General features: G+C 39.2%; 2 protein-coding genes and 1 non-coding gene across 4 annotated transcripts; 1 reads left to right on the top strand and 2 right to left on the bottom strand.

Moving 5' to 3' along the window:
• Positions 1 to 1,252: 1,252 nt before the first annotated feature.
• LOC109623400 (1-acyl-sn-glycerol-3-phosphate acyltransferase alpha) lies at positions 1,253 to 37,883 on the top strand. The gene is made up of 5 exons (XM_062849297.1): positions 1,253 to 2,123; positions 36,288 to 36,466; positions 36,557 to 36,690; positions 36,767 to 36,948; positions 37,178 to 37,883. The coding sequence occupies exons 1-5, from the start codon at positions 2,097 to 2,099 to the stop codon at positions 37,490 to 37,492; spliced, it is 837 nt and encodes a 278-aa protein (XP_062705281.1). The 5' UTR covers positions 1,253 to 2,096; the 3' UTR covers positions 37,493 to 37,883.
• LOC109429616 (odorant receptor 85f-like) lies at positions 14,671 to 23,615 on the bottom strand. Of its 2 annotated transcripts, XM_062854756.1 has the most exons (5): positions 23,081 to 23,615; positions 22,908 to 23,007; positions 15,130 to 15,231; positions 14,919 to 15,074; positions 14,671 to 14,848 (listed from the first exon to the last, which is right to left on the bottom strand). In XM_062854756.1, exons 1-5 carry the CDS (start codon positions 23,326 to 23,328, stop codon positions 14,795 to 14,797), a joined length of 660 nt encoding a protein of 219 aa, XP_062710740.1. In that variant the 5' UTR covers positions 23,329 to 23,615; the 3' UTR covers positions 14,671 to 14,794. The 2 variants fall into 2 exon arrangements, with proteins under 2 accessions (XP_062710740.1, XP_062710739.1); XM_062854755.1 differs by having other exon boundaries at positions 14,671 to 15,074.
• On the bottom strand, positions 32,312 to 32,383 carry Trnad-auc (transfer RNA aspartic acid (anticodon AUC)). The gene has a single exon. It is a non-coding gene; the product is annotated as a tRNA-Asp (tRNA).
• Positions 37,884 to 61,289: the final 23,406 nt, after the last annotated feature.

Genomic DNA, 61,289 nt, shown 5'->3' with positions numbered 1-61,289 from the left:
ATGCGGCTAAAGGCTTGGTGACCTTAGCCGCACGACCACGAAGCCACAAACCGACCAAGAACCCTGCAAAGCTGGTGTTTGCTTCTGATCCGGTTGGCACAAGAAGGCGTAGAGCGCAGAGAGCACGATGGACGGACCAGGTGGATCGTGAGGATGGAGAGCGGCAGCCACAAACCGAGTATTGTGGCGCACTGTTATTGATTATGTCTTGTCTTAAATCGAAGACTACTTTATCAAGAAGACATGCTACTCTGTTATTTTCCCATACTAACGGCAAGCGCCACCGACGGCACCGTCGCCTGGTGAGCTAAGGTGGTACCTTTGTGTAAAAGTGTAAGAGTGTATTGGTGCGAGTATGGAAATTTACACACAACATCATGAATAGTGCCACCTTCATCCGGGGTGGCGCTGCTGGCAGTGACTCCCGATTTTCAGCAGTGCTGCAAGTCTTCTTGATATTGTGGTCTTCGCTTAAATGTGATGTTGAACAAATAAATGTATGTATGTATGTTGGTTGATTGATATTCAATGTCATTTTGGTTTCCGGGATTATAAAGTCGAGGTTTGGGTGTATGATTGAAAAACCTGCGCAACATGGTTATGCAACGAAAGAGTGGATGCCGGTTCCAAAATGGCTATTTTTGTTCGAAACCCCCTTATTCTTTTAGTTCAAAGATTCATCCGCGGCTAAAACGATCTTAAGGTGTCATGATGCATCACCAAGCTCTCATACGAATCATTGACTTTTTGCTTTTCAATGATAGTTTGTCTCGCGTTTTTGAAGTGATAAAAAACTGCCAATTCAGCAGCCACGCAGCAGAAAAAGTATCATCATAATCACTGCGAGTGAGCAAATAGCATGATACATTTTCATGCGACTATACGCTTTATTGGCCGAGAATTATCACTTTGAAATTTCGAGCCACATATCCAACATGGCTGCCGATGCTGATGATGCCGTAAAAAGCCTTAAAAGTCACCTGGAGAAGCTACTCCCGCCAATACAAACTATTTTTCTCACCATATCAACTCAACCCTATGTAACGGTAGACAATTGGCGCGCGTCGTACACAGTCGGAGGCAACCCATACTCGACTATAAGGGTTGAAGCAAAGGGGAATGCTAACGATATGTATAGACCGTATAGACGAGAGCCACTTTAATTATATACGCGCCGCCGCCAACAACAACACAACGCTGAGCAGAGACTCGCTACAGACTGATGAATGGATTCGCTCTCGCGTAGCAGCCGTCAAACTCAGTTGCGATTCGGTCGTTGTATGGAGCACATTGAGCGTTTGCCGATGATGGTTGGGGTTCTTGGTTTTGCCAAGATTTACTACGTTCAGTTTGTGTCCATATAAAAACGTGCGTTTTTTGCTAACAAAAACATTCATCTACGGGAACGTGCTATGGATACGGACGATACGGTCTGACGTACAGGAAAAGGCTGCAGACAGACAGAATTGTTCTGCGAGAGTGATCCGCAGTGCGCGCGCGTGTCTTCCGTGTACGGCAGCCAGCGAGAGTTCCATGCACGAAGGAAGAAGGAAGCATGGCGCTGGAAGTGTGAGAGTTCGTGATTTCAAAATTTGATTGAAGAGAGCAAATTTCAAAGCGCAGAGAACGGATGTGACAATACTGAAGTTCTGACAAAACACGATGGTACTTTGGAGAAGAAACACGTCGACGTGAAGTGCGTGTTTTTGTTTTAAATGATTTCCATAAAGTGCTAAGTGCTGTGTAAATGCTATGAGTTGATTGTAAAAAGTTTGATGTTCAATTATCAGCAATGCAGTGAAACTTAACTTACAACTTTAGAATACTAATTAGATTATCGGAAGAAGAAAATCGATAAAAATCTAGGTCAATGTGAAGTGAACTTATATCAACAAATCAAAAGCAATACTTTTAGGCAGTTTACAGTCATTGAATCATTGATTTACAATCTTCAGTCAGTATTATAAAAAAAAAAAAGAAACTAGCCAAACTAGCGGCCAAACGAAGTCAATCGGGAGCACCTATCTTTGATACCAGAATACAACACGCAAGTGGCGATTAACCTCCTCCTCAATCTACAGCAGTGCGGCACAGCGATGGAGGCAATAATTAGTACAATAAAGGTAAGTGCTGAATAAATGCTACCGACCGACCGACCGACGATGTGGTCGCAGTCAGACGAATCCAAACGGGTTACAGTATTGTGGCAATTTGTGGTGTTAACGAAAAGTAGAGACAGATACCTGTATCTCTCCTGTACCAATTCGACCTACCTTTCTGGCCAAGGGGGTTGTTTTGTGTTCATTGTTGTGTGTATAAAAATGGGAACGTGCTACTTGCGCTCATATAATACTACTGAAGAATCAAGTCATTCAAGGCAAATAACGTTATTTTTTATGAAAGAGAAGTGGTTTTACCACCTAACCACCTTCCCAACGTTTCGGCCTGAAAGTTTGGCCTTCGTTAAGGTCTATCGCCTTCGAAGTGTCTATCGCCTCTTATTTTTTAGTATTGTGAGAGATGATGTACATTACGACCTTTAAAAAACGGGTTTGCCCTGCACCACGCAGAATTAGTTAAGGTCAACCTTTCAACAGTCGCATCAACCCTTTACCTGCTCTCAGTTACTACACCTATGAGGCAAGGGGGTTCTGTTCTGGCCCCGATGAATGGTGGTGGCATCATCCCAAACAAACTGGACTGTGACGATTGTGTGTAGCTTGCGGTGCGGTATGTGTGAGTGTATGTGCCACCGTACGATAAATTATTGGCCACAAGGGGCCGAACCGCCACGGACGGACGGACGGGCAGTTGCAGTAATAATGATGCCCAGAGTCAGAGTACCATCAGGCGTCGTCGTCGTCGTTGTCGTCTATCGGGAATGGCAATTGTGATGGCAGTTCCCTTAACGGGTTGCACTGTGCGCGGTTACATGTGCTGCTTGAAGATTGTGAATCAAATGCATGCGTTATTGATGATGTGTGCCGGTAGATTGAACCGATTCAGGTCGAACCATGTGGCGCTTATGAATTGATTCTATAGATTTTTGTCTTTGCCTGAGTTCTGTACTGGATGTTTACTGCCTATGATCGCATATCAGTCCCATATTTGCTGGGTTTCCTATTCATATGGGACAATTATGCGATCATGGGCAGTTTAGGTTATTTTAAATCAATTTATTGGTAGTATGTATTAAAGAACAATAAACCAGCTAAACGCACAGCCCAAGCGGTAAACGTACGAGAACTCAGGAAGCAAAGGATGTATGGAGACGGTCCTGGAACTTATCGTATAAGAAATTTCCTGGTTTTTTTTGCGTGGATTATCAACGATACACACATGAACAATTATGAATTATCTAAGAATGAGCTTTCTCAGTAGAATACTAAACTGAAATGGACGCTCTATCGCAGTGGGATACGATACGAAAGGAAGATTTGAACAAAAACAGAAGAAACATTACTGCCAATGAACTTGCTTACGACAGAAAACTCCGCTATAAAAATTCAAATTAGTATGTAAATGCTTCGGATTCTCCTCCAAAAACTGCTACTTGGCATTCTTCCAAAAATCCCAGTAGTTCTGGGGATTCCTGCTAAAGAAATTCCTCAACAATTTCTGCTGGGGATTTCTCCTGGTAGTTCTTCCAGAAACTCCTTCGAAGATTCTTTTAGAAACTTCTCCTCCAGAAATTCTAACAAAAAAAAAAAAACTCCTGGAGGATTCCTTCTCTTCGAAAATTCCTAAAAAAAACTCCAGGAAGATTTCCAAAAGGAACTTCTATCTAGTTCTCATATGAAATTGTTGAATAATTTTCAGAAACATTCTCTGAAGGATTCACAGAAATTATTCCTAGAAGAGTTTCAGAAGGTGCTGCTGGATAGTTTTCAAAGCCAACTCCTGAAGCATATGAAAAAGGAACTCTTGGATGACTTCCAGAAGGAAATCCCCATCTGATTTTTTGCCGTAATCCCAGAAGAGTTTCTTGTAGAAAAAAAAAATAAAATTATGAAAGAATTACAGACTTGCTGGAGAAAGTTTTGGAAAATTCTTAGAAGAATTTCCTGGAAAAATACTGGCAGGAGGGATGCCAGAAAAAAATTCTGCAAGAATGCAGAAAAAAAAAACAACTTTTGGGATCTCCATGAGAAGCTCCACCATGAGTCCCCAAAGAGGTTTCTTCTGAGATTCCTTTAGGAATTTTGTCTGGGATGCCTTTATGAAATCTTATGGGATTTTTCTATGTAATTTCTTCGGATTTTCTCTGGAACCACGGGAGGAATCCCTGACGAAATTCCTAAAGGAATCTCAGATGAAACTTCTTTGGAGACTCATGGTATAGCTTCAAATGAAGATCCTAAAAGAACTTCTTAAGATTTCCCGGAGTAAAATCCTGGTAGATTTTTTTAGACAAACTTCTGCAGAGATTTGAGGAAGTTCTTCCGAAAATACCCCCTATACCAACGTTTCTCAACTGCAGTTCAGCAGTTGAAATATCAAAAAAATTAGAAATACCAAAAATCAGCAAAAAATATGAAACATCGGCAAGAAAACTTACCTTTACCGAACTTCAGTAAAGCAAAACTTCTGTGAAATTCAGATAAATGTCGATAATCTAAATTAACGGAACAACTGAGAAAAGTGAGTTCAATAAAAAAAGAAAATAAAATAAGTGTGTATGTAGGATATAATTAAAAATTTCAAGAAGACTCATCTGACCATCCAGCAGTACTATAATTCTAAAAACTATTTGACTACTTGCCTAAATACAAATTTTACTTAAATTGATTCATTACCTGAACCTGATTCATTTACTGAATTCATTTAGTTTATTACTTAAATGAATTTCAAGGTTGAAAAGCAGTTTTAGAAGAGTGAGCGGCTAGGAGATAAAGGGGGTTATGTGGGTGTAGGGTTTTAGAGGACTTCCAAGGGAGCTTCAGGAGGGTGAGGGTTTGGAGGCATTACAATGGGGCTTCAGGGGCGTTTTCGGGTGGTTTCGTAGGGTTTAAGGTGCGTTACAGGGGATCCGAGGGGGTTTCAAGGGGTTTTCGGAGGCATTTCTGGAAGGTTTAGATGATTTTCAACGGGTTTCGCAGGCATTATAGTACCGTTCTCAGAGGTTTCGGAGGGTCTCAGGTACGTTACATTACGTTACGATTAAACAGTGTTCCACGGGGTTTTAGAAGGCAGTTCAGAAAGTTTCAGAGGACTTTGAGCGAGTTTCAGAGAAATTAATGGGGCCGCTCTCGGACGGTCTCTGGAGCGTTGAATTGAGTCCAAGGGGGCTTCATGGGGTTTTCAGAGCTATTTCAGCGAGTTTCAGTAGCGTTACAGGGCCATTTTCGGAGGTTTAGGACGATATCAGTGGTGTTACGTAGAGTCTAAAGGAGTTTTCAATGGTATTTCAGGAAGTTTCAGAAGATCTTCATGGAGTTCCGGAGGCGTTACATGAGCTTTTCATCGCGATTTTTTGCAGGATTTTAGAATTTTTTTCAAAAATTTCCGTGATAATCTGTTTTAAAGTTTTGGAATCATACAGAAAAATATATTTCCTTTAAGTTTACAAGACAACCATTTGTTTGTTTCTTCTTCATTGAGCAGTGAGCATTATTATTTATTTTGAGAACTTCACTTAAGTCAGCTAAGAATTATAAAACATTTTTTTACGAAACTGATATACATTTCAAAACATTTTTTAAAGTGTTATAGGTATGTTATTTTTCAGCACAACTTAATCTTGATTTTATCTTCTTATTGGTTCTTATAGGAGTTTCATAATTTTCCAAAAGTTAGCTAAAAGCCTTCAACCAACCTATTTTTCTATTTCTGCGTCATAAGTTCAATAATTTTTTTCATATTTTACTAACAAACGTTCACCAGAGGTAAATCGTGAAGTTTTCTAGATGTTTAAACGATTTTTTTTGCTCAGCTTGAGTGATAAGATAGAAGAAAGGAATTCAAAAAAAAATTTACAGAGCAGTAAATGCAACCTATTCGAAAATAATTAGCTGAACATTTTATAGATAAAGTAGTTTCATTACAGGTCGGACTCGATTATCCGGGGCTCGATTATATGTGATTCGATTATCCTGGGAAAATGGCTCGATTATCCGGGTGTGGATTATTTATCTTTTTTTTGTTTTTTTTTTTATTGATTAGCAAGTCACTAAATAGTAACAATAAAAACTATAAGTAACATTAAGCATGTAAAAAATGGTTTTAAATAATTTATGGAAGGATTATACATGGCAGCGTAAATAGTCAGATGTTGGTGATTTCAACCTGATCTCATACTGGCCAACAAGTTGCGCGGTAGGTCAAAATAACTCCTAATTTTTCTTTCTTTCTGGATCTTCGCTTTCCTGAAATTTGGCCTGCCTCTCTTAAATTTCCATCTGTTCTTCTAGTATTTCCACCGTTATTAATTGAACGACTTTCTTTGTCTGACATTGCGGAGAATCCGGATTGTTCTTACTGGGATTTCTCTAAGAACTTCTTCTGAAAACCCTGCAGGAGTGCCTTCAGCTAATCTTCCAAGATTTTCTTCTAGGTTTTCACCAGGATTTCTTTCTGAGAATCCTTCAAGATTTCCTTCTAAAAATTCTACAGAAATTAGAAAAACCTCTAGACTAGAAGTTCCTTTTGGAATCCTTCCTGGAGTTTCTTCTGGAAATCTTCCAGGAATTATTTCTGAAAATCCTGCAGGAGTTACTTGGCGTCCAGGAGTTCTTTTTGAACTTACTTTTGGGACTCTTTCAGATTTTTTTTATAGAAGTCAACTGGTATTCTTCTCTGGTATTCTTCCCTCTGAAATTTGTCGAGGAATTTCTCCTTAAGTTTATCCTGGGGAATTCCTACATGAATGTAGGAATAGTCTTACGTATTTCTAACAGATTTTTATTGAGATTCCTCGAAAAACTCCTTCTGGTAATATGCCAAGAGTTTCTTATAGGAGAAAAACCTCCATTACCGTATGCGTGATAATGTTTGCACCATCGTACAAATAAGGTACCCATATCACCTGTACACACAATGTCTTGGTTTTTATTGCATGTACGTAAGCTCTAACTCATATCACAGTAGGTTGCGGGTAAAAAAATCCGATTTCTTAAGTTTAAAATTTGCACCATGAAGGGGTAGCAGCGGTAGTCGGGACTTGTCCACGCGCAAATGTTAAAAAAGACATTTCAGGAGTGTTCAGGAGAACCGTAAAACAGTCTTAGACCGAAAAAAAGCAAGGGCAACTATTCCCGAAGGTGTCCACTGGTCGTCCAAGGTTAACATGGATTAAGAAAGCTATCGCTGCCACCAAAAATAAGATTTGGGTGAATTATATGCGCTCAATGAGAAAAATGGCAAAGAAACGCGAAATCAGCGACTTAACGGCATGGCATATCGAAAAGGAAAATTACGGTGGCCTTTATGATCCTTCGACCATAGAAAAAAAACTTACATTATTACCAATGGCATCCAGGAGCTACGAGTAGCGCCATATAAGAAAGTCTTGAATTTGCCCGAACGCAACCTCCGTTTTCTTCGATTTCCGAAAAACTATCGATCCGTACCAAATTCCAGAATCAATAGTTATTATAACTTTTGTTTGTGTGCCAATGTCTACACCATTATGCAATGTCAAAATAAAAAAATTAATTCAAAAATTGTTAATCTTGACTTTGACACTACCACGGATACTTTTCGACATTTGCGCGTTGACAAATCACGAGCTAGGTTGCCACTTAGTCATTATGCAAGTGTAAAACTAAGAAAATCAACACTTTCTATTCACAGCCTACTAGGATATGAGTAATAGCTTAAATGCCTGCAAATAAAACCAATACATTGTCTTCACAAGTCAAACTGGAATTTTATTTGACGATGGTGCAGACATTATCACGCATACGGTAATTCCTTCTAAAAGTTTTTGAGGGAGTCTCCCGGTTTATCTTCTTGAAGAATCCACTGCAGAAATTCGTGAATGTATCTCCAGTTGGAATTTCAGGAGCAATCCTTACAAGAAGTTTCTCGAAGAATCTCCAATAGGAAATTCTTGATGAATTCTTATACGGAGCTATCCGTAGATGGAGCTAAATATTTTAATTTAAAATAGTTGCTGAGAATAAACAGGATACATTTCCTAGAGGGAATCCTGAGGGCCGATTTAAATATGACGTCAATCATTTTTTTTACAATTTTTAGCTCCCTTCTCCCCTCTGTCACGCTTTTTCGTATACCTTATACACGAAGTGTCACACTTTCTCAGACCGTCCCCCTTCTTCTCCCTAGACGATGAACGCCATATTTGAATGAACCCGAGAAAATTTTTAGAAAAAAATTGCTGATATGTAGAATCTTCTAAAATAACAAATGTGGGCTTCGATTTGAATAGGTCGTAAGTTTGCTGAAAATCAGGGGCTCATACGACCTATTCAAATTCAGAAATAACTTCTTGCTATTTATCGGCTCATTTCTATTCTGTTCTAGTGATTGCCCAGCATCAGAATTTCTTATGATATTTTCTTGTCAATAATAATATTTGCAGCATATGATGATGTGATGATGTGATACAAATATTAAAACGGCCAGACCCACTGTGTAGACTGATGGGTTTGAAGATAGTTCGAAAACTTGTGGCAATTAGATTATCCACTTATGAATAACATAATTGACACAATTTTCTGAATATTACAAAAGAAGAAACGGGGACAACCGTACCAACCGTTTCATTTTTAGGAAATTCAGGTATCCCAATTAACAATTTTAATTTTATCAAAGTTTTTTAGCGATTCAAAAACCCTAAACATAAAACCATTGATGCCGACTTGAAAGTGCTCTCGAGTTCTAATATGCCTCCATAAGCCCACGTTCTGGGTAGTTAGCCCAGCCTTATTATGATCTACAGGACTTCGTATGCATACCGGCTTAGGATTTCGGGTTGTATCATAGTTTTGTCGTATCCCTGATACAACCTTCTAAATAAAACCATCTTCTGACTTGTCAAATATTTGTTTTGTTTGTTTCTCACTATGTTCGATCGTTAGAATAAATTATGGTTGGTTTTTTGTACAGCCATCAATTGGAAAGATGTCGATCTGGAATTCAGATTTGTTTTCATGTTTAATACGTGTTAGGAGACATGCCACGGGAAATTTGTGGTGAATGTGACTGTGATAATGACAAAAAATAAGTGCGCCAAACAAACTGTGCATTAATTGGAAGTTAAATGCATTTAATTTACTCGGTGGAATTGGGTGCATAAAAGGGATTTTCAGCATAGCGGAGTTTCAAAGACATTATGTAATTTTCCTGAAAATAATCATGACAGAAACGTGCTGAATCGTAAAGTTTGATCTCAAGCTGTACGTGAAATCATAATATTGAATACATAAATTATCCCGGGTAGACGACATATTTTTATTTTTTTGATAAAACTCTGTGTTCCTGATGACTCTCCTAAGGTGGTCATAACTGAGATTATTATAGAACTAGCGGTTTCATCACAGCATTTTTTGGTCTATGTTACGGCCACGAAATCTTTTGTTGATTGTATACATTGCCTCACAGTTTTGCGTATTTTTTTACAAAAAAAAATCTCTGACATCAACCGCAAATGCAAGTTTTATTGAAATGTAATATTATAAGTGATAAAACCAATTCATGACTACTTGCAAGTTTTTAACTGAAGATGTTTATAGGAGAACTTATATAATAGTTTTATGGAACACCAAAGATGCAAAGTAAAAAACTGCCACATAAAACTAATTTAGAACAACTAGCTTTTTCACATGCTCGTATAAAACCAGGATAAAACATGAATAAACCTTCAAGGCATGCTGATGGTTACTTGGGATGTACGCAGAATTGTTGGAAGTATGGTTTCCAGGGATGGGACAATGACATTAACATCTTATGCCCTGGCCTTAATGCCTAGGGTTAACCCTTTAACGCCCAAGGTGTCTCAAAATTTAAATCTTTAAATAAATTTGTTACCAAAGGTCAAGTTCCAATAAAATAAGCATGATTTGACGAAAAAAAATGGAAGTCTATGGTGTAGTTCCAAATAAATTCTTCATTATAGGTCCTCAATATCTGATAATTTCCTCAAGCTCTATTTCAGCACAACTTCTACGCTATCGTTATATTCTGATCCGTATAGATACAATATAGCTCTACGCAAGTGAGAGAGATGAAAACCAATCAAAAAGAATAGAAAAAGCACATATAAATTGGGACATAAATCTAACCCTAAAACGCCTAAAAGTATGCATGGTCCTTGTAATTTCATGAAGTTTCAACTGCAGTGTTCAACATTTCTCAAATTTTCCAAAACAAATCAAATAAAGAGTACTCGCTATGTGTAGCATAGCTAAGCGTTAAAATACTATAGAAGTTAGATTTTACACAGATAATGATTTCTGATGATGTAATTGAATTGTTCATTCAGTACCCCACGAACTCTCTTAACGTACTCACCATACGTAACATTTTTAAAAATATTGCATGTTTTAAAAAGAAAATCGTGCTAAGTACTGTTCCTTTCAATTTCACTAAGAATTTGCATCCTTTGACAGAAACGTATTTGACCTCAACTATAAGGTCTTCAGTGTCTCGTACTTACCGGTATTCCACTAACACGCCCAGGTTCATCATCATTCGATGTTTTGTTCATAATGTGCCTTTCGGCTACAGGACTCCCTGGAAGAATAATTGAAGAAATCCCGGGAGGAATGTCAAAAAAAAAGGGAATAATATTTGGAGGAACCCCGACAGGAATCCTGACACGAATACCTTAAAAATTCTCGCAAGATTCTCAAGATTCACAGAAATCTGTGAATCAATACAAGTTGGAATTCCTGGAACAATCCTAGCAGGAACCTCTAAAGGGATGTTTGCTGGAACTCCAACAGTAATCCATAAAGGAATGCTGACAAGAAAACTTGAAAGAAACCTTTCAAGATTTTCCAAAACAATCCCGGTAGAAATTGCTGAAGGAATCCCGGGAGGATTTACTGAAGGAACTATGGGAGGCATATCTGGTAGAATCAAGAATGGAAACTTAGCTGAAGGCTTGGTAGGAAACCCTAAAATAATCACATAAGAAATCCCGGGAGGAATTGCTGTATAAATCTCGAGAGGAATGCCTGAAAAACTCCCGATCAGCCAACGGGACGTATACCTGAAAGAATTCCACTAGAATATATTCCACTGAAAGTATACAAGGATGAATCTGTGAAGTAATTCCAGCAGAAATCCATGAAAGAATGCTGGCTAGAATTTCTGTAAGGATCCTTTCAGGATTTTCGAAAGCGATTCTGGCAAAAATCCCTGAAGTTATTCCTGAAGGAATCCCGTAAAGAATACCTGATGGAATCCTTAGAGAGATCAGGAGCTGAGCAGGAATTCCTTCAAGAACCATAGAAGATGTTTCTATGATCTAGAATTGCCCGAAAAAATCTCGGCAGAAATGGTGTAGAATTGAAACTACCATCTTGGATATGGTCCGCCATCTTGGTCTTCAAAATGGCGTCAAATATCGATTATTGACTTCTACTCATCAAGCCTGACCGATAGATACCCATATTGCATGATATCATAGCTCAAACTAACATTCCGTGGCCGCCATCTTGGATTTCAAAATATCGATTATGACTTTTACTGATCAAACCCGATCGATAGATACTTATATTACATGGTATTATAGCACAAACTACCATTCTGTGGCCGCCATCTTGGATATTGTCCGCCATCTTGGATTTCCAAATGGCGTCAAATACACATTTTTGAGTTCTACTCATGAAGCTTGATCGATAGATACTCATATTGCATTGTATCATAGCTCAAACTACCATTCCGTGGCTGCCATCTTGGATTTCAAAATGGCGTTAAATATCGATTTTTGACTTCTACCTATCAAGCCGGATCGATAAATACCCATATTGCATGGTATTATAGTTCAAACTACCATTCCATGACCGTCATCTTGGATATGGTCCGCCATCTTGGATTTTAAAATGGCGTCGTATATTCATTTTTTAGATCTACTCATGAAGCCCAATCGACAGATATCCATATTGCATAATATCTGAAGCAGCATTGCCGTTAAATAGCAAACATTCTGGAGTTTTGGCCGCCATCTTAAAACCTAAGCCGTCATCTTGAATTCCAATACCCCTACTAACACCTCCACATCCTAAGGAATGTGTATGCCAAATTTGAATGAAATTTCTTGACGCATATATGCATACGTACATACATATAAACCTACAAATAGACAAACATACATATCACGTATAACCATACAAGCATATAACATACAATCATACAAACATCGACTTTTGTATGTATTAATTTGAAACTCTGATAAAAAATGAACTATAAATTACTAACCATTGTCAAGATTCCAAGAAAATTTTTTTTTTCGCATTGAAAATGACAGACTGTGTGATAGATCGTGACAACATGTAATGTTTGTAGCACTGTTTACGCCACCTGGTGAACCAGTCACAAACTATATTGTCCACTATGAGCAAGATATGGATGTGGAGAACACCTTCTTTGAAGAAAGTATTCTAAAATTTTGCGTAATTCTGGAGATATTCACATCAAAAGGACTGTCCTATTTAAAGGACGCTGGGCGTTCGATGCACCTGTCCTATAAATAGGACGCTGAACGGATATGGGTTAAGCGTCTATACTCGCTCTCTGAAACGAAAAAAAAAACTAATGCAACCAGGCTCTCCCATTCGCATGGTCAAGTTCCGTATCGAGCTTTTAACGGTTCTGTCTCGGTAGCTTAGTTGGCAAAACCCTTCTTGTCTAGCGCGAAAGGGTCGTGAGTTCAAATCCCACCTGGGTTGTGGATTTCTTCCTTCATAATTTTACACATAATTTATCCATGTGTGCGAGTGATTTTGCATTGTTATTTCTAAAACTTCCTGCTTTTGAAAAAATCGCAAGGATTTCGAGTTTTTTTTGAACATCTAACGCATTCTAATGATTTTTCTGATTCAACTTGCGGTTTTATCTTTTGAGGAATTCTATGGAAAATGCCTTATCAGTTCAATCAAAATATTTGTGCAATAAAGTGTAAATAAAGAATGTTAAAGAAATGAGAAATTTTCAATGGAGTTCTGATCTGATGGGTTTTGAGAAGTGGAATAATTTTTAGAAAAAAAAGTTACGTTAACAATTACTTCTTGGTCCTACAAATAAACTAAAAAAAATATACAGGAAAAGTTTTAGAAGGAATATCTAAAGGATTTACAAAACAAATCTTCAATAAAATATTATAGCGTGTACTCTGAAAAAGTTCTACACAACGATTTCTAAGAGAATTATTAGAGCAAATCTGTGGACAAATCCTTGGAGGGATAATATAAACTGTTCTGGTTTGCTGCAACGAGTGACAGTAACCCAAATCAATAATGCAAAACATGAAATATCGATTTTTTTTTTTTTTTTTTTTCCTTCTAAACCATAGGGGGATAATCTGCTCAACAGACACCCTAACAGAAGGTTAGGGTAGTGTAGGTCTGACAGGCTGTCTTCTACAACAAAAGTAAAATCCAGGACTACTCTCTCCTCGTACCCACTAAACCATTCCTATGGTCGCCAAACCCTACGTCTCTCCGGAACCACCAAGAAGGTATTGCTTCAGAGAGGGGCTAGTGCACGATCGATTAGCACCAGTTATAATGGCAGGTCTATGTCAACCCCTTTTCTACATAGAATTTATTTTCTCACCGAGATTCAATTAATGAAATTCCTGCAAATGCTTAATTATGTAACAGGTTCAATGATTAGTCTAATTTGTAAGCTGGTACCTATATCACATTGCTAGACAGTAGTGATGTTGAGTGTCGAGAAAAAGGTAAACGTCCGCTCGCTATGACCGACCGGCGGCCGGCACTATACATATATATGTATAGTGGCGGCTGTGTGACAACGACATTTAGCGCTCCGATGACGATTTGAGTTTATTTTTGTAACCACATCGGTTTATTGCTCCTACGGACGCCGCCGTCTCGCGCTGGCAGAAAAATAGCGTCGTCAATTCAAATGTATTTACATTGTGAAGATTACGTATGGTGATGATGGGACACTGTGGCAAAAAAGTGTGCAAGATGTTTGCTTGCGAGTGAAATAGGTATGTTGGGAACCGTGGGACAAAGCGTAATTACGGTGTAACATATTTCTTCGGGACGTCAAATCGGTAGCGAAAATGCTGCAAATTGAAGTCTCGATTGGTATTGTTTCTCAAACACTCTAAAGATTTTTCGCACGAGGCTCTGATTTGATAAATGTTATTATTTGACTGCTACTTACTTAGTTGTTTGTTACTATCGAAATGCGCTCTCCGTATCCTGAAGAAAAACTCATGGAGACGCATGGCTACTTAATCGTCGTATCCTATATGCTGCGCAAAGTATGTTTTGAATCATTTTCCCCCCAATGAGCAAGTAGCCAAAGAAACACAAAAGAAGTAAGCAAAAAGATTGCCGGGGAAAACAACGACGTCTTTCGTTCATAGTGGGAAGGGAACTGTACTGGTAGTTTGTTTACTATAACGGTTTCTCTTAGAAGAAGTGCCGGTGCAGTTAACTTGCAACACAAATAAACCAAGTGTGCTGCTGCATTGATCTTTGATTGTCACTCAGGGCCACTCGCACGCTCACTTGCCGTCGCTGTTGAGATCGTTTATTTGAATTTGTTCGCAGTTTGCGTGCCAAACACTTGGAGGCATTTCGCTACAAATTATATCTACGACGGTGATGAAAACACGCTGTTCTCTTCATTACTCGAACAGCTTCTTCATAACGAGATAGAATGAGTAAGTGGTTTGGACGGCCTGAAAACGAAACATGAAGAGCAATTATTTGGCAATGAGTTATTTTATTGTTGGTTTCACTGATCATTACCTGGCCAAATTGTTCGATGCTCACGTAGTAGAACCGCAGGGCGGTGATTCCGACAATTTGCTGAGCCCGGACGGACATCAGCAGCACTTTCTTCCGCACCGTCATGGGAGCATCGTACCAACGGAAGCTGTAGATCTCGTGAGCCAATGATTCGCTCTGATGAAGAGAGGTGATGGGGTCAAACGATATTTGAATAATGAATATCACTTACAATTTCGGTCAGCTCGGATCCAAAATACGAAAATGCCAACATTTCGAATGCGACGATTTCACACAGGATCAACGTTGTCATCGCTCCTACACCGCTTACGTTCTGTTTGAAGAAAATAAACAGTTAGAAGTTTTACCATTCATGTATTGTATAGTTTAGGACAGGACCCATATTCTTTATTACACCATCGAACCTAACCTCAAAATGACTGATAACTCTCAGGTCATTTAGATAGATGTAACATGAGCATGAAAAGGACGACAACAAGATCGATAAAGTACAGAATATATGATCCGCCTTTCCCTTGTTCTTAGTACATCCCTGCCTTTCCTTGTTTCTAGTACATACTTGCCAGAATTTCCCTAAAGTCAGTATTGTATACTGCATTTAAGGTGGGCCACATTCATATGAAAACCAAAAATTTCGAAAAATATCAAATCTTACCTCTTAAATCAGTTGCTTTGGACTCCCAGAAGCTACGTTCAAAATTTAAGCAAAATCGGTCAAGCCCAAGGGGGCGCTCAACCTTACCTTACCTTACCTTACCTAGGGTATAACTTTTTTCACAGACGTTGTTGGATCACTTTGCGGTCTTCGACAAAGCTGTTTGGCATATAGTCACCTACAATAATACCAAAGGGTTTAATCATTTAACGTTTACAGCGCCACCTAGCAGCAAAAATCGAAAATATGACATTTCTGCATACATTTGGCCAAGTTTTCACATACTAACTTCAAGCCAGTTGAGCGTCCTCTTAGGCTTGACCGATTTGGCTCATACTTTGAACATAGCTTCTGGGAGTCCAAAGCAACTGATATAGGAGGTAAGACTTGATATTTTTCGAAATTTTTGTTGTTCATATAAGAGTGGGCCACTTTACTGCATATAATTATCTCAGAGCACAATCCGAAAGAAATGTAAGAATTCTTGAAGGTATGCTCTTAAAAGCCTTGAAACTATCACTGGAGAAAACTCTCGAGGTATTCCTGTAATAATTCCTGTAATAATTCCTGAAGCGAATCCCTGGAGGAATTCTTGAAGAATTTTCTGGAAGTATTTCCGTAAAACTCTGATCTAATTTTGGAAAATTCTGGAATCCACCTGAATGAATTCCTGGAAGAATCGCTAAAATGCATTCAAAAAGAAATGTCTGGAGGAATTTAAGAAGGATTTCCTAGTGCATTTTCTAGAGAAATTCCACGAGGAAGCACTTATTTTAAGAATTCCTGATGGAATTGCTGAGTAAACTCCAAAGAAACTACTGGAGTAGTTCTAGAAGGAATCCCTGGAAAGTATTTGGACAACTTCTTTAAGAAATTCCAGGAGACATTTCTGGAGAAATCCCTACCTAAAATTCGGAAGGAAATCCCTGATGAAAATTCTGAAGAAATTCTAGGATAAGTCCTAACATATTCGTTACACTAAACATTTGAGGCATTCCCAGGCAATCCTAGAGGAATCTCTGCTGCAGTTCCTGGAAAAAATCAATGGATAACTTCTTGAAGGGTTTCTTGGAGTAAAAAAAGAATCACAGAATATATTCCTGAAAGAATCGTAGGACGAATTTCTGAAGGAATTCCCTTGTAGGAATGCAGGGAATATTCTTGAAGAAATACAGGGATTTTCTTGGAGATAATTATGAAATAGTTCGTGGATGACTTCTTGGAGAATTTCCTGACTCCTGTATGGATCCCTCTAAAATTATCTTGAAAAATTCTAATAGGGAAGTGGAACCATCTCGACAGGGCTTCTATTTTGGGCACTTCTCAGCTATAACTCAGTCAATTTTGAACCAATTGACACTTTTTTTTGAACGCGGAGAGATACGTATATTATCTAGCCATGTACGGAATTTCAAGTCAATTGGTTTGGAATTGACTGAGTTATGGTGAAGAGTGCCCAAAATACCGGCCACTGCCAAGGTGGCTCGCGACCCTATAAATCTCCGAAGGCATTCTTCTAGAAATTTAGGAAGAAATTCAAAAAAATCTTCAGGAGATCCTGGAGAAATTGTTTGGTACATCTAAGGAAAAGATGATGGAAGGATTTCTGAAATTTCCAAAGGAACCCTTGAATAAATTTTTAAAAAGATCCAAAGAGGAATATCTGAAGGAATCATTAGGGATAGTCCTGGAGCAATCCCTGGAGCAAATTTCTGGAGGGATTCCGGCAGGTTTGCCTGGACGAAGTCCTGGATGAACATCTGAAAGTATCATACTAGGAATTCTGGGCGGAATACTTGGAGAAATTTTTGAGGAAATCTCTTGAGGAATTCCTGGAGGAATCCCTGAAAGAATTCTTGGAGAAATCCCTGTATGAATTCCTTAAACTATTCCTTAAGGAATCCCAGGAGGAAACACCGAAGAAATGCTTGGAGGAACTTATGGGCATATTCCTGGAATTCCTGGAGGAGACCCTGGAGAAATCCCTGGAGAAATTCCTGAAGAAATTCCTGAAGAAATCCTTAGAGAAATTCCCGAAGAAATCTTTTGGGGAATCCCTGGAGGAATTTCTGAAGGAATACCTGGATCATTTCCTGGAGAAATCCCTGGAGAAACTTATGGATGAATTCTTGGGGAAATCCTTGGAAGAATTCCTGGAGGAATTCTTAGCTGAATCCCTGGAGAAATTTCTGAAGAAAATCCTTGAATAATTCCTGCAAGAACCCTTGGAGGAATTCCTGCAGGAATCCAAGTAAAATTTCCGAGAAATTCCTGGAACAATTTTTGAAGGCATTCCTGGAGGATTTCATTAAGAAATTTCGTGAGTGATTGTAGTAGGAATTTTAGAAGGAATTTCTAAAGGAATTACTGGAGGAAGCTATGAAGCAATGTCTGAAGGAATCTTTGGAGAAAATCCTGGAGGAGTACCTGGAAAACTTTCTGAATAAATACCTGGCGGAATCCCTGGAGGGATTCCGGCAGGTTTGCCTGGACGAAGCCCTGGATGAATACCCGAAAGAATCATATTCTGGGAATTCTGGGAGCAATACTTAGAAAAGTTTCTGAGGAAATCTCTTAAGGAATTCCTGTAGGGATCCCTGAAAGAATTCTTGGAGAAATCCCTGTATGAGTTCCTTCAACTATTCCTGGAGGAATCTCAAGAGGAAATCCTGAAGAAATGCTTGGAGGAACTTCTGGACAAACTCCTGGAATCCCTAAAGGAGAACCTGGAGAAATCCCTGAAGAAATTCCCGAAGAAATCCCTAGGAGAAATTCCTGAAGAAATCCTTCGAGGAATCCCTGGAGGAATTTATGAAGGAATTCCTGGATCATTTCCAGGAGGAATCCCAGGAGAAGTTTCTGGATGAATTCCTGGGGCAATCACTGGAAGAATTCCTGAAGGAATTCTTGGCGGAACCCCTGGAGAAATTTCTGAAGAAAATCCTTGAAAAATCCTGCAAGAACCCTTGGCATTCCTGGAGGATTCCATTGAGAAATTTCGTGAGTGATTGCTGTAGGAATTTCTGAAGGAATTTCTAGAGGAATTCATGGAACAATTCCTTGAGGAATTCTTGAAGAAAATGCTGGGGTAATTCCTGGAGGAAGCTATGAAGCAATTTCTGAAGGAATCTTTGGAGAAAATACCCGGAAAACTTTCTGGACAAATACCTGGCGGAATCCCTGGAGGGATTCCGGCAGGTTTGCCTGGACGAAGCCCTGGATGAATACCTGAAAGAATCATATTAGGAATTCTGGGATGAATATTTGGAGACATTTCTGAGGAAATCTCTTGAGGAACTCCTGGAGGAATCCCTGAAAGAATTCTTGGAGATATTCCTGTATGAATTCCTTTAACTATTCCTGGAGAAACTCCAAGAGGAAATCCTGAAGAAATGCTTGGAGGAACTTCTGGACATATTCCTGGAATCCCTGGAGGAGACCCTGGAGAAATCCCTGAAGAAATTCCTGAAGAAATCGATAGAGAAATCCTTAGAAGAATTCTCGGAAGAATCCCTGGAGGAATTTCTGAAGGAATACCTGGATCATTTCCTGGTGGAATCTCTGGAGAAGTTTCTGGATGAATTCCTGGGGTAATCCCTGGAAGAATTCCTGAAGAAGTTCTTGGCGGAACCCCTGGAGAAATTTCTGAAGAAAATCCTTGAAAAAATCCTGCAAGAACCCTTGGAGGAATTCCTGCAGGAATCCAAGTAAAAATTTCGGAGAAATTCCTGGAACGATTTGTGAAGGCATTCTTGGAGGATTCCATTAAGAAATTTCGTGAGTGATTGCTGTAGGAGTTTCAGAAGGAATTTCTAGAGGAATTGATGGACCAATTCCTTGAGGAATTCTTGAAAAAAAAATGCTGGGGTAATACCTGGAGGAAACTATGAAACAATTTCTAAAGGAATCTTTGGAGAAAATCCTGGAGGAATACGTGGAAAACTTTCTGGACAGGCAGGTTTGTCTGGATGAATCTCTGGATGAATACCTGAAAGAATCATACTAGGAATTCTGGGAGGAATACTTGGAGAAATTTCTGAGGAAATCTCTTAAGGAATTCCTGGAGGAATCCCTTAAAGAATTCTTGGAGAAATCCCTGTATGAATTCGTTAAACTATTCCTTAAAGAATCCCAGGAGGAAATACCGAAGAAATGTTTGGAGGAACTTCTGGACATATTCCTGGAATCCCTGGAGGAGACCCTGGAGAAATCTCTGGAGAAATTCCTGAAGAAATCCTTAGAGAAATTCCTGAAGAAATCTTTAGAGGAATCCCTGGAGAAATTATTGAAGAAATACCTGGATCATTTCCTGGACGAATCCCTGAAGAAATTTCTAGATGGATTCCTGGAGCAATCCCTAAAGGAGTTTCTGGAGGAATTCTTGGCGGAATCCCTGGAGAAATTTCTGACGAAAATCCTTGAGAAATTCCTGCAAGAATCCTTGGAGGAATTCCTGCAGGATTCCAAGGAAATTTTTTTGGAGGAATGCCTGGAGAAATTTCTGAAGGAATTCCTGGAGGATTTCATTGAGAAATTCCGTGAGTGATTGCTGTAGGAACTTCTGAAGGAATTTCTAGAGGAATTCATGGACCAATTCCTTGAGCAATTCTTGAAGAAAATACTGGGGTAATTTCTGGAGTAACCCATGAAGCAATTTCTGAAGAAATCTCTGGATAAAATCCTGGAGGAATGCCTGGAAAAACTTCTGAACAAACTCCTGGGCAGAATCCCTGGAGACATTCCAGATGGAATTTCTGAAAGAATACATGGAGGAATTTCTGGATGAATTCCTGGAGAAACCCCTGGAAGAAATCCTGAAGGAATTCCTGGTTAAATTCCTGGAGGAATCCCACGAGGAATTCTGGGAGGGAACTCTGGAGAAATTTCTGAAGGAACTCCTGGAGACACTCCCAGAGGAATGCCTGGAGGAATTCCTGCAGGTATTTCTGTAAGAATTCCTCCAGGTATTTTTGTAGGAATTCCTGGAGAAGCACCAGAAGGAATTCATAGAGGAATTCATGCATCAATTCCTTGAGGAATTCTTGATGAAAATGCTGGGGTAATTCCTGGAGTAATCCATGAAGCAATTTCTGAAGGAATCTCTGGAAAAAAACCCTGGAGGAATGCCTGGAGAAACTTCTGAACAAACTCCTGGCAGAATCCCTGGAGACGTTCCTGAGGGAATTTCTAAAAGAATACCTGGAGGAATTCCTGGAGAAACCCCTGAAAGGAATCCTGAAGGAATCCCTGGATAAGTTCTTGGAAGAATCTCACGAGGAATTCTGAGTGGAAACTCTGGAGAAATTTCGAAAGAAATCTCTTAAGAAATCCCTAGAGGATTTTCTGGAGGAGGAATGTCTGGAAGAATTCCTGGAGGATTTCCTGGGAGAGTCCCTGGTGAAGCCTCTAAAGAAATCACTTTAGGAATCCCTGGAGCAACTTCTGGAAGAGCTCCTGGAGATACTCCCGGAGGAATGCCTGAAAGAATTCCGGCAGGTATTTCTGTAAGAATTCCTCCAGGAATTTCTGGAGAAAAACCTGAAGGAATTTATAGAGAAATTCATGCAACAATTCCTTGGGGAATTCTTGAAGAAACTGCTGGGGTAATTCCTGGAGTAATCCATGAAGCAATTTTTGAAAAAACTTCTGAACAAACTCCTGGCAGAATCCCAGGAGACATTCCTGAGGGAATTTCTGAAAGAATACCTGGAGAAATTCCAGGATGAAATCCTGGAGAAATCTCTGGAAGAAATTCTGAAGGAATCCTTGAATGAATTCCTGGAAGAATCCCACGAGGAATTCTGGGAGGAAACTCTGGAGAAATTTCTAAGGAAATCTCTTGAGAAATCCCTAGATGAGCCCTTGGAGAAATTTCTGGAGGAATTCTTGGAAAAATCCCTGGAAGAATTCTTAGAAAAATCTCTGGAGGAATTCCTTAAGAAAATCTTGAAGGAATCTCAGGAGAAAATCCTGGAGGAATGCCTTGAGGAACTTCTGGACAAATTCCTATCGGAATCCCCTGAGGAATTCTTGGAGCAATCTCTAGAGGAATTACTAAAGGGATACCTGGTTAAATTCTTGGAGAAATTCCTGGAGGAATTGCTGTAGCAATTTCTAAAGGAACTGCTGGAGGAATTACTGGATTAATTCTTGGCGAAATTTCTAGAGCAAATCCTGAGGAAAATCCTAGGATAATTCCTGGAGAAATCATTAGAATCGTTGGAGAAATTCATTTGTGAAATCCTGGAGGAATGTCTGGAATAATTCCTGGAGATATGCCTGGGAAAATCCCTGGTAAAGTCTCTAGAGAAATCACTTGAGGAATTTTTGAAAGAATTTCTAGAAGAGCTCCTGGAGACACTCCTGGAGGAATTCCTGCAGGTATTCCTGTAGGAATTTCTAGAGGAATTTCTGGAGAAATCCCTGAAGCGGTTTCTAGAGAAATCTCTAAAAAAAAAAACTGTTGTTGAGGAGTTCTTGGAAGAATTGCTGGATAAATTCCCGAAGGAATTCTTAAGAAAGTTTCAGAAGGAACCCCTGGACGATTTTCTGGGGATTTATTGCAGAAATTCCAACAGAAATTGCTAATTTCTGGATCATCTCCTGGAGGAATTTCTGAAGAAATCCCTGAAGGAATCTCTACAGAAATCCTTGTAGGAATCCTTAAATAGAGCAATCTCTAGAGGATTTCCTAAAAGAATTGCTGAAGGAATGCATGTAGAAACTACTGGAGGAATTCCAGGAGGCATGGCTTTAGGAATTTCTGGGGAATTTCTAGAGAAATACCCGGAGAAATATCTAAGGGAATTCCTAGAGAATCTCCCGTTGGAGTCCTGGAGGAATCCCTGCAGGAATCTCTGGAGAAATTTCTAAAGAAATCCCTTGGGAAATTCCTGAAGAATCCCAGTAAAATTCTTGAAGAAATCTCAGGAGGAAATACTGAAGAAATTGCGGAAGGAATTCTTGGAGAAATCCTAAAGGAATCATAAGAAGTGTCCGTGGAGGAACCTCAGGAGCAAATCTGAAGCAATCCTAAGAAGAATTCCAAAGGGAATCCTTAAACAATTCCTGGAGAAAGTATTAGATGAAATCCTGAAGGAGTTTCTAAAAGAATTCCAGGAGGAATCCCTTAAGGAATACCAAGATGAGTTCCTGAAGGATTTTTTTTTAAATAATCCCTGAAGTGGTTCCACAGCCCTTTCCTCCGAATATGATTTCTTCGGTGGTGAGTTTGACGAGTCAAGAATCGCGCGTGAAAAACTCAATCATGAGATTTGATAATTTAAGTTTTTAGCAACACTTCTTCCTTGGCCATAGATTATCTTAGTTCTTACCAACGTTATGTAGAACAGTAGCAAACACCACACGATTACGCATCCCAAAAACTGTGCCAAGAGAATTAGACTGATCAGTTCCTCCAACAGCTGAGCACACCTGCAAACACGTTGACTTGTTGTATTTGCATAAATTTGACATAATTAGCACATTGCCGACGAGTCACACTCACCTCAAAGCCAGATAGTGGGCTCTAATCACATCGTCTACAGCGTGTTCTAGACGAGAGCCTCCCCCAATGCTAATTGAACTATCCAGCAATCGAATTCGTTTGACAACCAGTTTAAACATAAGCGATACGTATTTGATCAAACTGTAGTACACCATCGATTTCATGGCCAGAAACAAGGCACTGCAGAAAAAAATCGGGGCAATCAGCGACGTGACAGTAATGTAGTGCCCCATGTTGAAGTGGTTCATGTACGGCAGTCTGAAAAAAAAAAAACGATAACCAATTGATAGTTACTAATGCAAAAGTGTCGGTCTCGTAAAGCTATCACTCGTTGGGAAAGTTGAAGTAGAACGGTTCACTTGAGTTGCTGTTCCACGAGAAATACTTGTAGAAGGTCAACGCAGGTGGCATTACGATGTACACGGGAATGTTCAGTCCGGTGTACGCGAAATAGAACCGGCAGATGTTCCTGATGAACCGATTGGTCTTGACGATTGCCTCTCGATACACCGGTGGTTGGTTAGGGCCACAATCTGGGATCGTTCAAAGACACTTATAAGTATTGTACCTAAAATCACTCAAACTTAAAAATTACATTCATAAAACGACCTCCGGAGGATCTTGATCAGCAACATCAGCTTCGGCAGTTTCCAAACGTACACGATAAACACCGGGTAGAGCATCGAGATAAACACAATTTCTCCCAGATGCCGAACCAACGCATGGATATCCGTCGCATCCAAGTACAGAATCAACGGCAGCAAGCGTAGGAAAAAATGGCACAGGAAAAAGCCGTACAATCCGTACAGCTGGCGACGGCTGCCCCAGGCACCGAGCCTTTTCAGCAGCGTGATCACCAAGGGGTACACTTCCTCCAGACTGCCGAAGTGAACTAGACCTGGAATGACGGTCATCGTGCAAAGGAATGGTTCACTCCAGGAGGATATGCTAAGACTTATTGAACGATTCGCGAGTTTCGTGGTTTAAATCAGTTTTGAAGAGTAAGCATTGTTTTTTGGTGGTATGTTGCGTGATGTTAATCATAGTCATTGACGTGAGGAGCATCAGCAGTTGTGATTGAGCATTATGATTTTGGGAAGTAACCAATGATTTCACGGCCAGACAGTGCGTGAGCTCCTGTGGGTTAAATAAAAATTAAATCTACTTTCTTACGTTAAAAATTCACATTGTCTTTGTCGAGGTATTGCTAGGGTTTTGAACTTGAACCATCAACACTTCAGCAAAGGTTATTGCCGAACTCTAATACACACATTGGTGAGCAATTAATTAGACAAACATCGAGTTTCGAATACAATTTTTAAGATGCCATGTAGTAGGTATGCACTGGTTCATCTTTTTGCATGTATGCGGTATGTAAATTTAATTTTAGCGTAAATTGACTCAATGACCGTGACCCATGACTCTAGCAGATCTGGATACTTGGATATCGATGATGGGTAACTAATAATGGACCCTCAATCGTACTGGAAAAGGAACAATATCCACCTATCGACATCCTCATGCTCATCATTCTATCATATGTAAACGTTGCAATTCGTTTCGTAAGTATATCGCGAAGTTTGTGTGGTTTTATGGAACCGTGGTGTATAGCTGTGTTTATAAAAATAGCAGTGAAAGCCGTTTTCCATACAAAATGGCCAACTTTGGCATGCTGTAACTTTGTTCTCCTATGAGCGATTGAATTGAAAATTTGACAGCGAACTACAAATATGGTGAATATTGTTATAGCAAAATCTAAGAATTTTCGAAGAACGTGGAAAAAGTTAAACACTACGTGAAATTGTTCAAAATAATAGCAGTGTGAATAAATTGAAATGTAGCTTATCCTTGAAGAAGAAAGAAATATTTTCGCACGCTATTCGGACAGTTCCCGCCTTGATTACAAGTTAATGTTCAAATTTAAAATTTTTAAAATGTGGAGCGGACCTGGTTGGTTGGTTAGAACACGTGACTATCACGCCGAGGACCTGGGATTGAGTCCCACTCCCGACAAATTCAGAAAATGTGAGTTCTTCCTTCGGAAGGGAAGTAAAGCGTGGGTCCCGAGATGAACTAGCCTAGGGCTAAAAATCTCGTTAATACAGAAAAAAAAAAAATTAAAATTGTTTGCTGAATTAAAAAAATCAGAACAAACATCGCTATTATTTTGATCAATTTCACATAGTGTTTAACTTTTTTCCACGTGCTTCGAAAATTCTCAGATTTTGCTATAACAATATTCACCATATTTGTAGTTCGCTGTCAAATTTTCAGCTCAATCGCTCATAGGAGAACAAAGTTACAGCATGCCAAAGTTGGCCACTTTGAATGGAAAACGGCTTTCACTGCTATTTTTATGAACACAGCTGTATATACATGGCACGTAGTATTCGTTAGGAATGTAGGCTTTTCCCAGATAAACTCCCTACAGCTATAGGTTAGTTAGGATCAGGCTCCATCACCCTACGAGATGATGGCCCCCACCGAAGTACCAAAACCCACCGCCGGATGGACGGTTACCATTCTTGGGCGGCCATAAGGGGTGGCGTAATGGGACCATTAAGAAATAGAAAAACCCAAATTAATCCACCGAGTGGTGATAGTGCCTTTCTCGTTGAATATGTTGTCAGTGTTCTGAATCCTGATACTTTATAAGAAAAGCAAGCATTTTATCAAAGCAGTGGCGTTTCCCTAACCTCAAATCTGTTCTGCGCATGTAAATTCTTGAATTTTCTTTACAAAAGGGGCTTCGTGGCCGAGCGGTTAGCGGCGTCAGTCGTTTAGGTGTCTCGTAAGCCTCGGAGTGTGGGTTCGATTCCCACTCCAGTCGGGGAAAACTTTTCGTCAAACGAAAAATTCTCCTCTGGGCCACTGGGTGTTATATGTGTTGTCCGTTGTCTAATGTTAGTAATGTTCAGTCTGTGCGGCCCCCAGCCGAAGACGGTGTAAGTGTCTTTATATAAAAGGGTTTGTTATTTGTAGAAAATGGCGAGAATAGTCGTTTCCGTCCATTTTCAATTTGATCCTGGTCCTGTACTCTCCGCAAATACAAGGTTTAGGGTTGATAAACAGGTAAAAAGTGAGGTTACGAGACACCACTGTATCAAAGCCATCATTGAATTGACTCAAAAATTATTGATGGGTCCGGCGTTATGTTCGACGTATGAGCAGAGCTGAAATATATCAGACTTCTCAGTTGACTGCTTTAGCACCTTGGAGGCCAACAAATATCAAGACGATACTTACAAGCTAAGATATAACTTTGTACAAAATCTCAGATCGCTTTGCGATTTTTTCTGCACACTAATGGCTACCGGTTGTCTTAAATATTGCCTGTAACTCTTTTTTTTGCTGACCGTTCTTCGCGTTATCGAAAAAGACGTTATTTAATATGCTGCATGCATATGTTTGATTCCATTCTACATTTGAACACTTCCGGTGGGTCACCTGGAACCGGTTTCGGTGCACTATTGGTTTTCCAAAGTATGGTATATGATTTTTTCTTGTTAACCGTTTATCAGGTTACCTAAAAAGTAATTTAATGTGTCGCATTCATGGGTTGGTTCTCCTTTACGTTTGACCATTTTCTATGGAACATCCGTAATCGGTTGCGGAACACTACCAGTAGTCCCAAATATGGTCAGAAACTATTTTTTGCTAAGATACCTAAAAAGCCGCGATTTGATGTGACGCATGCATGGGTTTGGTTCACTTGCCACCTGGAACCGGTTCCGAATCACTACCGATTCGGATATGTTCTGAGAATATATTCCTGCTTACTGTTCATAAGGTTATCGAAAAATCTGCGGTTTGATATGTCGCATGCATGGGTTTAGTTCACTTTTATGTTTGGCCACTTCCGGCGGAACACCCGGAACCGGTTCCGGGACACTACCGGTTCAGAAATGGTCTGAGACAATTTTCATGGTACCATTCATCAAGTTATCGAAAATGCCGTAGTTTGATGTGTCGCATGGATGGGTTTGTAGCGTTTTCATATCTGGCTCCTGCCTGGGGTACCGCTCCGGAACACCTAAATGGCCATAACTCCGGAACGGCTGGACCGATCCGAACCATTTTCAATAGGAAACAATGAGACCAGATTCTGCGTTGAATGAACCGTTGGTCATTAAAATCGGTTGAGGTTTACTACCAAAAAGTGATGTGAGTTTATTTGTACACACACATACACACACATACACACACACATACACACATACACACACACAGACATCACTTTAATTCGTCGAGCTGAGTTGATTGGTATATGTGACTAGATCCTCCGGGCCTTCTATCAAAAAGTCATTTTTGGAGTGAACATATAGCCTTTCCAGTAGGGGTCGCAGTACCGATCACTTTTGGTGAGTACCGGTATTTCGGTACTGGAGCTTACAGTACCGGTAGTACCGGTAAAATGCCGGTACTGGGATTTTTTTTACTAAAATAAAAATAAACCTGTTGCACAAGAAATCTACAACTTCCAGTTGTATTCCGGTTTACAGGGATGTCATATAAGCTAACCAGAAATTACTAAATTGAACAAAACATATAGATAGACAAAAAAGATAGAAAGAAATGAGCTGTATGAAACTGTTTCTGGAGCTTAGCATAAGCTTCTGCGCAGTTTCACAGGCAGTATCTTGGTCAGTCTAAAATGAAACAAGAACAACTTTACATGTACCCTAACAAGTACCCTAATCAGATAGATAGCTGCAAGGTGAGGGCAAAAGAAGTTTAAACTGATTTTTCCTTGATGATGCTACCAACGGATTCTAAAAACCAAAGATATAACAAGAATCTCATCCCTAATCTAACAAGTTTTATTCTAAGCTAGTTAATCCATTTCCAAAATTCAACGTTCATTGAACCAATCATTACTAAGATATCCTGGATTTGCAAAAAGGTTGCATACATGAAATGTTTGTTTGTCAAAGTAATTGGTTTTAAATGTTTTCTTTTATTTCCATTGCATATTGGCTATACTAATGACCGGATTCCAGCACTTCGGGAAAGATTTCACGGTACCGAAAGTACCGGTATTAAGGATCAGTCAGTACCGGTATTTCGGTACCAAAAAATGGTCGGTAATACCGGTATTTTCGGTACCGGTACTACCGGTACTACATCCCTACTTTCCAGTACACTTAGTGTACGAGAAAGACAAAAAGGTATTAGGGGTGATAACCGAGGTACCTCGAAGCGATCAAAGTGAAATCCGTCGATCAAGATAGTTCAAAAGCTTAGAACGTTTGGAGTTGAAAAAGTTGGTGAAACAAAAGATAGCATGAAAAGAGAGAAGTTATAGAGGAGTTTGAATATGTGGAAAGATGTCGAAGAGGACATCAGAACCCCATCGTTTTGAGTTTAAAACCCCGTGAAACACCTTACTACGCTCGTGAAGCCCGTAAGTCGAAAAAGGCCGGAGACCGATCAGCTACAACATCGGTAAGGACCTGGACGAGTAGCCGACCGGAAAACGGATCAGCGCGTGTCCCCAGCCATCCTTGGAAACAGTGAAGAGTAAGCCGAGGATCCACGCCAGCATGCGAGTCACCATTTGATTTTCCTCAAAAATTACTCTAGAAACTCCCTTCGGGATTCCTCCAAGAACTTCCTCAGGGGTTCCTCTAGAAACTTCCTCAGGGAGTTTTATAAGAACTTCCTAAGGAACTCCTCCAGGAACTCTCTCAGTGAGTATTCTAGGAGCTCCCTCAGAGATTCCTCTCGAGCCTCTCACAGGGATTCCTCCATTATTTCCTAAGGGATTGCTCTGGGGATTCCCACAAAGATTTCTCTAGGAATTTCCTCAAACATTCATCCAGGAATTCCCTAAGGGATTCCTTCAAGAACTTCCGCAAGGATTCTTCTATGATTTCCCCCAGGGATTCCACAACGAACTTCCTCAAAGATTCTTCTATGAACTTCCTCAAGGATTCCTCTAGGACCTCCATCAGAGATTCCACTTCAAACTATCTCAGGGATACCTTTTCGATATTCGCTCAGGCATCCCTCCGGAAATTCCTTTCGGAATTTATTCAAGTACTTCTTCCGAGATTATTCCATGCATTTCTTACAGGATTTCTTATAGTAATCCTTCAAGTTTATCAATTGAGTATTACTCAAGATTCATATGCGATGCTTCCAATTTTTTATGGATTCCGAAATACATATTCAAACTGAAATTTTTCATAGGCTTCCTCCTGGAATTTCTTCTGAGATACCGACGGAGTTTATCCATTTTTTTATTCTTCAATCACTTAACCTAATTTACAGCTCTTTTGTCCACTAGGGCACTGCGTGAGCGATTCCAATTGGAAGCTGTACTTACACTTTGTACAGCACCTAAATGTATTCTATTTTAATTCTACTATATCGAATTGGTTGCCGTTGCGCTGCTTTCACTTTCTACCCTATTATGGTAGAATGATGAGCACGAGGATGTTGATGTGTGGATGTTGGTTGTCCCCTTTTCCAGTCCGATTGGAGGTTTATTATGAGTACCCGTTCGCCGATATCCATGTATCCGGGTCCGTTTGAGCCATGGGCTCAGAAGAGGGTCAGTGTCAGCTGCTCTCAGGGGGAAAGGACAACTGACGAAAGTGCCGGGGCTGAGATCGAACCCATGACCATCTGCTTATGAAGCAAACGTGTGACCAATTACGCCACGGGCCCGGTCAAATTATCCATTAATGTTCACAAGAAATTCTCAAAATATAACTATTTTCAAAAATTTACATATACATTTTTTTAGAAATTTCTCCAGATTTCTTTTAGGATCTAGGATGTGAGCTAATAATTGCTCCTGCAATTTTCCTGAGGATTATTCCTTCACAAATTTCTCCAACCAAAGATATTGAGGATTCCAGATACATCCTTCGAACAATTCTTCGGAGATTTCTTCGAGCAATTTTCCAATTATTTCATCACGAAGCAATTTCTTCAAAATTTATCAAGAACTTGCACCAATGCTATTGTGAAAGTTTGATCAAAGATTGCTCCAGGAGATTTTTCGAGCATTCCTTCCGGTATGCTTTTGGAATGCTTCCAGAAACACCCCAGGAATCCCTTCAGGAAGAACCTTGGAATTCTTTCATAAATTTCCCCAGCAGCTCTTCCAAGTATTTCTTCAGCAATTCTGACGAAAATTTCCTCTGGACACACTCAATTCTTATTAGCCTGTTTGGTTTTTTATTGACTAAAAAAAAGAATAGGAGAACTATTTCAGTAGTTTCGGCAATCGATTTGACTAAGGCTCAGTACACCAATTGTCGAAAACGTGAGCAAAAGGTAAACAATTCATTTATGCTGAGTTCAGCTGATCTGTTTTCATCCAAAAATTAGCATACTCAGTATTCGGAATTAAGTGTGGAATTTTCCCAGCAATGTCTTTTTCATGTATTCACTAGAGATTCTTTCAGGAATTGCCTAATGATTTCTATTAAGAATTCCAAAAGAAATTCTTTCTGAGATTCCTTCAGGGAGGGGGATTCTTTCAGGGAGTTTCTTAGAAATTCATCTCAGAAATTTCCCAGGAATTTCTTCTTGAATATTTCCAGAAATTCTTTCTAAAGTTCGTCTGAAATTCCCCCAAGAATTTTCAAAAAATAAAAAAAAACAGAGGAATTCCTCCAAAAATGCTCACAGAAAAATCTGAAGGATTTTCTCTAGAATTTCCATGATTTTCAGAAGGAATTCTTTCAGATATTTTCCCAGAAATTTCTCCACGAATTTCTGAAAAAAAAAAATCCATTAATTTGCCCATGATTACTCCAGGAATGTCTCCAGGAATTCGACATGAACCAGACTTTCTTCATAAATTTCCCAATGAATTCCCTCTAGGAAATTTACCCAGAAATTAATTGAAGCATTACCACCACCACCCCCCCCCCCCGCCCCCTTTATCTTCAAGAATTTGTTCATATTTTTTTTCAGGAATCATTTAAGAAGTTTCCCCAAGAAAATCTGCATGAATTTTCCCAGAAATTCTTATAAGAATCGGGAATTTCCATTAAAAATGTCCGTAGGAATTTATTCACAATTTCCCCAGGAATTCCTCCTAAAACATCCCCAGGAATTATCACAAGAACTCTTCCAGAATTCTTTCCAGGAATTTATTCATAAATTTTTCTAGGAATGACTTTACAAATTTCCTCATGAATTCTTACTGGAAATTTCCTCGAAATTCCTCCGAGAGTTTACTCAGAAGTTTGTTTAAAAGTTCCTCGAGACTTCTCCAGGAATCTCCCCAGGAATCTCCCCAGGAATCTCCCCAGGAATTTCTCCAGCAATTCCTCTTGGATTTTCTCTAGGTATTCTTCAGAAATTCCTTCAAGATTTGCACGATATTTCCCAGGAATTTCTCCAGGATTTTTTCTAGAAATGCCTTCAGAAAAATGCAGTCACGTTGCTAAATGCAAGAACCAGAGGTGTTGGGCTGTAATTTTACTGTGAATCAGTAACTTTTGCGGCATTAGTAGGCTGGTTGAAGCAATCGGGTAGGTACTGCACGCGGAGGTTTCTAAGGAAAAGTTTTCTATGTGTTTGATGTTTCGTGGCAATATTGTAAACGATTCTGACTTTCCGCTGAAATTCCTTCCGTGATAGTGAGATTTCTCTAAAAAATTCTGGATTCCTCCAAAAACTTGAAGGGATTTCTTCTAGGATTTCTGCAGGAGTTTTAGGAGTCCTTCCGGAATTTCGTACGAGATGTTGTGATAGGTTTATTCAGTATGTCTTCTGATCTTTTAACTGGGATTTCCAGAAGGAATTCCTATGTGTACTTAGGAGAAATTTCAGGAAAAATCCTTACAACGCTGAAGGATAAAAATGTGTTTGAGGAATTTCTAAAGGAACTCCTGTAAAAATCTCTTAAAGAAATCCTTGAAAAATTCAATAAAGAATGTTACACAAATAACTACATACTGGAGGAATTTCGTAATTAAGTCTTAAAAGGTTTCCATTCCAGAAACATGTGGGAGAATTCCAGAATGGACTTCCGGAGGAATTCCAGAAGGATCTGCAAATCCAAAAGGATTCCGGAGGAATCCCAGAAGGAATTCTTGGTGTTATTTCAGAAGATAATCCATGGTGAATCCCAGAAAGAACAGGAGGAACTACTGAAGGAATTTTATAGAAATCCATGGAGACAACCCGATAAGTCTATCATGATTTTCAAATTACTCAACATATGTACAGATGGGTAAATTATTGATTAAATTGGGAAAAAATCCACAGCTCAGGTGAGATTTGAACTCACGACCCTTATTCGATTGACAAGTGCTTTACCAATTAAGCTACCGAGCCAATTAATGACACGGCAATTTAGTTGTCATAAGGTAATTCAAATCTCATCGATCAAGATCATCTTCCCCTAAACCTCAAATATATCCATCTCTGTTGCACATATGTACGACGAGCGAAAGCGATTTATTTATTGTTTGAAACTCTTTGCCTTATCGTACAGTCATCGCATCCCCAACGACTGTGTAGAGAAAGAACAATTACTACCTGGAAGGCGATCAAACGCGTTGTTCGCATTATATACACTATAGATTCCATAGATTCGCGGAGACCCGATCAGAAAGGCATAACAAAATTATAATCGAATAAGTAATTTATTTCAAAGATTTTTCATAACAGAATGAGTTATAAAATTCGCCGGTTAGGTGTTAAAATAACGAAAATTATAACTAAAATTGTTCTGGCCATAACATAATTATAACAGGTCTTGATACAATAATAACAAGCTTATAACAAAATGAGATATAAAAAATCAATAGAGGAAAATCAAATTATATCACATGTTGTTATGAAGCAGTTATAAATATATTGGGTAAAATTTAAGTAGTGTAAAAATTAATTCATTTTTGGGTAGTCAATTTTCAGAGTGACATTTTATTTTTAGTAAAAAGTTACTGGCACCAAAAAACTTCTCCACATAGGGATTCGAACCTATGACGGCTAGAACCTAGAACAGGAGCTCGTCGTTTTTACCAGTGAGGCCATCGCAGCACTTGAAGTGAGGAGGGATGTATACTGAAATGGTTCTTCATATTGGTAGCTCCTCTATAAATAGACTCGCTGATCCAACATACCGGAGAGGGAAATACCATACCCAGTAATGACGTCACCATGCACGTTACTACAGCCCATTCAGTCCCTCAGTTTCAATGTCGTGGGCGCTTGTTGTGCACTAGAGCCAGCGTTCACTACTTCGGAGCTGGAACCCACACCGCTGTACCTACGCGAATGGATGTCACACGAAACTCTTCGTAATACAGTTGATAGCTATTACCGTGAGGTCGCCATTTACCGCTCATTAAGCGGCATTTTCGTAAAGTATATGTCATTAAAAATCAACGTTTGCGAATATTGTACTTTATTTTACGTTAGCAACTCAACAATTATGTTGTTATTATAGAAAAAAATATAAAACGATTGTAAAACATGTTTACAACCGAAAAAATAAAAATTCAAATTTGTTGTCTCTTGGCTCCTATTACCGCTCATGCATCCCTTCACCGCTCATAATGGCTCCATTCACCGCTCACTGGATTATTTTTTCATGGAATCACAGAAATTATTCATTTATAAAAACAAAATAACTTTTATTTACCAAAGTATTGATGATTCAAGACGTTCAGATCATCCTGTTTTGTCAAAATAGAATCTTTAACGGGTTTTACCTGTTGGATATTTCTTCCGCTGTTTGCCCTGAACAGTTCCCATGTTGTGCTGCAGCGCAGTTTGAAAAATATTTTTTGAGAACGTGATTTCAGGTACACCCATATAAAAACTTGGTGAAATGAAAGTTTTTTAATGTGGCAGTATGTTACATTGACTTTTGTTACGATACTTTACTAACATTTGATCATTTTTGTATGATTGACCCAGAATGAGCGGTGAATGGCGACCTCACGGTATATCTTCGTGTTATTAACTAAGTTGAACAGATAGTTGATGACTTTCAAATAGTGAAAAGTGTGGAACTAAGCACTAGTTGCACCAGCGTTTATTTAAATGTTTAAAGCGTTTTTTTGGCATGTTTTATTTCATTATTTTTTAATGATATTCCTTCTGCAAAGTTGTTCAGTAGTATTATGGCTCTTAAGTGGTGAATGTTTCGGTAGGAATATCCACCGCAAATTCTAGCAGGAATATTCCCATGGAGGAATTTATGAATGAATTTTTAAAAGGATAGAAAAAAGCATTTCAATACTGTCATTTTAGTAATTGTCGATAAAGTTTGTACAGAAACCTTTCGATAAATACTTCAAGTAATTTGTTTTCGAGCACAGAGCGTTCAGGAAATCCAAAGGGATATCAAAACACTTCATTCCGCTGTTGAACTAAATATTTTATTAACTCTAACACAACAACTACACTTCATTTGGTAGTACATAACTATTTGGATCGGCAGATATGCATACACAGATTATCTATGCGGAAAAAAGCTATAGTTAATTGTAGTGATATTCACAACAGAGACTGAGTGACCACATTCTAAGAAATTTCGGAGAAATTGGAATTGGATTGAAAAGTTTAACTTTAAAACTAGAACTTAATTAATTACTGAGATCCTTCAGAATTTCTGATCGATTTTCCCTGATGGAGAATCCTTTAAGGAATTTGTGATGCATAGGCTGAAATAATTTGCTGATGTCTTAAAGAATCTCCCTTTTGGATTCTCTGAAGAAATTCTCAAGGTAGGAAATGTATGTTGAATTTTAAACTCAAGTTAAACCTTGCGGGAAATCCCTATCACGAATGATCTGTATACTGTACAATTGAATTTATATTAGTAGTTTAAGTTGAGAGCTCCGACAGATCAAAGGCGACGTGATCTGGTCGGTGAAATATAATTGGTGAATTGGAATGTGTTTTCGTGTTCTATGATCAGAGATAATGATTCATAGGAGTGGTTTACTTGGGATCCCAACATGTATATGAAATAATCTTTCAACAAATCCTTGTAGCAAAGTTCTTTGAAGAATTCAAAGAGGAGGTCATGGAAAAAATCATGGAGGAATTGTTGAAGAATTCCTCAGAGGATTACCCGGAAGAATACGTGGAGGGATTTCTTATGGATTTTTTTTGTAGAATTTTGAAAATTGCTAAAAAAAATCTCTAGAGGAATTCCTTGGAGGAATTACCGTAGGAATCTGTAGAGTAATATTTTGCAGGAATCATCGGAAGCTTTTCTTAAGAAATCCTCGGAGAAGTTGCTGAAGAATTCTCCAACCACAATTTCTAGAGGAACTCTAGGGGAAATCTCTTTAAGAACTTTTTAAGAAATATTTGAATATTTGACTGGAGGATCGTCAGTAAAAATTTACGTAGGAATCGTCGAGAAAACTTTCGGAGAGATCTCTGGAAGAACTTCTTGTGAGCACCCTAGAAGACCTACAAGAGAAATACTTTTTATATCGCTAGAAATATTCCCTGAATGTACTCCGTGGCCATCCATAATAAACAGACAACCTGTAAGACATGTATAAAATCCTGTAAACGCCGCGGTTCAATTACATATCACATTTTCCACTTGAGAGTTAAGGACTTCTCGACAATTTTGCTGATGAGGTTATCCCAATGTTCATCCTATTGAAAGATTTGAAGCGCTGTTTGTCTCATTTTTGGCTCTAGTGTACTGAGTTCTAGTTACTTTAGCGTATACGAAGTATGCATTGCTTGCTTTGTTGCATCCTGACCAGCGTTTTTAAATAAGCATAACTCACTGATTTTGTTGGTAGAAGACTGTGCTCACCTAAACCACAGACAAACAGAGTAACACTTGCGAAATTTCCTTCGACCACGCTTTTAACGTTCATTTTAAATCTTCATAGGTGTAGCTTTCACAACCAGAGGCGCGCGCATAGTTTTTCTTTGCATTTGACGTTTCACACTAGCGCCGCCTGTTGAAGATATTGCACAACGCAGTGTTTCGTGAAACATTTCCACCAGACTACCATCATCTGTGAACTGGGCGATGGATTTTCACGAAAATTGTTCAAGGTAAACTTTCATTGAATACAGAAATCTAGTATTTATTTACGAGAATTAAGGAGTCATTTCAAAAGCTGAAATCTATATTCACTTATTCTTAGTCCAGTTATTTTTGAATCCCATTCTAAATATCATACGGGTTTTGATGTTTTATTGTGTGATTCGAATTGAATTAATGTAGATCAATTTCTCTCTTCTTCCACAGGACGTCTTCCTGGGCAGCATATGCCTTCAAATCACCGTGGTATCCATCCTCCTCAGCTTGGTGTGGCCAACCTTCAAATACTATGCCAAACTTACCGCCATCCTGTGGATGTCCTTCATGGTGATGGTTGTGCCGATTCCACTGTACTTATTCAAACCCCGATGGCCTTTAAATGCTCTGTAAGTGTCCGCGGCGCGCCGCCTCGGTAGAAGCAACAGGTGCCAATGATTTAGATTCCAGAGTTCCTAATTGTTTCCATGCCATTTCAGTATTCCGGGAATCGTTGCTTGCGAAGTTATCCGGTGGTTCGGCGTGGAGTACGAAATCCGAGGGAAGGAACACATCAACGTCAAAAATGGCGGAGTAGCCCTCATCAATCATCAAAGTGCCATCGACATCGTTAGTAAGTTGGAAGTTTAGTTTTTTTCTTCTGGAAATTGCCTTCTAATTGCCGAATCATAACTTTTTCTTTGTTTCAGTGTTGTCGCGACTGCTGCGTGAGTTCCGAAACATTGTTCCCGTGGTGAAGAAGGAACTGTTTTACGCACTTCCTTTCGGCATTGCCTCCTACTTGGTGGGGGTTGTTTTTATCGATCGGAAGAACATCACCTCGGCGAAGGATGTCATGAAGCGGGAGGCGGTCGCCATTCAGCGGGATAACGTATGTAGATTAATGGTGCACTGTGGTCAAAAAACGCAACTTTTTAAGTTTTATATTGTTTACAGAGAACAAACCTTGGTGTTAACACTTATTTAAGCCTCCATAACTAAATAACTAAAAAAATATACTGACATTCATAAGGTCATAAGCTTTTACAAGAAGTTTCAATTTGGACCACAGTGCAAAGGAATCAATTTTCAATTTTAATAATTCATCATCCCATTTTTAGCTCAAATTGGCCATATTCCCGGAGGGCACCCGCCACGACAAGGACACGTTGCTGCCGTTCAAAAAAGGTTCGTTCCACGTAGCCATCGATTCGCAGTCAATAATCCAGCCCATCATCGTGTCCAAATATAGCTTCTTGGATCACAAAAAGAAGCGATTTGGCCGCGGAAGGGTGATCATTAAAATTCTGCCGGAAATCTCGACCAAGGGTATGACCAAGGACGACATCAACTCCCTGGTGGAGAAATGTCAAACCACGATGCAAGCGGAATTCAACGCACTCAGTGCGGAAGCAAAACAGTACTGCCATCTGTAAAAAAGAGCAAAAATACAAGGGAACAACTACTCTAGGACTCGGTTGTGTTACGGACAACCGGCGTAGGTATTATTAGGAATTCGGTTCGTACTGAGCATAACGACAACATCACACTTGGATTCATCAGTACCTGAGTTTTGTGACACGTGGTTAGGAATATACGTCACAGAGTCAATTGCTACGAGGGTGAGAAGTGAAAACGTTGCTTTAATGATGCTCATTTAGTAAACAGCTAATTCAATACTATTACTAGTAACAATACCGTTGACATATAAGATATCGTCAGTCTAGTCTTAACTTCAAAAGGTCATTTAGATTCTTTAGCAACCTAGAGACAAGGGATCATGTTTCTACACAGTTGATTGTTTAATAAATATGGTTTGTTTTTGAATTCTGTGTGTTTTTCTGAGTTTTTTTTGTATATGGAGACCGTCCCTACTGTTCTTTTTGAAGATGTTTCAGTTCTGGACTCTTGATGAAGTCTTAAACCATGGGTTTGGAGTGGGTCTATGCTATTGTAAATAGTAGCGACATCTGCAATGGCGATGGATATACTCATCTTTGTAATTCCATCTACGATTTGTGCAAGTGTTCATGCTATGCTATGCTATGAAGGCCGTCGCTACTCAGCAGAGAATTTTCCAAGCGGTTTTAAAGGAATCCGCTGAATCATTTGGTCCACTGATCTTTTTAGAAGTTTTTTTGATGATCTATCATTAAGTCACGCATTAGATATTGCTCTGACCAATTCTAGCATTCACAATACACATAAGAGAAGTCTTGGCTATTTCCAAATTCTTAGCAAAAAAAAACTACAGCGATTAATCTGAAAAGAAAATAATCGTGATCATAATCTAATCATCGTGATCAAATAATCTAATAATTTCTTTTGGTATTGCTTAGGATTTATTCAGACATTCTTTCAGGAATTATTTCAGAATTTTTTTTTCAAAAGATTCTCTGGCCAATTTCTGCAAAAAATACTCCTGAATCTATTCCTTAGCATTTATTAATGATTTTTTATAGATTTTTTTCCACGAATAACTGCAAATGGTGTTTCAGTTCTTCCAGGTATTATATCAAAGATTCTTTCAATTTTTTTATTTCTTCAGTGGTTCTAGGGTGATTGCGGGTGTGAAGAAGATGCTTCAGGAATTTTTGTCCAGAAATTCTTTCAGAGAATTTTCAAGAACTTCTAAAGCATCCCAGGAGGAATCCGCAAAAGCTATCGATCGATAGAATTTGCGATGAAAACAGAACAATACATAAGGTAAGAAATTAAAATTTGAACTAGTCAAAATGTAATCTTAATTTAAACTATTTTGAAATTCATTGAAATGACGTACTTTTTGGGCAAATATTGTCCCGAAAAAGATGTTAAACAGTTTTCCGTAATATAATCTGATAACATAAGCTTTAAAAGTATTGAAAAAGGCATTTTTGCCATCGAAAATAAGCAATTGAAAAATCACTGTGATTTTACCTATTTCCCCCCAGAGAAAGCCCATTTTCGTTGCACCCATACAGCTCATGCATTGCATCACACACAATAAGTGAATACGTCAAATGAAAGCTTATTTATCTTAGAATCGACCAACCGAATAATATTCCACATTATTTGTCATAAAATTATCAAATTTTAGTGATTCTTACATGGAGAATGTTATCTCAAGTTGAACCATTTGTAATCTAAATTTGAACTAGTAAACGGGGGTGAGCTTCTAGAGTTGGCCTGTAGATTGCGCTAGTGGTTGCTTTGTTTACTCTTGGGGGATGAAAAATTCCAAATTTAGTTTCAAAATTCCCAAAGAATTTGAGATTCCACTGCCTAATGAAAAATAGGAATGAGAATTAGCAGATTCATGTGATTTTTAATTGTTTAGCATGGAATTGGCTGTTTGATGAGTTGCTCGAGCTGCTGCCGCCAATAGTTCAAATTTAGATTAAAATTCGTTCAAATTATGATTACGATGGTTCAAATTAAGATTAAAATCATTGTTGATGAAAAATCGAATATTTGAATGAAATTCGGTGCAAATACAAACTTTTTACCATATAACAGAAAGCTTATAGGGTAAGTGTGCCCATCGTTGTGGTATTATGGTAAATTCATTTTAAAAACAATGATCGTACCATCCAATGAAGGGTTGTAAAACGTTAGTTGGTAGATTTCCATCCAAATTTGCTTGGAAAAATATAAAAACTATCGTTTCTCTCTGTTTTCGATCATAAATCGCTTACCACAACATTAGGCACGCTGTTCCTATTATGGAAGTAAAATTTAATTTTGGTTCCTATTGTTGCGGTATCCCATTGAAATCATATGGGATACCGCAACATTAGGATCACTACCGCAACAATAGGAACACAGCAGCAAAAAATTTAAGGAAAATATTTTTTTTAAATAGGTTTTTGGGCAAATCTTAAGCACACAAATGGTGCAATCTCATAATTCAAGCATAATACATCTAATTAAAATGCCTTTTGGTAACATTTCAGTCGAAAAAGTGTTCAATTGCCACTACCGCAACATTAGGTACTACCACAACGAAGGGAACAATTACCCTACCCGTGGCTTTCATGTACTTATGATTTTGCCGTAGTAAATTATTTCCATGTGGGAGAAAAAATCACTTAAAATTTGCACTGCTTCAGAAAGCCGCAATTTGGTTCAAATTTTGATTACCTACCCTAGGCAATCGGGTGCCTGAAACTTTGCCAGTCTTGGTAAGGTCGTATGAACTACCAACCAAGCCGATCTGTTTAAAAGCACAGGTCGTACGGCAGAAGTTTCACGCATTCGATGTATTCGTTCAATACATGGCCTACTTGCCTAAGTTCATCTTCTATAAAATTTTCACACTTGTTTTATCATTTTTTAGTTTCTGGAAACTCCATGGAAGAACTACTAAAAAATGCGATGCCAAAAGTTCCTGATTATATCCCCAAAATTCTGAAGAAGTCTCTGGAGGTAAAAGGAACTTCACAATGAATTCCAGCAGAAATTTCTGATGAATTCTTCTTTAGAATCCCTGTAGAAATCTTATGATCTACTTTTTAATGAACCTCTCCAAAAATATCTGAAGCATTCTCAGTGAAATTCTTGAACAAAACTCAGGAGGGTTTCATTAAAGACTTTCTGGAGAAATACTTCTTCGGGAAACCCTTGGTCTGAATTCCAGAAAAAAAAATGTTGAGGAATTTCTAGGTAAATTCCTACAGAAATCCAATAGCAAAATTCTTGGAAGATTTTCTGAAAGTATTGGTATAGGAACCTGTGACCGAATTTCGGAAAAATTCTAGAGAAACACAAAGGTAAGTATCTGCAAAGATCTCTAGAAGACAATCTAAGGATGTTACTTGAGGAATTCCCGTAGAAAATCTCAGGAAACATTTTTCAATAATTTTCTTTCAAAAATTGTGGTGGTATAATAGAAGTTATTCTTAGAGCTTATCTTTTGAGTAATTTCTAAAAAAAATTGAAGGAATGCCTGAAGAAACTTTGTTGGAATTTTTTGAACGAATTCCTAGAATAATTTCCAAAGCAATTCCTGGTAGATTTTAAGATGGAATTCCAGAAGTATTATCTGAAGGAATCTATTAATTAATGAGGAAAGAAATTCAAATTTTCCAAATTTTCCTTGGACTAATTTATGGAGGAATCTCACTGGGATTTTTTGAAAGCATATCCAGAATCTTTGTAAAAAACATTGAAGAAGTCTGTGGAAAGTTTTGTAAGTAAATTCTTGTAGAAATTTCTGGAGGAACCTTTAATTTTCTCAAAGAATTACTGAAATCACTTCTAATTGAATCCATGGAAGATGTTTTCAACCAAAGTCCGTGAAATTTTCTCAAAAAGAATTCCTGGTGGATTTTCTATATGGGAAAAATGTGGGAACAATCCACTGTAGGTTTCTTTATAAAAGTTTCCAAATTAATCTTTAGATTCTGGATTCAGAGATAACCGGATTTTTTTTCTGAAAAAAAAAATCAAAGGAAACTAAGCATTTTATAAAGAAATCAATGGAAGAATTCCTGCAGGATTTCTCAGAGAAATCTTCAAAGGCATTCAGGATTTTTAGATGAGTTTCTGAAAAAGTCCATGCATGATGTTCAAATAAATCATTCGATAATTTTCTGTAGGTATCTCTCAAAGAATTTTTGAAGGAATCACTAAGAATTTCTAAAGAAATTCATGGAATAACTTCTGAAGCAATCCATGCAAGATTTTCTTAAAAAAAAACTTTTGAGAAATTTTGGAGGAAAAACGAGTGAAATTGTTCAGGACAGCGCCCCATCGTTTGAATAATTTCCCACCGTGTTCCTACTGCCAACTGTGACAAACTAACAAACCAACAACAATGACTTCGTAGCCGACACAATACCGTCTTACCACGTTGGTTCGACACGTTTTAATACGACACTTTTTAATTCGTACCCCGCTTATTCGACAAGTGTCGAATTAAAAAGTGTTCAAATGTCACAGCGATGTACACTGTAAATGCAAAACAGTTTGATATTGCGCTTATACTCGCACCCGCAGCAGCTCCTCTTGCAGCCGCTATTTCCGGAAGTTCGGAGTTGGTGCTATTCGACACCCAAACCGCCTGGAGACCTACCGGAATGAACTGAGGATGGCAACAATCGTAGAAAGAATGAGCTTTTCATTCGCACCACCGCAATATCTGTTGAAATTATGTTTCACAACAAATCCGGAAATCAAAACAAAAACAAAAAAAGAGTTGCCAAATTTCAATGGGCATGGTGGTGTAGGGTGACCAGTTTGTCGAATTAAAAGTTTACCCCGGTTATTCGACAACAGTCGGTGTCGTATTAACGGGGTAATACGGTATACAGTACAAAAACAGATAGCACACAATAAGACACACACGTTTAGTCGAACAATTTAAGATGGTCGGTCAATTGAAACACTGTTAGTTACGTTTGTTGACCAGAGTTCATACGAAAAAGAAACTAACAATGTAAGTCACAAACGTAATTTGTTATTTTACTTAGATCTTAATCATGCAAATTATAAATTAAATTGTTAAATTTCCTATTCATGCAATACATATTGAACTTACGAAATATGTTTGAGCTAAAACCTAGTGAATTAAATAAATTTGCAGCTAAAAGCAGCTATTGTGTACAGCAGAGGCCACCCCGGCCTTAGCCTGATCGGAAAGGTAAGCAACCTAAACACAGCTTCACGGTCCAAAATACGATTTCGCTCTTTAGATTGTCCAAGGAAACCTCACCTGTCGCAACAGCAATATATGAATTAATTACTGTAGAAACTTAAGAAATCCCTGATGAAAATTTCCGAATGAATCTTTGATAGATTATTTGAAGATCCCGTAGAGGAATTTGTGGGGTAATCGTTGAAAACATTTCTGAAAATAAATCCCCGAATTGCTTCTTTTATTTGGAAGGATTTATAAAGAAATCCCTGGAAGAAGGCCCTATATCACAAAGCATTTTTTTTTTTGAACGAATGAGGGCACAACAAAATTGGAAAACTCGCAAAGGTGCCTGACACTTTTTACCTGGAGACACCAAAACGGCGAAGTTTGCAACCCAATTGACCATGTATTGGAAGACGGCCGCCACTTCTCGGACGTCAATGATGTTAGAACTTTTAGGGTTTTCAACATCGACTCACTATCACTATCACTATCATGTAATAAGATTCGAGCTTAGTTATCAAACGGACTCTTGAAGCCGGTGATCGATGCGATTTATAGCTATCACCAAAAGCTGGACGCGCGGATAAGTGCGATCGACAAGAGCGATAATTTCTACACTCTGTGGGAGTCTGTTCACGGAGGCAGCTTGCCTCCTCTTTCATCCCGCTCTTTCTCTTGTATGTTTAGGAGAATAAGTAAGAAAAGAGAAAAAGCTGGATCCGTCAATAACTTGATATTGAACATTTCAGGCTAAATAAGCTGTTATTCAGCTATCATTGTCACCTGGGAGGCAAACGCTGCCAAAAAAAGACCTAGGAACGACGATTAGTGCCAGATGGTAATGGACGAGAAATGCTGCCAGAAGCAGGATGCTGGTGTCGGGGATCCGGCAGCGCAAGAGCGATATAGGGAAGCAACAGTAGCCGAAAACCGCATGAGGCTAATGTGATTGCTCAGGAGCAAAAGAGCAGGCGGTTTGGGTGTCGAATAGCACCAACTCCGAACTTCCGGAATTAGCGGCTGCAAGAGGAGCTGCTGCGGGTGCGAGTATAAGCGCGATATCAAACTGTTTACAGTGTACATAGCTGTGACTTTTGAACACTTTTTAATTCGACACTTGTCGAATAAGCGGGGTACGAACAATATGCGGAGGTTTTACGAAACTTTCAATGGCCTGCGCCATCCTCTGTTATGTGCAACGATCGTAATGAAAACTTGTTGACAAATATAACAACGGTGGCTACCAGGTAAAGAGAACACTTATGGGCTGTCCATTAATTACGTACGGGTTTATGGTGGAAGGGGGGGGGGTGTGAGGAATCTCACGCGTCATACAAAAAATTTTGGATTCTCATTCAAAAAATCTTACAAGGTTGGGGGGTAATTAATGGACAGCCCCTTCGTGCTATTCTTGGAATGGAATGGAAGAGCGACCTACTAAACGGCCAAAACAAAGAGTTACTGAGTGGTAATCAGTTCTATTGCCCTATCATTCACTTAGGACCTGTTAAGTAAAAGAAGGAGCTGGAGGAGGAGTGTTATAGGCTCTGCACTAATTATCACTGCATGATTGAAATGCACGTCATCAGCACAAGGACGCCTGATGTTCCTCAGCCTAATTTTAGGCATTGGCCGCGCTCTCTACAATCATCCCAATTTTTCTCTTCCATCATTTTTATCTTATTTCCAATATGTTTCTACATACTGCCATATTACATACACCATCGGTAGCAAACGACTTCATTTGTAGCGGTACGAAACGAGTGAAGAGATACGAGTTTTCATACGAAGCTGATTAGACCAAATAGCCATCTTCAGAAAAGAACCTGAAGGGATCTTCCCGCTTCGTGGAAGACCTCGCACACGTTGGCCTTTTGCAGTTGAAAAGGACCTAAGGATTCTAAACGTTCAGGGTGTCTTCAAGTATTAAATATGTAGAAGCACTCCAGGCTAAGCCCGTGCATAAGGGAGGGTGTTTGGGGGTTAAACCCCTGACATTGATAATTTGGAAGAACCCCTTCCTAGTTGCCTTTTCTGTGCACGGGCCTGCTCCAGGCTCAACTGTCCTTGAAAGTTTGGAGGCTGGTGTCTACCAGCCAGTTATAAAAAAAAATGGAACGAAAACTCAACAATAGAATAACACAAACCGAGACTTATGGCATAGAGATAATTTGAATTAGCTGAGTTATCAATGTATATGTCAGTATGACAATTCAAAAACGATCACAGAACGGGCTATAGGCTTAAGGCTTCTATGTCCCCAAGGTGGATCAATACACGTCCTACTACTTGAAGCTATTACTGCAAAGCCCATTACTTTCGAAGGGCACCTCTACAATATTAGGAGCTAAAATATGCAGTCTATCATTGTCCAAATATTTCTGCGGACTCGTCAATCACGTCTGAACCTGAGTTCGTAATTTGCTATTTTGGACTATGTAGCACTATGTAGCCCCCTCAGCGTTGCGTGCGGATAATCGTTTTCGTCCTATAAATAGTCCGTAGTCCATTTAGGCCACCTGTGGTGAACTCAACTGAAGGTGAACTTTCATTCATGAGTCTCGGCTGGATGGAAGGTGAGAATTCCACTTTTCCATGAAGAATGTTTGTTTTCGTTACGACAAGGTATGTATTTACACTTATACGAAAGCAAAAGAAAGGCTCCGAGGAAATAAAAACGTTAGTGACAATGATGTATCGTAATGGCATTGACCGCCGACAACATTAGATGTTTATCCGAGTTGAAAAGTAGTGGTAATCAACGGTCTTAATTCTTGATATTAGAACAAATCTACAGTTCAGTTACTGGTTCCGCATGCTAGCCATGATATAAAAATAAAAAAAAAAAAACTACTGGTACCGACCTTTCACGTTATGAAACTCATCGAATGCCCAAACATAAGGTGGAATGGTAGAATGTTGCTTTACTTTTCGATTTGGTCGTGTGTTTATTTGGGAAGTATAGAAAACTCTTCGTCGATACATGTGCCTAATGCCGGTTTTGCCGGTCAGTGGGAGGAAATAAGGTGAAAATACGAAAAGCTCGCTGTGCTCTCCGATGGAAGCGATCAATAAGAAAGCTTTTATTAGTGTGAGTTTGTGTTGGAGAGAGGGAGCAGAATGGGAGCATTCAGGGTTGTAGTCAATCCGTATGATAATGCGTTTCTAATATTTGCTATCTCGGAAACCTTCTCTTATGTCTTTTTATTTATTTTTATTCTTTATTCTTTATTATTTATTCTCTATTATAATTGCCATGATAAAACTATGCACATATGTTTATTACCGCATGCCATGACGGATATGGCGTCATTTTTTTTTTTTCAGATGCAGCATTACACGGAAACAATCTGTAAGTCGGGTACTATCACTATACTATCATGATTATAAATCATGGTGTATTTTTATTAAACGAAAATGTACTAGGCTCATGAAATCATAAGTCGTCTTTATGATTTTTGGGAGCAGAATTTTACCCGTGTAGATTCCCCTCTCCCCTATGTTAGCATATGGCTGGAGAGTTAGCATATGGGAGAGAACGTGTACTCATAAACAGAACTTAGTGCATTCAGTGTGTCGTCAATATGGTTGGTTGGTCGGTAAGAGGAACTTGTTCGTATGCTTCCGCTAACTACATATATGGATGATCAACAAATGAATGAGAGTAATAAAACGACACAGTAGCGCTAGAGACGATGACGACGACGAGCTTTGGATTATCGCTAGATTTAAATAGCTTCGCTTAGTGTGGATGATAAGAGCACATATTGTTCGGTGAATATGGTTGCCAGCTAGAATGATTTATTTGGTATTTTTCATTCTGCGAATTAAATTAAATCTGGTTCTGGATGTGGTGATTTTGAAATCTCTGAACAATATTTTATGGTATTTAGTTGTAGAAGTGGGTCTCCAGTTAGCCTAGTGGTTAAGGCTATGGATTGCTAATCCGGAGACGGCGGCTTCGATTCCCGTTCCAGTCGGGAAACTTTTCTCCACTCCCTGGGCATAGTGTATCGTTGTACTTGCCACACAATGTAAACATTCATGCAATGGCAGGCAAAGAAAAGCCCTTCAATTAATAGCTGTGGAAGTACTCTAAGAACACTAAGTTGAAGAGAGGCAGGCCAAGTTCCAATGCGAACGTCGAGCCACAAAGAAGAAGTAGAAGAAGTTTTAGAAGTATCTAGTAAGATATTGGTGGTATTTTTGCCTTTTGATGTTGTGGGGACTGATAGAGATCTTGTACACCTAGAGTTTCAAGGTGATTAAAATATGGAATATCTGTAGAATATTTGAATAAACTCAATCACCATTGAGGGAAATTAGAAAAAATCTAAAGAAGGGAATGAGAGAGCATTTAGTGTGAGTTTACTAACACTGCTCTCAGGTCAGCTCCATGTGGGTTTTCAGGGGATTTCAGAAGCGTGTCAAAGTGTTTCAAAGCGTTTCAAACAGTTTGTATGCGTTTCAGAAGGTTGCAGAGTGGAGGTTTTGGCGGGATTTCAGAAGCGTTTCAAGGGGTTTTAGACCGTTGGTTCATACAGTTTTAAGGGTTTAAAGCGTATAAATGTGAAATGTTTCATAACATTTCAGAGCGATTTTAGGGGGCTGCGTGGGCTTGCGGGGGGATTTGAGGGGCGCTGCAGAAGCGGTTCAAGGCGTTTTATTACTTTTCCAGGCGTATCAAGTCGTTTCAGGGCCATTTAGGCAGGTAGGCTCTCAGACGGTTTTATGAGGCCTTGATGGGAGTGTCAGTGGCGTTTAAAGGTGTTCAAGACGTTTGAGGGTATTTTAGAAGGTTTCAAAAGGGAATGAACCCACCGTCTCCGAATTAGAGACTTTTCCCACTAGTTTAATTGGAGACCCACAATTTTGAGCCTCCCTTGAGAAATCTTCGAAGGGGTTTCTTTATCTATCTATATATCTATCTATACTGTCTTACTTCAGGAATTACTCTACGAATTCCTCTGGGAATTATTCTACGAATTCTTCCAGGAATTGCTCCAGTAATTTCTCCAGGATTTCCTCCAAGAATTATTCCAGGAGGTAATTTAGGAGTGCGTACAAGGAATTTTCCAGGAATTCCTCCAGAAATTACTCCAGGAAATAAAATTTAAAAAATAACTTCAAAAATTACTCCAGAAATTCCTCAAGTAAATCCTTCAGGCATTCATCTAAGGATTCCTCCAGGATGGTCTTTTAAAATTTCTTCACAAATTACTGCATTAATTCTTCCAGAAAGTACTCCAGGAATTCCTCCAAGATTTTCTCCAGAAATTTCTTCAAGAATTTCTTAAACAAATTCCTGGAAGAATTCTTGTAGGAGTTCGTGGGGGAATTTCTGGAGAAATTCCTAGAGAGATTCTTGGTTGAATTCTTGAAAGAAGTCTTGAAGGTATTATTGGATGATTTCTCGATGGATTTCCTTCAGTTTCTTGAAGGCATTTCTGAAGGAATTCCTGAAGGTTTTATCGAAAAATCTCTGAAGATATTGCTTGTGTAATTAATAAAGGAATCCCTGGTCAAATTCCTGGAGAGATTCTTGGAGGAATTTCGGACAGAAGCCACCAAGCTCGTCTTTTCACAAATTTCCTGAAGTATTTTCTTCAGTTTCCCGAAGGCATTTCTGGAGGAATTTCTGAAGGATTTCCTGGAAGAATTCCTGAAGGTATTTATCGAAAAATCCCAGAATGTATTGCTTGAGTAATTAATAAGGGAATCCCTGGTCAAATTTCTGGAGAGATTCTTGGAGGAATTTTGGACAGAAGCATTCTAGCAGGGCTTATCAGAGTTCCTGTAGGAAATCCTGAAAGAATTTCTAGAGGAATTCCTGGACGGATACTTGGAGAAATTCTTAGCAGAAGTTTTGGAGGAATAACTGGAGAAATTCTTGGAAAAATCCTGAAGAAATTCTTTTGGGGATTCTGGGATGAAGTCTCGGAGGCATTCACGAAGAAATTTCTGGAAGATTTCTGGATGAAATCTTGAAGGAATTTCTAGAAAACATCCTTGTACGTGTTTGTGGAGAAATTTCTGACGGGATTCTTGGCAGAAGTCATAGATGGACCTCTGGTGAAATTCTTGGGGAATGTCAGGAGGGATTCTTGGCAGAATTCTAGGCAGATGTCTTGAAGGAACTCCTGGATGAAGTCTTCAAGAAATTCTTTGAGAAATTGTTGGTGGAATTCCTGGAGGAATTCTTGGGGGATTTCCTGAAGATATTATAAGACAAATTCCTGAAGAACTTCCTGGTAGAATTCCAAGAAGAATTTATCGCGGAATTCCTGACAGAGTTCCTGGAGTTATTCCTGTAGGAGTTCCTGGAGCAATTTCGGAAGGATTTTTTGCCGTAATTCCTTAAAATTTTTTGGAGCAATTTAAATAGGAGTATTTTCTTGAGAAATAACTAAAGGTTTCCTAAAGGGTCGTGGAGGTGTTCATAAAGGAATTTGTGGTGGAATTTTTGAAAAAAATCCTTTATAATCCCTGGAGGAATTCCTGGAAGAATTCTACGAGGAATTCCTGAAGAAAATCCTTGTGGATTTCCGGATGCAAATTCTGTTGGAATTCCTTGATAAATTTCTTCAAGAATTCCTGGAGGAATTTTTGGAGTTATGCCTGAAAGTAATCTCGGATGAATCAGTGGAAGAATTTCTGGACGATTAACTGCAGGTTTCTGAAGAAGTTCGTTGAGGTATTCCTGGAGAAACTCTTGCAGGAATTCCTGGAGGAATGCTCGAAGAATTTATTGGAAGAAGTCTATGAGGAATGCCTGCAGAAAATCTTGGAGGAATACCTAAAGGGATTCTTTAAGGAATTTTTGGCAGAGTTCTTAGACTAATATCTGGAGAAATTCTTGAAAAAAAATCCTGGTGGAATTCGTGAAGGAATTCTTGGAGAAATTTCTGGCGGGACTCTTGTAGGAATTTCTAAAAGAATACTTGGAGGAACTCGTGGAAGAATTTTCGAGGAATTTCTTGAAAAATTTCTGGAGGAATTCTTCCAGGAATTATTGGCAGAAATTCTTGGAGAAAAACCTGGAATTTTTTTTGGGAAATTCTTGGCGAAAGTCTTGGAGGAATTCCTGAGGGATTTTTTAGAGGAACAACACCAACGAAGTAAAGAGATTCAGTAGAGCTTGTGGAGCTTGAACGTCTTAATTCCAGAATGGTTTGGATGACATAGATCACCAAGTGAAAGTTATCAGAATTGTAATCTGAGGCTCTAGGAGTAGCGTAGATTATATTCCGCAAATGCTACAATAAAAATATCCTAAGATTTACGGATATTGCGACCATACTTCAAAATACATTGAGTTCATTTGTATGCCAGTGGACACCCAAATAGCAACACATAGAGATACTCGTAATATTATGGAGTGCAACAGACACAATCGTGAAATAATTATGCCGATAGAGTGAACAGAAACAAGAGTAGAGCCTATACCCCGTGAAGGTCCTAATTCCAAAATAGTTTGGAAAGCCTGGAATATCCCATGAATATACCAAAAGCATTGTTGTTGTGCACTGAGGCTCCATCTGTAGTATAGACTACATCCCACGAATATTATTTTACAATTTAAGCATGATACAGTATGTAGATATCGTAACCTAAACTTCAAAGTGTTTTGGAGGCCATTTGTATTTGACGGAGTGTTCAAGTGTTCAACTACCACAATATCGAGTTGATAGTAGCATTGCGAGGTCTAATGGACATCAACGTGACTAAATTTGCTGAACAGAGTGAAAACAAATGACGGTAGATGTTGTAGATCTTATGAAAATGAATTCAAGAGTAGTTTGGATGACCTAGACCATCCAATTCATGTACCATTAATTTTCTAGGAGTGCTTTGAGGCTTTTTGAGTACCGTAGACTATGTTCTGAACAAACTACGGAGTACTTTGGAGGCCTTAGAATAACTCTGGGATCAAAACTTCAACAGACAATGATGGGTAATAATACATTGCATGTCAAGGACTAGTGAAAAGCAAAATAATGAAATTTGAGCAAAAACATGTGGAATTTGAAAAAGGTACAAAACCACGTATTTTCGGCTTCCAGCAAAAGAGGGAGGGTATGAAGGGGAGAGGTACCATGCATTTCTTAGCACAACTATTGCCCTTTACTATAAATAAAATTCCAGGGTAAAATGTTTTTAAACAAAGAAGATATTGTAATTTTGCCTAAAGTAGATCGTCCCGGTTGTTTACGGGGTGAAATTTATTGTTTTAGTTTGTATCTCTATCCCTTAACCCTCTACAGGAAACCTTAAATGATGGTCCATTTCGGAAACCTGGGGTCCATTTGGACCCCATATTTGATCTTCTGTATCTTATGATCCTGACTTATTAGAAGATCGCTGTCTTTAGCAAAGTTGTTGGGTTGGTCAAGGACTTAAAGTTGTTGCACTGTTTAATTCAGAATTTCATATATAGGTGGCGTTAGTGAGCATGTAAGTTTTAAGTATTTGAGCACATATATATCAAGATCATGACCACATAGAAATTTGGTGTCTTCAGCAAAGTTGTTTATTAGGTAAAGTGTTAACTAATGATGGACCGTTTGTTTGAAAATTTCACACATCGATGGCGCTACTAAGCGTGCAAGTTTTATATTAATATATCTCAGGATCCGTTTGGCGCTAGTGAGCATTTACATATTAAGTATATGACCACATTTATATCAAGATCCTGATCACATAGAAATTTGGTGTCTTTGGCAAAGTTGTTTATTGGGCCAAAGTGTTTACTAATGATGGACCGTTTGTTTGAAAATTTCACATAGATGGCGCAACTAATCGTGAATGAATGAATAAATCGTGAAACTTATGAATATTTCATGTATCTTTGGATCCTAGAGAGCACCTAGGGAGATGATTTCTCCGGCAAAGTTGTTGGGTAGATCAAGACTTACAGATGATGTGCCGTATGATTTGGAACTCCACGTATAGGTGGCGTTACTGAGCACGCATATTTCATATATCTTATGTATCGCAGGATTCTGATAAGGTTAGCTAACTGGTTAGGAAACCAGCAGTCAAAATTTGCGAGTTTTTAATAGTGCATTCAATAAAAAGTTACAGCTTGTTGAAAATTTTCTAGCACATAATTAAAATTTGCATGCACATTTGCAACTAGTGCCACCTAGTGGCAGAAACTCTAATAAAATAATAATTCAAATCAAACCACTTGATCTACCACACAACTTTGCCGTAGACGCCATATTTTCAAATAATCAGGATCCTGAGATATGTAAAATTTGAAATTTGTTTGTAAGTCCTTTACCAACCAAACAACCGAAGACACTAGAGCTCCATGTAATTAGGGTCCTGAGATATATGGGATTGACATTTCGTTACAGTTACATCTGTTTTTCTGTGATTTATGTGATGTCAAAGACAAGCAGACGTAACACTGACAAAATTTTCTCCCATATATTTAGAGAGTTGGTGTCTTCAGCAAAGTTATTCACCTGCTCAAGAACTTTTCGATGATGAACAGTATGATACGAAATTCTACCGATAGGCGGCGCCAGAGTGAAACAAATTTTAATTTTACATATCTCAGGATCCTGATTATTTTTAAATATGGTGTCTTTGGTGTCTATGGTGTCTTTGGCAAAGACTTTCAGTTGAATTATAAGTTGGTTATAGTTTCTTTCATTAGGTGGCGCTGTTAGCGAATTTGCCAAAACATAGAAATTTTAATTATTAGCTAGACAACTTTAAACAAGCTGTAACTATTTAAGTTCCCTGAAATTTATCAAACTTTGACTGCAAGTTTCCCAACTAGTTAGCTATAACTGGTACAAATTTGGGCTTGATTGATTAACTCTACGTGAAGTTGAAGTGTTTTTAGTAAAATGCTCCTTATTTCACTGCAGTTAATTAAACAACTATATCTTACGGTTAAGTTAACCACATATAATGAAATTTTGAAAATGTATTACATTGATCTTTGATTATCATTAGACGTCTGGAGGGAAAAAGTTACAGCTTTTTGGATACATTTAAAAAAATTCTAATCATTTGCAACCTATTGCAAATTTGTAACTAGCGCCGTCTAGAAATGAAATTTTGCAATAAATGGTAAAAAAACTGTATTAAGGGCTTACCAAACAGTTTTGTTGAAGAAATTATCTTTCTAAGTAACCAGCGTCCTGAGATATTTTAAAAACTGAAATTTACAGGTTCGCTAACGCCACCAATTAGTGGAATTTCGAATCAAACGGCCCATTAACTGTTAGTTCTTGACCAGCGTAACAGTATTGTCGAACACACCAATACTCGAAGTATTCAAAACCCTGAGATAAATGGGTGAGAAATTGTGTCAGTGTTATGTCTGTTTGTCTCTGATATTTTAAGATGTGATGTCTCTTAGCTTTTTTTGGGATCCACTGGTATGCGTTTGGTTCATCAAAATATTTGAACAGTCCCCTGTGAACACTTTTTTTTTTCTAGTTCGTTTATTTGGGGCTCAATCGCGTATAACGCTTTACGGAGCCGAGGATCTTTCTTTGTACTTAATAGTATACATTATACAGAGTAATAACTTTTTAATGATATCTGTTAGTAATGGGTGGAAGCCAGGGTACTCGTGGCAGCTCGAGGTTAGAAGGTCACATTTTGAGGGATGGACAGGGTAAGGATTGGGCCAAAGGTTTCACTGCTGCTCATCCGGGGGTGAATCGCATCTTACTAGCGTATTCGGTGCCTTGTGGTGTTGGTACCAACTTGTTGTGGGACTTGGTCTTCCGGATGGCCAGGGGCAGCTTGGTAACACAAAGAGGACAAAACAGAGAAAAAAAAACTGGAGAAGAAAACACAAGCAAATTAAACTTTTATACCAGCAGAGCGAAGAAAGTCGAAAATACATCCCATGTATGTGACATCGCGGGTCCCCAACACATCTCTCACAAGAACAAAGGGTTGTCTACCTCGGGCCTCAAGGGTATCCAAAAGTAGCGCTCTGGAGGCGTCATTATCCGGGCATTGCCAAACTACGTGGTCGATGTCATCATAACCGGAACCGCACTTAGTACAAACATTGCTCAACGCGAGGTTAACCCTGTGTAAATGCGCGTCTAGCGAGTAATGGTTGGACATAAGTCTTGACATCACGCGAATGAAATTGCGACTTACATCCAGACCATACCACCACACTCGCAAAGAAACATGAGGAATAATGGAATGTAACCACCGTCCCAGCTGGCCATCTCGCCAATCATTTTGCCAACTTTGAAGAGAACTCTGGCGAACAAAATGGAAAAATTCATCATGTGAAATTCTTCTATCATAGATCTCACCTTCCTGTGCGCCCACCTTTGCGAGAGAGTCCGCCTTCTCATTGCCATAAATTGAGCAATGTGAGGGGACCCATACAAAGGTAATCTTGTATGATCTTTCGACCAGTGCACCCATCTGCTCCCTTATTTTTGTAAGAAAGTAAGATGAATGTTTTACAGGTTTCATCGACCGGAGTGCCTCAATCGAACTAAGGCTATCCGAGAAGATGAAGAAATGGTCTACGGGCATGTTGGAAATCATCCCCAAAGCGAAGTTGATTGCTGCCAGCTCAGCAACATAAACTGAACAAGGTTCCTGAAGTTTGCGGAAGGCGGTGAAATTTTCATTGAAAACACCGAAACCAGTGGATCCATTTATGCGAGACCCATCAGTGAAGAATCTCTTACAGGAATTGACATTTTGGTACTTTTCGTTAAAAATGCGAGGAATAGATATACATCGAAGTTGATCTGGTATTCCATGAATAGCTTGTTTCATGGACAGATCGTATTTAACAGAGGTACTGTCATTAGTGAAGTGAACACGGGGAGGATTATAACTTGGTAGGCTTATGTCAGATGACATGTAGAACAGATAGATTCTCATGAATTTTGATTGAGTGTTCAGACTGAGCATTTCTTCGAAGTTTTCAATGACAAGTGTGTTGCTCACTCCACACTTGATAAGTAACCTTAGCGAGAGCTCCCAGAATCGGTTCTGGAGAGGTTTCACCCCTGCCAAGACCTCAGGGCTCGCATTATGTGTTGAGTGCATACAGCCGAGAGCAATACGCAAACAACGGTATTGAATTCGTTCCAACTTTATTAGGTGGCAGTTTGCTGCTGAGTGGAAGCAGAAAGAGCCATACTCAATAACAGAGAGAATAGTCGTTTTATAAAGTTTTATGAGGTCTTCCGGGTGAGCACCCCACCATGTTCCGGTAATTGTGCGTAGAAAATTGATCCTTTGTTGACATTTTTGCACCAAATACTTGATTTGGGTACCCCAAGTGCCTTTTGAATCAAACCAGACCCCAAGGTATTTCGAAGTCAAAGACTGGTCGATTTCTATTCCCAAAAGATTGAGTTTCAGTTGGGCTGGGTTCCGCTTTCTAGAAAACACAACCAATTGAGTTTTTTGCGGAGCAAACTCGATCCCTAAATCTCTTGCCCAGATTGACAGATTATTTAGAGAATTTTGCAATGGTCTTTGCAACATTTCTGCGTGTGGACCTTTTAGAGAAACCACAGCATCATCTGCAAGTTGTCTTAGCATGCATTGTCCTTCCAAGCAACTATCAATGTCTTTCACGTAAAAATTATATAGCAAGGGACTTAAACATGAGCCTTGGGGTAGGCCCATGTAACTAATTCTGGAAGTTGTCAGTTGTCCGAGATTGAAACTCATATGTTTTTCTGACAACAAATTATACAAGAAATTATTTAAAATTCCTGGAAGTCCACTATTGTGCAGTTTTTCTGACAATATTCCTATGGAAACTGAATCAAAGGCGCCCTTAATATCCAAGAAAACTGAAGCCAGTTGCTCCTTTTCCGCAAAGGCCAGTTGAATATCTGTTGAAAGCAACGCTAGACAATCGTTTGTTCCTTTGCCCTTGCGAAACCCGAACTGCGTATTTGAAAGCAAGCTATTCGATTCAACCCAATGGTCGAGTCGCGATAGGATCGTTTTTTCCAACAGTTTCCTTAAACATGATAACATAGCAATTGGGCGGTATGAATTATGATCAGACGCTGGTTTACCAGGCTTTTGAATAGCTATTACTTTGACCTGTCTCCATTCATGCGGAACGATGTTGTTCTCCATGAATGAGTTGAACAGGTCCAGTAATCGTCTTTTCGCGATATCTGGGAGATTCTTAAGAAGATTGAACTTGATCATATCGCGTCCCGGAGCGGAATTGTTTGATGAAAGAAGAGCCATAGAAAGTTCCAGCATAGTGAAGGGTCTGTCCAGAGAACCGTCTCTTGGGGATGTTTCCCAAGAAATCGGTTGTGCTGGGACTGAGTCTGGGCAGACCTTTTTCGCGAAGCTGAATATCCAACGGTTGGAGTATTCGTCACTCTCATTAGAAGAAGAGCGGTTTCGCATGTTGCGAGCCACTCTCCAAAGCGTTGTCATTGAAGTTTCTCTTGAGAGACCCTCAATGAAGTGTCGCCAATAACTACGCTTCTTCGCTTTCAGCAGGTTTCTCAACTGTCTTTCGAGCTTTGCGTACTCTTGATAAAGATCTGAGGTACCGTGCCTACGAAAAGTTTTGAAAGCATCAGATTTTTTAAGATACAACTGGGTGCAATCATCATCCCAGCCTAGTGTGGCTGGTCTTCTTTTGAAGGTTGCACTTGGAACACGTCGTTTTTGTGATTCTAATGCACTCTTATATATCAGTTCAGACAGGAATCGATACTCATCCAAAGGTGGGAGGGGATTGAATGATTCGATGCCAAAAGATACCGCTTCTGCATACTTTTGCCAATCGATATTCCTTGTGAGGTCAAAAGGAACCTGAATGGGATGGTCTGACCTTTCACTATTATGCTTTATGGTGGTTATAATGGATAAGTGATCACTACCATGAGGATCCTCGATTACCTTCCACAAGCAATCGAATGATAGTGAACTTGACCCCAGTGATAGGTCGAGACGACTTTCTTTGCCGTCAGATGCAATACGTGTCACTTCACCTGTATTTAAAATGTTCAAATTGAAATCGTCGCACAAATCATAGAAAACGGCCGCTCTATTATCGTCATATGGTTCGCCCCACCCTGTACCATGCGCGTTCATATCACCCAGAATTAAAACTGGATGTGATAGTGCAGAAACCGCATTCCAAAGATGACGGCGGTTAATTGAAATTCTTGGAGGAATGTAAACGGAAGCTACGCAAAGTTCTCTACCCTTTACGTTTATTTGGCAAGCGACGATTTCTACGCCAGGATGAGTCGCGATTGGAATTCTATAAAATGAGTAAGTCTTTTTGATCCCCAAAAGAACTCCCCCATAATGGTCATCTCTATCCTGGCGTATAATGTTAAAATCGTGGAAGTTGAGTTCATCTTCAGAAGAAAGCCATGTTTCACAAAGGGCAAATATATCACAATCAGAGTTGTGAATAAAAAACTTAAACAGGTCTAATTTAGGTTTTAGACTATGACAGTTCCACTGTAGCACAGTGATCATATCTTGTACCTCACTTGATGAATTATCCATCGAAAGATATGATCGCAGCAAGGAGGGGCCATGATTGTGTCAGATTCCGAAGATATTCTTCTACTGTAGGTATAAACATATCAATAATGCCTCTAAATGTTTCTGGAAGGCTGAGGGCATTATATAAGCGATCCACGAGAACCCTAAAAGTAAATAGTCCTCGCTTGGGTCTAGGAGGCTTACTTGAACTGCGAGGAACTTTGGTAGCTTTTTTCTTGCTACCTTGTCGATTATTTCTCTTTGAAGTGTATTTTACAGGCGGAGACGGGTGTGGCAGGTTCTTGCTACAACATGGATCTGAAGCTAGAGGAACCTGATTTTTCGGAGTTTTTAAGTTTACCCCGTCTCCTTTAACATTAGGCAAACTTTTGAGGGAAGACTTTAAAAAGACCTTTCGGCGCAATCCCGGGGAAGATGATGACTTCCTTTTTCCAGGTGCGTGTACCTCCGAAAGAGATCCACCCTCATCAGTTTCGCCATCGTCCTGATCATCGGAAGACAACTCCTGATAGGGATTTTCAACTGGGACAGCTGATTCAGACACGGAATCTGGTGTTTTAAAAGATTTCACCATCTCCGCATATGTCTGTTTGGAGCGCTTTATGATAGAGCGACTCTCATTTCGAATGCGTCTTTTGTAAGCCGGGCAAACTTGCAAGTCGTGTGGATCTCCGCCACAGTAGCTACATTTTTCCGCTTCCTGTGTGCAAGAGTCCTCCAAATGAGCTTGGTTGCATTTGCCACAACGGGGCTTGTTGTCGCAAAAGCTATCACTGTGACCAAACTGCTTGCATTTGGTACAATTAAAAACCTTCGGCCTAAAAAGATGCACTGGGTAAAAACCACCATCAATTACAACAAATTCCGGGAGGACGGAACCTGGAAAAGTCACTCGAAAAAACGCTGAAGGCGAGTACACCTTTTTATTTCCTTCCATGGAAACCTTAGATAAGCGTTTACAGTCTAGGATAGCCACATCAGGAATTGACCTATTTTTGAATCGACCAAAGCCGGTCTTGATGTCCTCACATGTCAGCATTTCGTCGAGGATCTTCCCCTCCACCTCCACTTCTCGTGCTGGTACATAGACCGCGTATTCAACAGTAAACGCTTCGTGTTGAGCAATTTCATTTGCTGCTTTGTAGCTAGGTGCGGTAACACGCAGCTTGGATGCTTTCACTTGGTGAATAACGGTCCCAGGATACTTACGCGTCAGCTCTCGAGAAATCGAAAGCATATTCAATGGTTTGCATTTGCGCCGGAAATAGACAACCCAAGGTCCAGGCGAAGATGGCTGATAAAACCGCGTACGAGCAATGATATCATTGGGAGGCGTTTCGCCTCCATTTGAAACGTCCATGCGGGAAAAAATCAACCGCAGAAGAGTAAAACGTCAATGAAACAGAAGCAAATCTTTGTAAATTTAATTTATAATGGAAGAAAAAAAAACAAGAAAAAAAAAAATTCTAGGAAAAAACTGCAAAATATTTTATGTCCGATTGCAATACTTATTCTGTAACGCCCTATATGAGTTCAAAACTCGGACTAGGTGAGAGACAGAAAATATGCCTGGGCAACCTTGAACCGACTTTGGTTTGGATGAGCAAAACAAATTCAACACAATGGGGGGCGAATGGATAATAAAAAAGTGCTATTGCCCGTTGTGAAGATTTATAGATTCCGACGCAAATTAATGATTAGGCTCTTTTTCAGCGTAGGTGCGTTATAAATGTTTGTTTACAATGCAAAACTATCACCAAATGTGTACCTAACAACACAGCGTAAAATATTCACCAGGACGCGGTCTGGTTTTATATCTGTGGGCCCACGCAAGAAAAATCCACGCAACTAATTTTCGCGCAGGAGTCTAAACAGGTGGAATCTCCGCAATACTTAGCCGTTCGATGTTCGTTGTAGCTACAGCAGCAAGCCGTCCGCACTGCAGGTAGAAAACAATCCGAGCCGTCTGCTGCCTTTCTGCTGCTGTTGATGCGGGAATGAATCGACCACTGTTGGCTTATAGTGATGTCGAATTAAACACTGTGGCACGATACTAGTTGACTTTAAGTCAAGCTAGTTCGCTTCCTTCACTAAGCGCACACACCTATGACACTATTTTGCACTGTTAATTGGGGATAACTTGATAGCAAAACTGATCAAAAACCCACACGTGCGGTGGGGCAAAAAGATCAAATAATAAAACTGTTGCAAACAAGTGCTGCGTGTGGAGACCGGGAACCTGTCGACCGACTCGTTCAAGCGCTCGGTAAGGAATGACCCCTGTGAACACTCTGCGCGTGCACTGTGTGGTGTTTTTTTTTTTTTTTTGAGTGCGTGCAGAAATTGTGCACTGGGATTATGTACAGACAAACAGACGTCTCACTCTACTCACTTTTCATCGTTACCATTTTTAACGGTTAGTTCAAATATTTTGTAGTTCGCAAATCACTCGATCACGGTGCTCGTGTCGTTTTTACTCCTGTTTGACGTTTGCCCACTACCGCCACCTACTGAGTGGTTTGCGTAACATAGCTTGGTTAGCATTGGGCGATTATGTTTTCGTGACGATGACTTTTATCACAATTTGATCCAAGTGATACGTCTGTTTGTCTGTGGATTATGACTTGCTGACTCTCACTGCTCTCACGCAGAAGTCTAGACACCCGTACACAAACTCTGCATGAGCGCAATTTTATGTTTTTAACTGTGCGTTTTCCTCTCTTTCTTACCCAAGTAACCAAAAGTTCCGCTTCCCATGACAAAATGCACTTTCAAGTTCCGCGAAGTTCAGATAAAGTTCCAAACGGAACTTTCTGGCTGCTTAAGAGGCTAACGATGAGCCTTGCTGGAACTTCGGTCACAAGTTCCGGAAAGGCTAATTGTTAGCCTCTTAAGCAGCCAGAAAGTTCCATTCGGAACTTTATCTGAACTTCGCGGAACTTTAAAGCTGCTTAAGATGCTATGTCAGAACTTTGTCGGAACTTTCAAGTTCATAGAAGTTCAGTTCAGTAGCATTGTGTTTCAATGAAGATTAAATTTATTTCTTCTACAGAAAACAACTGTTTAAGCGTACACGAATAAAAGACAAATACGAATTTATCAAATCAATGAATACTAGGCTTGAGCAAAAAAAAAAATTGCCGCCCATCGGATTCGAACCGACAGTCGCTGCGTGAGAGCCCTACGCTCTACCACAGTACTACAGCTGCGATTGAGTGGACAGCAGGTAAAGTCTGACTTGAATCGATTTTTTGTCGGCAGCTAGTTTTGCACATTTGTACAGTAGTGAAATTAGCTTGACTCTGTCAAGTGTCTTCAGCAGCGCAGCGGTAAGTCGGCAGGCTATCACGCAGGAGAATCCAGTTCAAATCTACATAGCAGCGACATATGGGAAAATATTAATTATCAGTAGCAATTTCCAGGCGTGAATCACAAACCCCCCCCCCCCCCCCACCAACAAACAGGGTGGTGTGATTCTGAAAAACACATTTTTGTTTCTGCATGAATTTTGACAAAGTTCTGTCAGAAGCTGCTTAGAAGGCTATCCAGCGTGCTTATGTGAACTTTCAAGTTCCAAAATTACTTAAAAATGAAGCTGCTTAGAAGGCTAATGAGCGACCTCGAACTAGCTGCTTAGCTTATAAAGTACCCTTTTATCTGAACTTTTGGTTACTTGGGTAGAATCTTGTGCTATATGAGATATACAAATTGCATGCTTACTGACGTTACCTATGAGTCAAACGACTCATCATTTATAAGTTCTTGCAACTTAATTGCAGAATCTTAATTTTTTCTAAATAATCTGAATCCTGATGATTCAAAAAGTGTATGCTCACTAGCGTCATCTAGTGACAGAGATTCGATTGAAGCGATCCATTATCTGTAATTTCTGGGTCTACCAAACATCTTTGCTAAAGATAGTAGAGACGATAAGAGTGTTATTTGTATCCTGGGTTATTTGAAGTATAAAATTGGCATACTTAGTGGCGCTACCTATGTGGTGATTTCCGAAACAAATTTTGCGTCATCTGTAAGTTCTCGACCTATGAAACAACTTGTCCGAACACACCATCTTTTCAGGATCTCAGGAT

The sequence above is a fragment of the Aedes albopictus genome, chromosome 2, assembly GCF_035046485.1.
Source record: "Aedes albopictus strain Foshan chromosome 2, AalbF5, whole genome shotgun sequence".
Taxonomy (NCBI): domain Eukaryota; kingdom Metazoa; phylum Arthropoda; class Insecta; order Diptera; family Culicidae; genus Aedes; species Aedes albopictus.
Note: the sequence above shows the minus strand (reverse complement) of the source record. Positions and strands in the feature narration are given on the sequence as shown.

Excerpts from the sequence above, each read along its gene's own strand:
- LOC109623400 (XM_062849297.1), top strand. The coding sequence starts at position 2,097 with ATGGAGGCAATAATTAGTACAATAAAG. Across the intron at positions 2,124-36,287 it reads CAATAATTAGTACAATAAAG|GACGTCTTCCTGGGCAGCAT; the intron begins GTAAGTGCTGAA and ends CTTCTTCCACAG. Across the intron at positions 36,467-36,556 it reads CGATGGCCTTTAAATGCTCT|TATTCCGGGAATCGTTGCTT; the intron begins GTAAGTGTCCGC and ends ATGCCATTTCAG.
- LOC109429616 (XM_062854755.1), bottom strand. The coding sequence starts at position 23,328 with ATGAACCACTTCAACATGGGGCACTACATTACTGTCACGTCGCTGATT. Across the intron at positions 23,008-23,080 it reads GCCCACTATCTGGCTTTGAG|GTGTGCTCAGCTGTTGGAGG; the intron begins GTGAGTGTGACT and ends ACGTGTTTGCAG. Across the intron at positions 15,075-15,129 it reads GATCCGAGCTGACCGAAATT|AGCGAATCATTGGCTCACGA; the intron begins GTAAGTGATATT and ends TCTCTTCATCAG.